The 71,909-nt window shown below is 44.5% G+C and overlaps 3 protein-coding genes across 3 annotated transcripts; 1 reads left to right on the top strand and 2 right to left on the bottom strand.

Annotated features, from left to right (window-relative positions):
* Positions 1-22,989: 22,989 nt before the first annotated feature.
* On the bottom strand, positions 22,990-39,348 carry LOC311127955 (two pore channel protein 2-like). The gene is made up of 24 exons (XM_084159858.1): positions 38,913-39,348; positions 32,718-32,773; positions 32,363-32,439; positions 31,875-32,052; positions 31,610-31,726; positions 31,374-31,480; positions 30,714-30,786; positions 30,329-30,428; positions 30,162-30,227; positions 30,011-30,075; positions 29,795-29,904; positions 29,598-29,679; positions 29,352-29,438; positions 29,065-29,184; positions 28,774-28,962; positions 28,288-28,337; positions 27,851-27,950; positions 27,541-27,612; positions 27,308-27,381; positions 25,526-25,631; positions 25,001-25,083; positions 24,504-24,585; positions 24,308-24,399; positions 22,990-23,556 (listed from the first exon to the last, which is right to left on the bottom strand). The coding sequence occupies exons 1-24, from the start codon at positions 39,049-39,051 to the stop codon at positions 23,481-23,483; spliced, it is 2,301 nt and encodes a 766-aa protein (XP_084015984.1). The 5' UTR covers positions 39,052-39,348; the 3' UTR covers positions 22,990-23,480.
* Positions 39,349-39,641: 293 nt separating this feature from the next.
* LOC311127610 (glutamine-dependent NAD(+) synthetase-like) lies at positions 39,642-58,641 on the bottom strand. The gene is made up of 21 exons (XM_084159435.1): positions 58,442-58,641; positions 58,098-58,158; positions 57,745-57,861; positions 57,610-57,663; positions 57,420-57,509; positions 55,072-55,123; positions 53,045-53,133; positions 51,090-51,207; positions 50,255-50,386; positions 49,958-50,029; positions 49,519-49,643; positions 47,405-47,453; positions 47,136-47,238; positions 46,796-46,964; positions 46,519-46,654; positions 46,118-46,224; positions 45,806-45,937; positions 45,626-45,695; positions 40,747-40,875; positions 40,242-40,418; positions 39,642-40,083 (listed from the first exon to the last, which is right to left on the bottom strand). Exons 1-21 carry the CDS (start codon positions 58,524-58,526, stop codon positions 40,045-40,047), a joined length of 2,106 nt encoding a protein of 701 aa, XP_084015561.1. The 5' UTR covers positions 58,527-58,641; the 3' UTR covers positions 39,642-40,044.
* Positions 58,642-59,919: 1,278 nt separating this feature from the next.
* On the top strand, positions 59,920-66,221 carry LOC311128636 (7-dehydrocholesterol reductase-like). Its single transcript, XM_084160823.1, has 8 exons — positions 59,920-60,023; positions 61,501-61,612; positions 63,097-63,319; positions 63,431-63,521; positions 63,870-64,083; positions 64,216-64,420; positions 64,576-64,707; positions 64,916-66,221. Exons 2-8 carry the CDS (start codon positions 61,503-61,505, stop codon positions 65,378-65,380), a joined length of 1,440 nt encoding a protein of 479 aa, XP_084016949.1. The 5' UTR covers positions 59,920-60,023; positions 61,501-61,502; the 3' UTR covers positions 65,381-66,221.
* The last annotated feature ends 5,688 nt before the right edge of the window (positions 66,222-71,909 follow it).

The raw sequence follows: 71,909 nt of genomic DNA, 5'->3' as shown, positions 1-71,909 counted from the left end.
CTACATTTGAAAGTGATCAAAATACTTAGTTTAGAATATCTACATAAATTCAGCAAATGCATTCTTCTCATATTACTCTGTAGGCTACTGCCCTATTCAAAGGTAATTTGCTGTCATTTGATTGCTGTTTTGTTTAATATTGTGTTTGATTGTTGTGTTGCTGTGATCAGGACACCCTTGTGAATGAGTAAATAAAAGCTTTTTTCCGGCATCTCACCATACATCTGCCTGCAGTTATGGAATTCAACCTGCAGGTTTGTTTGTTGTGATAGAGTGGGGGGAAACAGCTGCGGGCAAGGTTCTGACAGATGGGTGTGTCTTGGTGCTGGCAACACACCCAAGAAACACCCACATCAAATCACACCGCCAAGCCAACTCACGCTTGGCTTCTATCATGGCCACCAGCATTTCTTGAGGAGCAAGCAAAATAACGAGGCCAAATCAGCGGGTGCAGTTACCCCTTAAAAGATTGTTGTCATTAAAGTATGCAATTCACAGCAGAAATATATGATAATTTCACGAGGTTAAGATCATGAATGTTAATATCACTCAGTTTGCTTTCAGTTTACTTTTTCGAGATATGAAGTCAACTACAACAATGTGAGGTACTGTATCTGTACACCACAGGAGGTTGGTGGCACCTTCATTGGGGAAAAGGGGTAATGGCTGGAGCAGAATAAGTGGAATGGTATCAAATACATCAAACAGATGGTTTCCATGTGTTTGATACCATTCCATTTGCGCCGTTCCGGCCATTATTATGAGCCGTTCTCCCCTCAGTAGCCTCCTGTGCTGTACACCAATGGCAGATGGAGTTGGTTTAGGGAATGTACACTACGGGTCAAAAGTTTTAGAACACCTACTCATTCAAGGGTTTTTCTTTATTTCTACTATTTTCTACATTTTAGAATAATAGTGAAGACATCAAAACTATGAAATAACACATATGGAATCATGTAGTAACCAAAAAAGTGTTAAACAAATCAAAATATATTTTATATTTGAGATTCTTCAAATAGACACCCTTTGCTTTGATGACAGCTTTGCACACTCTTGGCATTCTCTCAACCAGCTTCATGAGGTAGTCACCTGGAATGCATTTCAATTAACAAGTGTGCCTTCTTAAAAGTTAATTTGTGGAATTTCTTTCCTTCTTAATGCGTTTGAGCCAATCAGTTGTGTTGTGACAAGGTAGGTGGGGTATACAGAAGATAGCCCTATTTGGTAAAAGACCAAGTCCATATTATGGCAAGAACAGCTCAAATAAGCAAAGAGAAACGACAGTCCATCATTACTTTAAGACATGAAGTTCAGTCAATACATAATATTTCAAGAACTTTGAAAGTTTCTTCAAGTGCAGTTGCAAAAACCATCAAGCGCTATGATGAAACTGGCTCTCATGAGGACCGCCACAGGAATGGAAGACCCAGAGTTACCTCTGCTGCAGAGGATAAGTTCATTAGAGTTACCAGCCTCAGAAATTGCAGCCCAAATAAATGCTTCACAGAGTTCAAGTAACAGACACATCTCAACATCAACTGTTCAGAGGAGACTGTGTGAATCAGGCCTTCATGGTCGAATTGCTGCAAAGAAGCCACTACTAAAGGACACCAATAAGAAGATACTTGCTTGGGCCAAGAAACATGAGCAATGGACATTAGACCGGTGGACATTTGTCCAAATTGGAGATTTTTGGTTCCAACCGTCGTGTCTTTGTGAGACGCGGTGTGGGAGAACGGATGATCTCCGCATGTGTATTTCCCACTGTAAAGCATGGAGGAGGAGGTGTTATGGTGTCTGTGATTTATTTAGAATTCAAGGCACACTTAACCAGCATGGCTACCACAGCATTCTGCAGTGATACGCCATCCCATCTGGTTTGGGCTTAGTGGGACTATCATTTGTTTTTCAACAGGACAATGACCCAACACACCTCCAGGCTGTGTAAAGGCTATTTTACCAAGAAGGAGAGTGATGGAGTGTTACATCAGATGACCTGGCCTCCACGATCACCTGACATCAACCAAATTGAGATGGTTTGGGATGAGTCGGACAACAGAGTGAAGGAAAAGCAGCCAAGTGCTCAGCATATGTGGGAACTCCTTCAAGACTGTTGGAAAAGCATTCCAGGTGAAGCTGGTTGAGAGAATGCCAAGAGTGTGCAAAGCTGTCATCATGGCAAAGGGTGGCTATTTGAAGAATTTCAAATATAAAATATATTTTGATTTGTTTAACACTTTTCTGGTTACTACATGATTCCATATGTGTTATTTCATAGTTTTTATGTCTTCACTATTATTCTACAATGTAGAAAATAGTAAAAAATAAAGAAAAACCCTTGAATGAGTAGGTGTTCTAAAACTTTTGACCAGTAGTGTACATGTTTTTCTTCTTCTCTTTTTTAACAGATGGGTAGCCTACACAGAGTGGCTAATCTGAGTGGGTGTAGCCCTCAGAGTGCATGCATTCAGTGATGCAAATGGGGGCCGCAAACAGATGTGGCTCTAAATAGTATCACACAGAGATCCCCGCGGCTGAGGCCCACTATGGCCCCTTGCTGCACTGGGTGGGGGAACCACAGAAATTAAAATAAATTAATGTCTCTGGGTTAAGCACCAGTTGGTTCATGACTCTAAAGACAAGCATCGGAGGATAGGAGGGGGAAATCCGCATTTTGCAGTGATGTGTGAAGATCTCCAGGGGTGGCATGGGTGAGGGTGATAGAGAAAGGGGTGAGGGGGTTGGAGAAGGGATGAGAGGGTTGGAGAAGGCTTGGGGGTGGAGAAGGGTTGAGGGTTATGGAGAAGGGGTGAGGAGGGAAAGCCTATTCTATGGAGAGGGTTTATACAGAGAGAAGGGGATATTTTTGGATGGAGAAGAGCCATGGTTAGTACAGGTCATGAATAAAGACTTGTCTCAGATACATCTGGGCACTGAATGGATCTGTGGTTTTAATGGCTCAGTGGGTTAGGGTATGGTGCTGGAAACATCTGGGTTGTGGGTTCGATTGCCACATACTGAATATGCTGTTTGTATCAGTCTAATATATCAGAAGTCTAATCCACTTCAGTCATTAAAAACATTGTGGCAGAGAGGAGGCTGAGGTGAGATAACTGCTGTTTATCCTGCTACTGAATCAATGTTTCACCTTCCCAGTTCATAAAGCCGTTTCAGGTCACTAAGAATCTCAATAAAATCTCCAGCCAGGTGATGAGCCGACACTTCCAGTGTCAGATGACAGCGAGTAACAACAGCTCTTTTAGTAGGAGTGGATTGTGGACGGATAACACTCTTCACAGTGACTTGCTCCTAGCCGCTACACAGTCTCTTTGAAGTCATGATAGCCCGGCTATGTGGCCACAGGGTGACGGGTGCCGTCTGAGCTGAAGGAACCCTGGTGTCAGACAGACAGATAGACAGACAGACAGACAGGCGAGAGAAGAGGCTGGCCTTGTCCTCATGGAGGTTTTAGTGGTTTTAGTGCATGGCCATCTCTCCTAGATCCTAAAATTTTGCAACTGCCTCCATTCAAACGAGTTACAAGTCCAAATAATACAAACTTCAAAACGTTCTAATAAGAACAGCAATGCTTGTATGCAGTTGTATGCAGTTGCATGCCAATTATGAGAATACAATTTTTTTTTAATGATAAGTAAACAGAAGAAGCAGAACAATGTGAGTGGCAGAGTAACAATAAGGACGTTCCTAGAGACGTCTGGCTGCTTGATCTTATTCCCCAATAAAAGAGGTCCCTATACCATTGAGACATTTGTCTTGTAAAGCTGTGAGCATTTTAACGCGTTTCACAGCCTTCCCTTACTGTGAGTGGAGGGGAAGTAAAGGCAGCATTAACGGGCCTGCTATGCTACAGGGATCCTGCCATCACTGGTGGTCCGATTAGGGGCCATTCATTTTATTGACATTTTTTAAGGCCTTGGCATCCCAGTTGACCCAGAGCTTAACCCTCCACTGGAGAGCATCATTCCATGGCAGGGGCTGGAGATGCGGCTCGTCGGGAAGGAAGTAGTTTGAAATGCATGACAACGCAGCACCATTATCACCAGCACAGTGCTGGGGAGCATCCATCCTGACATGCCCCAGCCCCTGGCATCTCAGGAATCCTAATGGTGTCTTTACGATCCGCTCGGTGAGATGACAAAGACATCAAGGAGACATTCAGAGAATTGGAGGGCGGTCCACCAGCTGTCCAGAGGTAGAGGGGCTAGTCTGTGTCTCACCCCTGTCTCACCACCGCTGATGGTCAAGTCGATTGACCGCTCAGTGTCAGAGGGGGATCAATTGAAACGCTTTCCCAACTGAGATTCAATATTTTCTTAGAGGTTAGGTGCCAGGATGATGCCTACAACACATTGCCAGTGAACTGACGAACACAGTATAAGCACACCAGCACATTCTACTATTGCATGCTTTTGCATCTTGGCTGCTGTTTCATGTTTTAATTGATATTTATAGTTTATTTATATTAGAAGAGAATAACAACTGGCATACAGTATCTAACATATTCATCATTATTTGAAAATGTTTTTTTTTGTCTATACATAAAGAAAATGCTCCATAATGCAAAACAAACAAACAAGAACAGCATGTGGCTCTTGAAACTGAGTGTTTTATCTCTCCTGGTTCCTGACACCATATCTCCTTTAACACCCTCGGTATGGGTTGTGTTGACCCTTGTTTTGTTATCCAATACCCCAGAGTTCCAGGCAACACCAGCATTCCTCTACACACCCACTCCCCTGCTACGCTAAAGGCTTCCGCATGCTTCCCAGCCAAAACAGTTCGGAAGAGTGTACGTATATGATGACATTTTGTGACGTTTTTGTTCATTTTTGACTTCGATAAAGGTTTTTTCGTTTGTTCGGGCACACAAAATGTTTTCTTGAGGCAAGCCGAAGTCAGTAGCCGAAGTCTACGCCCCTTCGTCAGTGATTGGTCAACAGTAGGGATTCTTCAGTAAAGTCTTTGTTGTCATTCAACGAGAGACGACTCGTTTTCATGCACATTTTATCATTTAGAAATACTGCACCAAACATCTTCGTTAGATGTAAAATTGCACGACTAAGATCTTGGCAAAAAACGTCAAAATCAATTACAGATTTCTTGAATTATCTTAGATTAATTCTGACTATTTTGAGGAAGTGGCTATGGCGTCTCAAAATGGACAAACAGTATTATTGCTGCTTTTTTTCTCGTTTTTTCAACCGAATGTCTTTTAAGGGAGTAAGCGAGCACACCCGTTCGGCTAGCCGCCAGCCGAACTGAAGCATGCTGACGCCTTAACCCCTTACAACCCCCACCTCTCCTCCCCCCTCTCCCTCCACCATCCCTACCCAGATCCATATCCAGGTTGATCCCATCTGCACAACTCAATCCTCCAAACCCACAAAAAATGGAGTGTAGTGGCTTCAGTCAGTCAGTCTCACAAACCCCTCTCTCCCAGGGCTATGGGCTACCCAGCCTTATCTACAACCGTTTGTAGCAGCCTTTAGCGGTGAAGGGCCTCACAATGTTTTTCCTGCAGGGGAGGAAACTCTCTTTCAAAGGTCTCAGACAATTCTCAACGTCTCCTTTAGGGCTGTCACAGTTCATCAGTTAACTCAAGTTACATTTTTGTAATTTTAGTGCTCAAACTATAATTTTTTAAAATTAATCGTATTGTCTGAAAGTGTTGAAAATACACTGAAAACATCCAAAATACATAATCTACACCACTAAAAACAACAATGAGATGTCAGAACAAGTTTACATTGAGGTTAAAGAAAGTGTGCTTTATCAATCTACCTGATTTTGCTAGCCGTTACTTTGGACAAAATTAAAACGCCAATATTCTTGTAACGCTTTTGTATAAAAAAAACTTACATTACAGCTCAATTTGGGTCAATTCAGAATTTGCGGTTAATCGTGATTAATCACAGCAATTCCTGCAATTAACTAGATTACATTTGTTTATCGTTTGACAGCCCTAGTTAACTTTATTTGCTTATAAATGGCATCAAATCAAATCAAATTGTATTTGTCACGTGCCGAATACAACAGGTGTTGTCTTAACCAACAATGAAGTTTTAAGAAAAATAAGACCTAACCATTTTTTAAAACTAAATAAACTAAAGTTAAAATAAAAGAGCAACAATAAAACAACAATAACGAGGCTATACACAAGGGGTACCGGTACCGAGTCAATGTGTGGGGGTACAGGTTAGTCGAGGTAATTGAGGTAATACGTACATGTAGGTAGGGGTAAAGTGACTATGCATAGATTATAGATAATAAACAGCGAGTAGCAGCAGCGTAAAAAAAAAAGTGTCAGCTTGCAAGACGTTTTGCTACAATAAATGTATTAATCATGCATATGTTTAATATGAGAATAAAGACGAGAAGAAAGCTGACAATGTCTTTTAGCTGGAATATGGCTGGAGTGGTCAACTTACATGCCTTTGGTATTCCAATGGGAAGGCCTATGCCCCTGCAGACTGGTAAATCCATCCTCTCTCCCTCCCCTACCTGCTTTCATCCTGGGTTGGAGCAGAAGCGAAACTCTGTAAACACGGTGGGTGACTTTGTGCTGATAGCCAACATCCCTGTGTCCACGCACCTCTGGCAAGACAAACACTGGCTGGAATTCATAGGGGGTCACACAGGTCGTTCATGGGGCCCAGAGGCATTCACACTGTGTGTGTGTGTGTGTGTGTGCGTGCATGCCTTTCTGTATATCCTAACATACTAACAGCTAGTGGAGGAAGTCACCCCTCCTCTTCTACAGCTGAACAGTGGGAACATTGCTTACCAAGCTGACTTACCAAGCTGAGAGACGGAAGGGCAGGAACAATGAGCGCAAGTGTACTGATGGACCACCCCATATTGTAGAGATATCATCTCCCTGCCTTCCAATAGGTGAGGCCCTTGACTTTGAGGGCTAATAAAAGTGCCATTAAACATCTATCAACAACAAGGATCTGCTGAGGGAGAGGTGGTATGTAGTCACACCCTCCACATCACAATCCACAACCCCACTGTGTTGTTCGTTTGCGGCAGAGCTATCACACAAAGAGGGGCTGTGCCCTCATTGGCAAGTAACAAAACAACAGTCACAAAAAAGAGTCATAAACAAGGGGTCTAACACAATGGTCCCATTTCAGCACAAATGAGAAAGAAATGCGGCCAAGAGCTGATTTAAGGCAGAGGACCCTTCTTGTAGAAAAGGGTCATTCTTTCACAGTCACCCCCTCATAAATGTGTCACTTCTCTTTGTGTCACGTATAATTCTCCTCATGCGTTGATTCACATCTTTTTCCAGCTCTTGCTTCATAGGGCCTGAACAATCAAACATCCATTTTCCTCATCATAAACCAGCCTTACAAAACATCCCAGCTGCACTGTGTGAGTGTTCAGAGATTGAACAGAATGTCAGGGTTAGTATATGATTCCTGTTGACGAAGCTTGTGCTGTTAATTGGGCTCAGGAGTGGCCACACACGCAGAACCACAGGCCCACTGGATGCTCAACGGGATGCCAATATATTACAGCACCATTACAGCACCATTCTATTTCTCAGACACGCACCAGGGAAGTAAATTAAATCATCTTTATTTTGGCTAGGTGTCAGAACACTATTCAATCCCATTAGCATGAAAATCTTTTGCACCATTGTTATTTGACTATTTCTAGGTTGTCTGAAACTGCACTACATTGTTAGCTGGTTTCCTGCTAGACTACAACAAACCAGAGACCTTGAGACCAGTTGACCTTCTAAAAATATCCCAAAATAAAGTTACAATAAAATAAATTCTTCCATTGTGATGCAATGGTCTTGTACTCAGCAAACAAAGCCCAGAATACATTACTGGTGCTTTTCACCAATATAAATAGTCTTCAATGACACATAGCTCTGTGATCACAGCAAACCTTCCCTTGAGATGGCCATTAAGTGAGAGCATGGGAAAAATACTAACATGTGTAAATCAACTCTCCATATATGTATTGTACTGCATATAAGATATTGTTCTGTTTCAGGGAGCATTTTTCTGCTAGGGAAAGCACCATGACACAATTAACTTCCTCTGATTTTTTAAACTCAATAAATAGTTTTAGGGCTGTAATTAAATATTGTCCACACAATGACGAAACAAAGAGTGAGTCACCCAAGTCGCTCTCACACACACAGTCAGTCACACAAGTGACTGAAAAAGCATCCCATTCGACAATTAAGACACATGTTTATTACCTTGTCATTGTCACTGTGAGAATACATAGGCTAATGCACAGAATATCCACACACAAATCGTCAGTGAATGAAATTGAAAGCGTTCAGTAAAGCCATAGTAGTTATGAGAACACATTATCCTCCTCCTCCTCATCATCATCATCATCATCATCATCATCATCATCATGTCTAAACTGACTATTATTATTAATATGATGAAGAGCCGGTGTGGCTGCTCTGGCCTTAGCGGGCCTGTTAAGCATCTTGTCCCCAATAACAAGGCAGACAGTATGCCATATGATCCTCCTAAAGAGAATCAGGACCACCAGCACTACCATGAGAGCACCGGAGAACATGGTAGAAATAACAGCAATGGAAACACTAAACTTGGTTAACCCAGAACTAAAATCTCACCTAATTTCTGTCTGTCTCTGTCTGTCCACAAGATATTATGCAACCACTACTAGTCTAGGATACTGATTAATTCCTCTCAACTTCTCCCATATTTACCTTTATTTACATTTCTCTCCCTCTCCCTCAAACATGTGAATCTATTAATCCTAGAGCAGAAATAGAGCCAGTCCTGCTAAGGAATGTGATTGTATGCTGCTCACAAACCCAGCCTATAGAGACAACTCAGAGGCGGTGGAATGGGGTGCAGTGGTGGTGTTGGTGGGGAGGGGGGGACCACAGTCCACAGCACTATTCATCCCTGTCCTCAGCCACTTCAGCCCGCTAACAATGATAGCTCTGTCAAGAGGAACTCCGGAGCAATCTCCTGCTCCCTTCAGAAAGGAGCCCTGATTTGTGGAGTGTGCCTCACACCCTTCTCCCTGTGCCTCCTTTTCTATCCCTCCTTCCCTCCTTTCTTCTCAGCTGCTGATGTCATCCAAAATCATCCAGAGGAGCAGCTGCACAGCGAAACTGCGTTCTCTCACTCGCTTGCACTCTTTCTCTAAATCTCTTTATTTTCTTTCTCTTTCCAGAGGCATGCAAGGCTGTCACAGGGAAGGAGAAGAGGGCTGCAGAGACAATTGGCTCCTTTCTCTCCTCTATCACTTCAAATCTCCTTTTCTGTCCACCACTGTATCCTGTTTGAAGAGGTGTCCGGGTTCAGAACAGCCTGAGGGACAGGCTGTCGTGTGTTGGTAAAACAAACACACAACTGGAAAATCAACTGTAGCTATCTCCCCATTGGGCCACCAAAGCCTGACTCCAACAGATGTTGTAGTCTAAGTATACTTTCTAAGTATGCTGTGTAAATATCACCAAAAAATTCCACCTTGCCTGACTGGCTTTTCCGTCTGAGGGGAGACGAGTCATAACCGTCTGCTGTGAAAGGTGTTGAGTGCACTAATCTGCCAGTAGTGTGAAGAACAGCCTTATCTTAAATAAAGTATAGGACTAATAGATAGAGTTTACCCATGGGGGTGTGATTTAAAGTCCTTGGTTTTGACTTTCCTGATAACATTAAGGGAAAACAGCCTGTTGACATTGAGATAATTTTCTCAGATTAGTTCCTGGTACACGTATTCAGATGTTTTTCAGTTTCAGAGCATTCATGTCAAGCCCATACACACAGATGCTTCCAAAAATTACATTGTCTGTCAAATCACATGCTAGCCCCTTTCTCAGTACCAGGCCTGGAGGTCTGACTCATGCTGGTTTCCATTCTTTCATCTTAATCAGGAATTGATTCAACCCTGGGGCTCCAGGTGAAGGTACTGTCTGGTCAATCGGTGACATTAATCAATCAATTAACTCCCAGGGAGGAAAGACAACCATCAATACTCCGGACCTTCATGCTTAAATGTGACTACCTCTGCTCTACCACAGAGCAACAGAAGGGAGAGCTAAGTGGAGTATATCCTTAGTCATGAGAGATCCATCCAGAATGGCTTCCAGAACATAGTTACCGTTACATAAATTGTAAGCTTAACCCTGCCTTGTCAGTGTGACCGCATGCAGAGCGCAAAGCTCCAGGAAAACAAAGATATAGATTGGGACTGCTTTTTATAATTTCTCTGCTATCTCCATAACGATCTGAGAAAAAAACACCTATCCCAGCATTCCACTGACCCGTTTGACCCATGAGCAGTGTGAGGTAAACCACAAGGCGGGGGCCGGCTAACCATTCTATTCTCAAACCCCCCACACTTCACCCCCCACCTCACTTCACTCAGTCATGGAGAGCAAAGCGGAGTTGCCTGGGGGTCTGAGACCCTGACACAGGGCTGGGATAAGGTAGGGTGAGAACCAGGGGCATCTGCTCTGTCTGCATGACGGGCAGTAAATAAACGGAGTCAACAGTAAATAAACACCAGCAACCGCCCACTCACCAAACACACAAAACACATAGCCCATGACCAGCAGTCCTACTGCTCAGGACTGCTGTAGACCTGGCCAGGGGCTCTGGAGCTCTGGAGCTCTGGGAGAGATTGGAATGTCATGGTAAAAGGTTCTTCATGTGCGACTGATTCAGAGGTGAAACAGACAAAGTGCAGAGCAACAGGGCATCCGGGAAGCAGGACAGCCAGCCTCATTATGATGTGGAGGTCAACTAGCTGTGTTTGTTTAGCTCGATAAAGATACACAGGAGTTACTAAGTAAGTATCAACAAGAAGAATTTCAGAAAGAAAATCAAGCCTGTCTGGGAGTTGAGTCTACTGAAGAACGTTCAGAAAGAAATATGACAGTGTAGCCCACTGGTCCACCCACTTCTCTCTCAAAGCTCCAGAGCTAGTTCTCTAGCCTACAGAGACATGTTCTCTATCACTGGCTGATCTTTCATACCAACAAAGATGTCCACTGACCTTAGGTAACCCTTCTTTCACCTCAGACTTTATCAACATGATCAATGACCACACATACTGTACACAATAAATACAACATTATGAAGTGTCACAGTCTAAAAGTGATCATTGCAGTAAATGCAATGGCTTTCCTTGAAGGCACGCCATACTGTCCTTCTAGCTTCAGACAGCAGAAAGCGCTGAACCACGCAAACTGAGAAGCAGTAAAGGTGGTGTGTGTAGTTACTAAACACACAGTGGTGTCTCCAGGAAAGGAGAAGGGAGAGAAAAGAGGAAGTGGAAGTGGCAGACAATAACCCCAAGTGGAGAGGGCAGACTTCTGCTCTGGCACAACTTGAAAGGATGAAGGGGGTTGGATGGGGACGAAGAGGAGAGGAGAGGAGAGGAGAGGAGAGGAGAGGAGAGGAGAGGAGAGGAGAGGAGAGGAGAGGAGAGGAGAGGAGAGGAGAGGAGAGGAGGGGAGGGGAGGGGAGAGGAGAGGAGAGGAGAGGAGAGGAGAGGAGAGGAGAGGAGAGGAGAGGAGAGGAGAGGAGAGGAGAGGAGAGGAGAGGAGAGGAGAGGAGAGGAGAGGAGAGGAGAGGAGAGGAGAGGAGAGGAGAGGAGAGGAGAGGAGAGGACGGAGGTGGGGGATGGGTCATCCTCCATTGCTATGGCAGGAGCAGCCGTCTGGGTTCCCATCCAAGATTCAGCCTCCAACTTAGAGCCAAGCAGCCAGGGCACAGGACACAGGACTCACCCATGAACCATTCTGCAGCCTGGGTGGGCTTGCCTCCCTCTCTTCCATTCAGACCTGAGCTGATGGGTGCCTTCCAGATACACAGATACATAGGCCAGCGCAGATTACAACATCATTAAGCTACATCATATTGATGGAATCCTGAGGTGTCTGTCCACACTGACACCCACCTATTACTCACCAGGTCCTGTTTAGAGCATACGGTATCACAGTTTCTGCTTGCCATGGGTACGGAGAGTTTGGCAATTTTAAAGGAAAAGGGTTATGGTTCCTAAGGATAATTCATATCTATGCCAATGGAAACACATTAAATAATTCACAACCATTTGTGTGGTCATAATCATCATTATCATCAATGGAATAAATAAACAAACATAAATAAATAATTGATCAACAATTTCAAAGACTGTTGTGTGACTGTTGTGCAAACGTAATGAAAGTGGTCCTGACATACATGTATTTCCTTCTAATCAGACATCCAGTTCTTTCCATACCTTTAAGGAATGCCCCCCGCCCCCCTCAGCGCCCCTTCCTTCTCCCCTGAACAGTGTCAGAGAGGGGAGCCAGACAGGACCAGGAATGCCAGGTTTCACCAATCAACATCCGACACCACTATGCAAATCCAACATTTGCCTGCTGAGGTCACAGTACATTTCCACTACCAGACTTCCCAGCATACCATGCAACAGTTGGGCCATTGATGATCAGTCTGGTGATAGTAGGGTGAGAGAGGGAATAATCTTTATCTTAACTATGATCCGATCTCTCTGTAAAGGGAAACGTGATATCTAGCACAAGTTATGAAATGCACTGCACAGACCAGTTTAACCATTTTTAAGCTTTTAAAAAGTATGTCTGAACAAGTCATTTCCTCAGTGAGAAGTGAAGTTACATTCCTTTAACTTGTTACTAGTGTATTTAGATGCCTGTTTTGGCCAAGTTAAATGGAAATGTTAATGGAATCAAGAATAGGAGGGGGGGTAGGGTTATTGACAGAAAGGGGGCAACTAATAGTCGGCGCCATTCGAGCCCCACTAGTAAAGGGAAGGTTTAGTCAAAGAGAGGGTGTGTGTTTGTGTGTGTGTGTGGTTGGGTCAGGGTCTGCCTGTGCCCTGAATGCAGAGCTGTTCAGGGCAGATTTCACGGCTGGCTGATCACAGGCGTCCATGGGCCGACCCTCGCGACAGCTGCAAGGCCCCGCCGGCTGCCCCTGCTTCCCCCTCCATCCCTCCCTCCAGCACCCTCCCCACCTTGGCACAAAGGAGGCCCTGCACCAGAGTGCCTGACAGGCTACTGCCGCCGCTAACGATGGCAACTGTGTGAGGCATGCGCGAGGAGGGGGGCCGCTAAAATACTGCACACCGTGCTAATCGAGCAGATGAGCGAAGTGAGGAGCCCCCTTCTCTTCAGCACCCTCTCTCTTCCCTCCTCTCTCCTCTCCCCTCCCTCCCTCCTCCCTCATCCAGACTACGAGGAGCTTTCTTTTCCATGAGATTATTCTCATTTGTTTCATTTTCACCCTCCTTTATTTCCAGCTCTCCCTTCATCTGACAAGTCTGCATCCATCCGAAATCCACACCAGAACATCTTGCACCGAGACGTCCGTGTTCCTTGCTTCCTCACTTCACTTCTCACATGCCTGGCCTGGTGGTGGTCTGGTCTGCCTGGGAGAGCAATGAATACTACAGTTTACAAGGGTTAGGGTTGGAGGTCAGGACAATGTATGGACTTTGCAGCCAAGTCATATCAGAGGGCTGTAAGCAGAGTAAGGAGCTCAGCTAGGACATTCTAGTGAGGATGTCTGTTCCTTAGCTCCCAATCGCCACACCAACCATTCACCCAACTTCACCCCTGATTCCCATAGACTCCCTCCTTTTCAGGATCATCAATGAAATCAAGTTGGATGGATGCATTCAATTTACAGCTCAGGGATATAGACCCAGGATAGAGAACTGTTAGCATTGTCCCTTGGGAGCTCATGTTTATCATGTCAGCCTCATTGTATGGCACCCCCTCCGTTGACCCTGCATGTTGACCCCGCGACCCTCAGGGGTCAGCAGGCTCGACCACTAGACACCACACTGCTGCCCACAGCACTGTAATGAGCTTAGGTGGATCCGTCAGCCTCTGAGAAAATGTATTGGAGTGCAACAGTCTTAAACAGTGGTGACATGGGCTTAAAGCAGACAATAATCCTTCGCTTTAACAGGATGGGCCACTAATATGCCAAAAACACACATGTCCATCCGGCCAAATCCAACAACAAATCCCGGCACATTTCCTCAAGGCACTTGGGGAGGCTACAGTCATACCAAAATGACACTGCACACTGAACAATACATGTAGTTCATTAAGGACTACAACGCCACGTTTTGAAACACACCTGAATTCACTACCTGTAACTCTCCCCACCTACTGTATAATCAGTGCAAAAACATGATTAAGAAATCAAATTCCCTAAAAATCACTGAAACAGCTTCGGACATTTTCAATGTAAGGTTGTAGATTTATTAAAGCCAATATAAACAGTTCCATTCTAGCAGTATCCATTACATGCCCTCTGCGAAGAGACTTGATCTATGAAAATATGTAGGCTCCCATTTAATGGAGAATGATTTGAGAGATTGGGAGGGAGAGCGAGTGAGGGAGAGGGGTGGCAGGTAGCTGCGTTCAACCAACCAAGACTAGACTCATTGTCCTGTCTCTGTGGGAAACTCTGAACACTTCCTTCAAGAGCGATTACCAGGAAACTTAAGATGCCACATCAGTGACCCTTCTCACGTTCACCGCAACTAAGTACAACTCTGCCCACAGGAGATGGCTCCCCCTCATCTTTACACACACACACACACACACACACACAATAATGTGGACTATGAACAATAGGCCCTTATATGGAGAGTAGGTTGATATAGGTTTTATATCTAAAGGGGGGTCAATCAGCATTAATAAAAAATATGAGACACTTTGTCATGGTGGATTACTGAGAAATCAGAACAACATTGGGATGGGAGCAGGGGTGATAAGAGCTGGGCCATAATGGGCATCATATGATAACCTCATCATTATCATAGCAATGCAGAGCAGTCCTTCTATTTAATCAGGGTCCATCAAACAGCATAACTAAACAGCCAGCTATGTCCAATAACAGGGAACTGGACTTGTTTCATGTTCATGTTTGCACACCATGCCTGATAAAACTGGAAACACTGTAGGCCAAGGTCTTAAAAACTCCCATAAACGACAAGCCCTTTGTTTTCTCTTCATAGAACAAGTGGGGGTAAGATAGTCTCATAGAATTCACCACCTGTTGCATCTAGGACTTGTTGCATCTAGGAAGCAACTACTGCCCTCTAGCGGTGAGATCCCTCTGATTAAGTATGGAAGTTCCCCAGAGCAGTTCTGCTCTGACAGAGACTAATGGCTGCCTTGCCTCCTACAGACAGAGCCCAGAGGACAGCTGCAGGCTTCTGTCTACATGCCAATGTTGACCTAAACCTTTCTGGGGGAAAATCCCCCTCATTCGGTCCCCAGAAAAAACACCTTTGCTTCTTACTCTACAATCATCGGCCTCGTCGTCCCTATTCCCTCTCTAAAGACCTTTCTTCTTCTCACCTGTATGCAAATGAGCCTGCTCTCTATTGAGCGGGAGAGAAAGGCCAGTATGGGCAGACTGATTGCTTCCGCTGCTGAAGAATGCATTCCACACTTTGGCCACAAGTTAATTTATTACTGGAGAGTTACAGTGCCAGACACAGAGAGGGGTGTTTGCAGAAATCTCTTTTAATGTCATTAGGCTGGCAGAGCAACCAACAGTGCATTGAACAGCATCTCGTTTTTCTGAAGTGTGCTCTGCCATAAAGTGGGGAAGAAACTTGATGAAAGTATTCTTGTGGGTTTTTGACTGAGTATTTAATCACTGAAAAGGGCACTTCAATACAATATATGTAGCGAATGCTTAGTAATTTCAACTAAAATGCTTCTTATGGTGTTACGCAATTTGGAGTATTGATCAAAGCAATGCACTTCTGTCTCTCCCTCACACACCCAGAGTGGGAGCGAGAGAGAGACAGAGAGAGAGAGACAGAGAGAGAGAGACAGAGAGAGAGAGAGAGAGAGAGAGAGAGAGAGAGAGAGAGAGAGAGAGAGAACCAGCTGCTGCTTGCTAAAGATGGGCTGGGCGTGAGACAAGTTGAAAGTGGAATTTCCTGAACTTTTCCCCTCTCTTTCTCCCTTATTGTTTACAGCCCTTCTTATCCTGCATGGGGAGTAAAACCGGACAAACAGAAGCGAGAGGGAGGGGGCAGCGAGGCGATAAAGTGGCACCTGGCTGGCAGGTGTTGGAGGAGGCTGCCAGGGTGCACCGTGCCCCAGATCAACGGCCCCGCTCACCTGAGTGGGCACCAGCCCCTGCTCCGCCTCTCCACCAGGCAGAGAAAGGAGCTGGGTAGGGCCTGACTGACAGGTGCATCTGCTCCCACTCAGAGGAGGGCAGGGCAGGCAGGCTGCCATTGAACAGAAGAAAGGGGCCAGGTCCGTTTGGTGGGCGGCTGAGTAATTACAGTCAGGGAGACCTCAGATAGGACCTGGAAGATGTGGTGACGGAGTCGTGAGGTGGTGAAGGGGAGGTGATATGTGGTGTAGGTCATACCTCTCCCGTGTGTCCAGATATTGGTGGCCTGGTCTCAGAGTAAAGGGTAAAGGCTATATGGTGGTGTGGGCGTAGGGACATCTCCTTCTATTCTCTTCCTGTGGCTTCACAGAGGGTGAGAACGGCCCAATACCTCACCATAAAGACCTGTGGAGTTGCAAGGTTCTTTTTTCCAGCCCAATCCAGCCCTTTAATTATAGAAATCCACGTTTTCCCTGAGCGAAATTTAAGATCGCACCCAGGTGCGGCAGCTTCAAAAGGCGCTGTAAAAGCAGGCCTCCCGCATTTGGTGAAAGGGGTGAGAGAGTGGGCTGAGGCCAACAGGTATCATTAGAGCTTATAGAGGCAAGTTAGCTAAGCCTTCAGGTGAACAGGGAAGGGTGGAGAAGTAGGTGGCGACTAAACATGCCCCTCGACAGTTGCTCCTGGATCAGCTTCCTCGCTCCTCTTCTATTAACTATGGTGGTGGGACTTAGGACGTGAAAGATGATCCACAATCAGCAGCTGGATGGTAAATGGAATCTTTTTGTTCAATATTCTTCAACTTTCTAGATGCCACACTACTTCTAAGGGTGACAGCTTGAGATTCAATAGAGGGACAATTGGATTTTCAATAGCAGATATGTTGGTATTAGGCCTATTCGCTCAAATAAGAAAAACCTTGAGACACAGTCAAACCATCTGAATGATCAGGTGAAGCATATTGATCAGGAACTAAAAGGGCAGTAAATCCCTTATTACAGAATGAGAGAGAGAAAAGAGGGATCATGGAAAGAAACTCCCCTCAGTAATCAGTGAGAACTCTTTCAGAGCAGTGAGAATGACAAGATGTTATCAGAAACATTCTGGAAGGACTGACGACCGCCATAATGAGGTCACTAGCAGGGAAATACAGGTTCAGTGTGAATACAGAAGCAGTGTGAATTATTATATTTTCTGCTACTCCAGAAACAAAAAGGGGTTACCAGAGGTCAGTCCCACGTGCTGTAACTAGCGCTGGTAGTCCTGCCAACTGCTTCACACAGGGAATAACACAAACACGGAAAGATCAACCAAAACCCACAGTGAGCAACAAACAACACCTTCTTCGAGCAGTAGGAGGCAAGGCCAACCAGTCTATGTACGCCACTGCATGTGAATGCCTCACTTTGTTTCCAATATCCTCTTTAGTAAAGAGAGAGAGAGAGAGATAGATAGATAACTGTAGTCCCGTGTAGCTCAGTTGGTAGAGCATGGCGTTTGCAACGCCAGGGTTGTGGGTTTGAATTCCCACGGGGGGCCAGTATGAAAAAAAATGTATGCACTCACTAACTGTAAGTCACTCTGGATAAGAGCGTATGCCAAATGACTAAAATGTAAATGTAATAACCCTGTTGGGTCACCTCCCCTGTCAGCAGCTGCATTCTTCACATGCTTGGAGAACTGACATCTCTCATCACTGGTATTCCAGCACACAGAGCAAAAGGTCGCCAGGCTATGACGTCATTTAGCTTGGCAGGTAACACAGAGAGCTAGCTTCCCATGAACATCTTCTGCAGGGAATGTGTGTGGGGGGATGGAGGCACTGACAGCTGGAGATCAGACAGACCCTGTGATCAGATAGAGAGACACTTGACTCATTCAACCAATTACTGTAACCCTGATTCCTCATGCTGTTTGGTGTGCATGTCTAGAGACAAGCATTTCCCAAACTCGGTCCTGGGGACCGCAAGGGGTGCACATTTTGGTTTTTGCCCTAGCACTACACACCTGATTCCAATAATCAACTAATCATCAAGCTTTACATTTGAATCAGCTCTGTGGTGCTTGGGCAAAACCTTTGGGTCCCCAGGAGTTTGGGAAACACTGGCCTAGACGTTGATGAAACTGAGCGTCTAGTGAGAAGTGAGGCTGACCAAACACTGAGGTAGCAGAAACAAACCCAGTGACTGAACGAACAACCGGGTAAACAAACTATGGTCTGGTAAAGAAACACACTGCAGTGATATAGTAGGATCCTAAGAGATGTAATGACTATTAATACCACCAATCAATCAATCAATCAATTTTATTTTATATAGCCCTTCTTACATCAGCTAATATCTCGAAGTGCTGTACAGAAACCCAGCCTAAAACCCCAAACAGCTAGTAATGCAGGTGTAGAAGCACGGTGGCTAGGAAAAACTCCCTACAATACAACTGACTGAGGTCAATGAAACTACAACAACCATTGTCCCGTATCCATGTTTGAGCAGGAGGATGGCATGTCTAGAGTCTACATCACCTCATACATACGTCTGCCCAGCCTGCATTCCTCTAGCACAGTGGTTCCCAAACTGTGGCCCCACAGCTAGCCTGTGAAGGGCATGATTTTGTTGGATTTTGAAGAAACTCAATCCGGCTTTCAACTTACCCCTGAACGTTGTAATAGTAGAATGCACAGGATGCAATTTCGAAATTGGGTAGTGCGTCATCAGCTTTCCTCGTTATGCCAGTCATTGCCGAACATAGAGAGCTAGTTATAAATAGCTCTCTATGTTCGGCAATGACTGGCATATTTATAACTTTTCAGAAATGTACAGATCAATTAGTCCATGTCAGCTAACATTTTTTACTTAGGTTTTTTAGGCCATTGATTTTGTTGTCATGTTTGAGTCACTCAAATATCACATGAACACATAAGACATAGGAAAATGTGGAGAATTCTAGGAAATTAACTTTAAAACTGCAAAATGTTCTCTGCACCGCACACCGTGACAAAATTTGTAGAATTGCAGGAAATAAGCTTTAACCTGCAACATTTTCTCTCCACCAACAAGAGGAGTGTGAACAGTTTGTGTCATGAACAGTGCTTGTGCCCATATAAAGTGAGCGGGGGGGGGGGGGCTCGGGATGTTCCCTGATGCTGGAAAGGGGGCTTGAGTAAAAAAGTCTAGGAACCACTGCTCCAGCACACATCCCCTAGTCCTATCCCTCCTGCTAGTCGTGGTATTCCAGGCAGCCAGGCTCTGTTGACCTCATCTGTCCTCATCAAGCTGGGTAAACAGGAATGTGTGGTGTTCATTAGTCTGCCGGACTCATTAACCACCTGCTTCTAATTATCGCCAATCATGCCTCGTCTGGGATGCCTCTGGCTCTGCCTTCACTGCAGTGGTGGGCTCTAGATAGAACATGGCTGACATGTTTTAGTTTTAAAGTTCATTTCCTGCAATTCTGCACATCTTGCCATGGGGCGTAAAGAAAATGTTTACGTTTTATAACTAATTTCATGCAATTCTACAAATTTTGCCATGGGGCGGAGAAAAAAAGTACCAGTTTTACAGATAATTTCATCCAATTCTACACATTTTGCCATAGGGTGGAGCCAAATGTTTGCAGGTTTTAATATGATAACTGATGATTAATGGGCCCCACGCTGGTTGGTAATTCGACCATGCTACAAGTTTAAATAGTTGGACACTAGACTAACTTACCAATAAAAAAAAACATGTCATGGGCTAATTGAGAAATTGCACCTTGTGTATTTTATTATTCTAACTCTCAACAGTAAGTTGAGACCCCGACTGAGTCCCCCCCCCCCCCCCCCCCCCCCCCCCAATTAAAAAAATAAATAATAATAATTCTAATTGGTCCGCAGGCCTACAAAAGTGGGGGCCGCCAGTTGCCCATCCCTGTTCTAGAATCTATAAATAACTAATCTGAAAAGACTCAAATAGAAGCATCCAGATAGCCCTTCACAGGCTAGCTAGCCTACATCATATCTCAATAGTCTGTCATATTGTCATGCAATGGGCTTTTAACCAGACATGTCCCTACATTCTTATGTGGTTGTGGACAGGGTTTGTGGTAAGGCCTTGCACGAGCCCAAACTCCCCAAGAGGAAAAGCAAACAAATAGTGGGAGGAGAGGAGGAGGTCAGAGCTTTGATGTCAGGCCCTCTGGAGGTTGGCTTGTTTGCCCTCGTCTGTTTCCAGTAAACATAATGCTTGAGTGTGTGGGGGTGTGGAGTGTCAACACCAGTGTGTGTGTGTGTACACTATTAGCATAGGACCACAGAACAAACCCCAGGGGCAATGTCTAGAATGGTGCCATGCCTTGATCACCGTAATTATCTTTCTGATTGCATTTTATTATGACGTTGTAAAACATACAATTTCTACTATTCTCAAAAACACATGTTTCTCCCACTGCCCTCCAGGTAGAATAACAGTTCTCCATTCCATTCGATACCATGCCATTCCGCAGTGTGAGCAGGATTCCTCAGTCAAGACTTGCATGCCCCGGGGAGAGCTAAGAGCCCTTATCTGAAATGACCATCACCAGGATGCATCAGCAGGAATCTTCATTCATGCTTATCACTAACTAGCCTGACCTGATGAGTGTGGAGGAGGGAGATATCAGTTGGTGGTTATGACTGGAACACCCGAGGCTCTCAGAAAACACACAATGCTGACACCTTCCAACTGATTGCAACAGTCAGGTAATTATGTAACTTCAAGATGAAATTGTAGCTGTAGCTATCCAAGAGAGAATTGACCCAATGCAAAAAAACAACAAGGGCAGGCCATGTGTAAATGTCACGCTCTGGCTCCGGGACTTTGTATGTTGAGCCAGGGTGTGTTCGTTTCGTTGTGTTCTGTTTGGTTGGGTTGTTCTATGTGGTTGTATTTCTTTGTTTGGATGAGTGACTCCCAATCAGAGGTAACGAGTGTCAGCTGTTTGGCTCGTTGTCTCTGATTGGGAGCCATATTTATAATGTCTGTTTTCACCTTGTGTTTGTGGGTTTTTGTTCCTTGTCAGTCATTGTCTGAGGACGTTACGTATCGTTTATTGTTTTGTATTCGTGTTTGCACTTTACTATTAAAGTATGTTCGCTCAACACGCTGCGCCTTGGTCCTCTCTAACCAACGATCGTGACAGAAAAACCCACCTTAACCAGATCAAGCAGCGTGACGAGGAGAGAGGATGGACGTGGGAGGAGATGATTGCGAGTCTGGCAAGAGGGAGAGAGGCCTGGGCCACGGGGAGGAGAGACCCCCAGGAAATTTTTAGGGGGGGGCTCACGACGTCGGGGCAGCAGGTGTACGGGTTAGAGCGGTGCAAAGCGTTGGCAGAGAAGGCCGCCAGGTTAGGGGGGCCACTGGGCACAGAGGAGAGGGAAAGTGTGGAGGCACGGCGAGAGGTACTGGGGTGTGTTACCAGTCCGGTCCGGCCCGTTCCTGATCCCTGCGTGGGGCCAGTGGTGTGTGTCCCCAGTACGGTCCGGCCTGTTCCTGCCATTCCCACCAAGGCAGTGGTGCGCGTCGTCAGCCCAGCCCGGCCTGTTCCTGCCATTCCCACCAAGTCTGTGGTGTGCGTCGACAGCCCGGCCCGGCCTGTTCCTGCCATTCCCACCAAGTCAGTGGTGCGCGTCGTCAGCCCAGCCCGGCCTGTTCCTGCCATTCCCACCAAGTCAGTGGTGCACGTCGTCAGCCCAGCCCGGCCGGTTCCTGCCATTCCCACCAAGTCAGTGGTGTGCGTCGACAGCCCAGCCCGGCCTGTCCCTGCTCCACGCACCAAGCCTACGAGGTGCGTCGCCAGTCCAGCCCGGCCTGTCCCTGCTACACGCACAAAGCCTACGGTGTGCGTCGCCAGCCCAGCCCGGCCTGTTCCTGCTCCACGCACAAAGCCTACGGTGTGCGTCGCCAGCCCAGCCCGGCCTGTCCCTGCTCCACGCACAAAGCCTACGGTGTGCGTCGCCAGCCCGACCCGGCCTGTTCCTGCCACTCGCACCAAACCAGGGGTGCGAGTCGCCAGCCTGGTCCAACCCGTTCCTGCTACTCGCACCAAGCCAGGGGTGCGAGGCGTCAGCCTGGTCCAGCCCGTTCCTGCTACTCGCACCAAACCAGGGATGCGAGTCGTCAGCCTGGTCAAGCTCGTTCCTGCTACTCGCACCAAACCAGGGAATGGAGTCGTCAGTCCGGTGAGGCCCGTTCCTGTTCCACGCACCAAGCCAGGGGCGCGTGTCGTCAGTCCGGCTCCGACCAGCGGGGCTAGACAGGACCAGGGGTACTTTGGGGGGTTGGAGAGGAGGTGGGGATCAGGGCCGGAGCCAGAACCACCGCCGAGGAGGTATGCCCACCCAGCCCTCCCTTGTTTAGCCCTTATTGAGGCGCGGTCGCAGTCCGCGCCTTTAGGGGGGGGTACTGTCACGCTCTGGCTCCGGGACTTTGTATGTTGAGCCAGGGTGTGTTCGTTTCGTTGTGTTCTGTTTGGTTGGGTTGTTCCATGTGGTTGTATTTCTTTGTTTGGATGAGTGACTCCCAATCAGAGGTAACGAGTGTCAGCTGTTTGGCTCGTTGTCTCTGATTGGGAGCCATATTTATAATGTCTGTTTTCACCTTGTGTTTGTGGGTTTTTGTTCCTTGTCAGTCATTGTCTGAGGACGTTACGTATCGTTTATTGTTTTGTATTCGTGTTTGCACCTTGTTTGCGCCTTGGTCCTCTCTAACCAACGATCGTGACAGTAAAATGTGTTTTACACATCTGAGAGAATCATTTCCAGCCATTCTAACCACATATTTCATAATGGATATAACAGTCACTGAGATAAAACCCATATTTCTTTATTTGCATAAAAATCCTATTTACATTGCAAGGCAGGTAAGCAAAAGAAACAGCTTTCATGACAAATATACGAATAAAAACTAGTCCTTTTCCCTTTTTACTCCCTATTAAATAAATTCATTAAGAACAGTGGTGTATTTTGTTTTGTTTGATGGCAACTAGTGACTGCCATCAAACGAAAGACTTAACATGAACAAAACGCTTAGCAACTCAATCTTTCAATCTCAGTTTTAAAGTAACAGATGCAGGGAGTGAGGCAGTTGTTCAGTGGTTTGAGTGCAAAAACATCCAAAATGTGATAACATAGGACTAATCAGAATTGAGAGAGCTCTAACAATATTGTCACTTTTCTACTTTTGAGTCCCTGCCATTCACACAGACAAACGTGATAGCCAGTAAAGGCCCTGTTTATTTTGGATTGGTACAAGCCTGGTTGGACGTAGGGTCCAATGGCGTGTGAGGGGTGTAGGGTCTTCAGCTGAGATGCAGGTGAGGGTGCTGATGGAGTTGGGTGACCAGCTCCTCCTCTGTAGGCTCCTGAATGTGTTCTCTGGAAGGTACAGTGGAGTTTTAAAGACAGGACAAGAAACTGTCAAGAGACACACAATGAGTTGAAGAGAAGTACGCTCATGCAGGTGGCTGCTATAGTCCACAATGTGCATTTAGGGATGGGCATTTAGGGTTGGTCCCTGCCAAACATATCAACCACACCTTCAGCAAATATTTCAGCGACATGCGTTTAGTTGATTGAGTGGTTAAAAAGGTGGCAGGATGTTTTTGCTACCAATTACATTAGTGATGGGGGAAAAAATTGATAGTTATATATCACAATATTATTTTTATTCTATATTATATTGATACTTTGACTCCAAGCACCTAAGTATTGTGATAATATCGTATTGTGAGGTCCTTGGCAATTCCCAGCCCTAAATGATATAATGCATTATATGCAAGCTATGTTATGAAGAAATACATGCCCTTTTAGGGTTTGTTATCAGAAAGCTCACCAGAAACAATTGTCCAGACAAAAGCATTCCCGAAGATTTTTGGGAAAAGTTATACAGTATTGAAATGTGAGTGTCCAAAGAGCATGGTTTTAGGCAGTGCCTTTTGATGATAAATGACGTACAGCCAAAATATTTGACTGCGTTCACAGAGAACTGACAAAACCGCTAACAGTGACGGCATCCCAGTTTGTGACTGACCTCTAGGCCTAAAACCAACACCAAGTAGTATGAATATGCAACCGCCCAGACAATCAACAGAAGCAAAAAGCCAGAGCCAGTTAAAAAGCAACCTACCTGAACATGAGCTGGACGGTGGTCTCGTAGCCCGTTCGCTCAACGTCCGCCACTGAACACGTGACACTCCGGTCCCACTTATAGATGAAGTTCTTTTACAGAAAACAGGGTTATCATTGAGTTTACATTTTTTCAGAAACATCTTGCACTTAAAATACAGTAAGTACAAATCAGGCCACCATAAGTTGATACATACCTCCAAGATGAGAGCCACAAACAAGTTGACCCACATGACAGAGGAGGTAAGCCACCAGGAGACAAAGTAGACCTTGGACCACCTGGGAGGAGAGAAGAAACTTGATCAACTGTTTACATGGACACATCACCATACCCATAATCACTGTTTTACAAAATGAGCCCCATGCACAATTAACTTGTCTTCATGCTCTTTAAGCAGGACAAATAATGAATGTGAACTATGGCCCCACTCCTACATGTATTTTCACTGTTACTAGCCTTGTTCCTGAGTTGGGTACAAAAACTTGTTTAACCAACCAAACAGTTGCAATTTTTTAGGGAACAACTGAAATTAGATAAATATTATGAAGTGGGAGCTCATTAAAGTAAGGCATGGCCCAAAATGAAAAGGACTGATGTGCTTCAGCGTCAACTGCTGCCCTCTAGTGGATAGGGAAACGAAGTGACAGTTGGATCATAAGACTCCTGTATCGTTTTGTATTATTGTTGGCTTACTCTGTGGTGTATCTGGTGTAGGCATCCATGAAGACTTGCCAGTTATTCACCACCATGATGTTGTAAAGGAGGACAAGGGAAGACTGAGCAAAACAGAAGGAGAGAAGAGAAAATAAATCACAGATTCGTGTCCACACTCTCTCAACATTTAGACACAATTGAAAGACTAATTTGATTGATCAGGACTCAAATGTCAACATACCCACCATGGTATTTTATGGGTGTCTTTTAAAAGTTACTTCAGTGCATTATCCCTTTGAGAGGTTACCCCCACAACACTAGCCTTCCCAGTCAGAGCCAGTACAGATGAGTCACAGATAGAATTCCAAGCATGTGTTTTACAGTTTCATTCCCTCTAAAGCCTATTCTCATTAAACCAGTCTCTTACAACAGTAGACAGGGCTATGCAGAGAATGCTATCGTTAAAGTCAGAATGTTCGCCTTGAGCTAAGCCTCCCCTGTGTTCTCTGCCTATGATTCTGCTTCACAGGCTGGCAGAGTGAGAGACAAGAGAAGGGTACCCACAGCAAAGTCGTCAAAGTTGTTTGGCCAGTAGCCCAGCTGCTCGTAGGAACCACACTCCATGGTGAAGTTAAAGGTGATGTTCTCCATACTGGAATTGGAGATCACACTGTAGAGGAATACATACAAAACAACTTCAATTACCCTACACAATAAACACATTAAAACAGCCATATTAGCTGGACGCTTATAAGAAATCCCGCTATGCCCTCCGACGAACCATCAAACTGGCAAAGAGTCAATACAGGACTAAGATTGAATCGTACTACACCGGCTCTGACGCTCGTCGGATGTGGCAGGGCTTGAAAACTTTTACAGACTACAAAGGGAAGCACAGCCGCGAGCTGCCCAGTGACACAAGACTTCCAGACGAGCTAAACCGCTTCTATGCTCGCTTCGAGGCAAGCAACACTGAAGCATGCATGAGAGCACCAGCTGTTCCGGATGACTATGTGATCACGCTCTCCGTAGCCAATGTGAGTAAGACTTTTAAGCAGGTCAACATTCACAAGGCCGCAGGGCCAGACTGATTACCAGGACGTGTACTCCGAGCATGTGCTGACCAACTGGCAAGTGTCTTCACTGACATTTTCAACATGTCCCTGACTGAGTCTGTAATACCAACATGTTTCAAGCAGACCACCATAGTCCCCGTGCCCAAGGACACTAAGATAACCTGCCTAAATGACTACCGACCCATAGCACTGACGTCTGTAGCCATGAAGTGCTTTGAAAGGCTGGTCATGGCTCACATCAACACCATTATCCCAGAAACCCTAGACCCACTCCAATTTGCATACCGCCCCAAAAGATCCACAGATGATTCAATCTCTATTGCACTCCACACTGCCCTTTCCCACCTGGACAAGAGGAACACCTACGTGAGAATGCTATTCATTGACTATAGCTCAGCATTCAACACCATAGTGCCCTCAAAGCTCATCACTAAGCTAAGGATCCTGGGACTAAACACCTCCCTCTGCAACTGGATCCTGGACTTCCTGACGGGCCGCCCCCAGGTGGTAAGGGTAGGTAACAACACATCTGCCACACTGATCCTCAACATGGGGGCCCCTCAGGGGTGCGTGCTCAGTCCCCTCCTGTAGTCCCTGTTCACCCATGACTGCATGGCCAGGCACGATTCCAACACCATCATTAAGTTTGCCGACGACACAACAGTGGTAGGCCTGATCACCGACAACGATGAGACAGCCTATAGGGAGGAAGTCAGAGACCTGGCCGTGTGGTGCCAGGATAACAACCTCTCCCTCAACGTGACCAAGACAAAGGAGCTTCCTGCCATCCAGGACCTCTATACCAGGCGGTGTCAGAAGGCCCTCAAAATTGTCAAAGACTCCAGCCACCCTAGTCATAGACTGTTCTCTCTGCTACCGCACGGCAAGCGGTACCCCATCTTTTTACGCTGCTGCTACTCTGTTAATTACTACCTCAACTAGCCGGTGCCCCTGCACATTGACTCTGCACCGGTACCCCCCTGTATATATAGCCTCCCTACTGTTATTTTATATTACTTCTGCTCTTTTTTTCTCAACACTTTTTTGTTGTTGTTTTATTTTACTTTTTTTATTAAAAAATAAATGCATTGTTGGTTAAGGGCTGTAAGTAAGCATTTCACTGTAATTTCTACACCTGTTGTATTCGGCGCATGTGGCCAATACAATTTTATTTTATTTTATTTTATTAGCTACTGTAGGAGGCCATTGCTACTTTGAGGTTTGTGAATAGGGTACAAGCTTTCAAAAATATAATTGTGTCAAACTGTACCTAATCTGCCCTGGAGCTGTGATGGCTCCCTGGAACAGCCAGATGCCAAGGACAGCAAACACATAGAACACCACCTAAAGAACAAAGAGGCATAAAACACAGATAGCTGTTAGCTGTGATAGGGCACTCATGATGTCCAGCAAACAGATGCCTAGTGTATAGAGATGCATTTAAAATGACTAGTTGGGTGAGAGAACAAAAGAGAAAAAAATAAGTGTAATTGAGTCACTCACCACTAGTATTCCTGCAAAAGCTCGGAGGTTTTTCACCAGGTCAACCAAAGTACTCGCTACAAGTGCCATCAGCTAAAAGAGGCATAAAAACACAAGGATGACTATTTCTATATGATAATACCAACATGCATAACCAGAGATGATAGAGACATTGGCTGTACCAGGTATTGACATACCGGTACACCAAAATAGAGCAAAAGTCAAGCAATAAACCATTTCCACCACTAGGTGGAGGCAAATACAACATATACAATGGTCTCGTCACATACTGTACATTGACAACGATGGCACTCCTACTACCACTCCTCACCTTGATATCAGGGATGATACGGAGGAAGCGGACGACGATGAGCATGTTGACCAGACGCACCATCTCCCACAGAGACATCAGACCACGCGACGCTGGGTTCCTGGGACAACCACACAACACAAAGGTTTATTCAATCTTACAGTGTTACTTAGTTAGTAACTTATCTATTACCATTCATCGGTTCATAGTGTTCTATTCAGTAACACTCTTCCTCTGCTATGTTTATCATGTGTATCACTATGTACCATATCTTCATTTCCATGTTTCGATTCCTGTTTTAGACCATCCCCATGTACCTGTGTGTGTGTGTGTAAACAAAGTTACTTTTTTATCACTATTGTTACTGTATATATAAATGAGCCCCATCCTTTAGGACAATTTCCTTATACAGAATGTATTTGTTGAGCGAGAAATATGACCGAAGTGAAGAGACCAACCATTTAGGAAATGGAAGCCTGTAGGTGGCAAAAATGGTGATCTGAAGGACCTGTTAAAAAAAAAAAAGAAGATAAATACTTTGAGTTATATTACCAAGACAGAAATACGCTTAAAGGGGCAGTACGTAGCTTTTTGGGCGACCCGGCCACATTCACATAGAAATGTGAGTTATAGATCTGTCATTCTCATTGAAAGCAAGTCGATCCATTCTATGTGCACTTTTTCTATGCTCCCCGTTCTTAAGTTACGTTTTAGTGTCTTTTTTCTTTCAGTTTTGTACTCCAGCTTCAAACAGCTGAAAATACAATACTTTAGGTTATTGAAAATATATTTCACAGCGGTTTAGATTGTACAATGATTCTCTACACACTATACATTGTTTGATTTGTCACATAAACTGAAATTAGGCGAAGCATTGAAATGGTGGAGTGATTTCTACATATTGCACCTTTAATATGTTTCCTTTCATTTACAGAATATCTTACCAGAAGGCAAACTGTGAGAAGTCCATCAAAGATGTTGTTTCTGTATGACAGGTAGCCTCTCCATCCAAATGCTAATATCTTTAGACTCATCTCCATCAGGTAGTATAGAATAAAGAAACAGTTAATAACTTCCAAGTAGTAGTCATCCCGCTCTGCAATGGACTTCTCGGAGTTAAGCACCAGTATGGTCTGCAACACACAGAGAGAAACAGAGAGACCAAACAAGTTGAGTCTAATATGCTGGACGCACAAACAACAGGCACGACATATGTAAGAATGTCTTGGACTTACACAGATGCACATGACATTGGCCAGGGCTACGGCGTTGCCCACTATCATAACATAGTAGTGGCTGAAAACCACCTGAAGCCTCTGGAGGAGTGGGGAGTTGTACTCTGGCTTTGGAGGATGCTGCAGGAGAAAGACAATGAAGACTCATCAAATCATACAAGATCAATCTAGCTATCATTTAGACAAGTCAAATAAGACAGTTTAGAACCAACGTTGAAGTTAACCCAAAACAGTAACATTGATCCACAGTGGAGACGCAAAGAGCAGTTCATTAGATGTGGCCCCACCTCTTTGATGCGGTCCTTGTCCAGCTCATCAAACAGCCTCCGGAAGGCCTCCCACTGGATGAAGCCATCTGACAACTGCTGCACTCTCTACAGGTTGACCCGTGGGAGAAAATGAGAGAGTGGGAAAAAAGAGAGAGAGAGAGAGAGTGAGAGAGAGAGAGACGGGGAAACACGCACATTCAAAGGAAGTCACATTCAAAAGTTTATCCACATGTTCTAAAGATTTCCACTGTAGTCTTTTCTCACCTTGATGATGGCTTGTCTGTAGTATGACTTCATTTGTACCCTCGCCATGACCTGCAAAGATGCATCCACCCGCACACGCTCTCTGCGAGGGACAAGATGTAAGGCCATTCAGTGTGTGTGTGTGTCTTTGTGTGTATGTCTTTGTGTGTGTGTCTTTGTGTGTGTAGGGCTAAGTATAAGAGAATGAGCAGTCTTACACATGCTCCTCTGAGTGTGTAGCATCCTGACCCCGCCCCTGGCAGGACATGACCTCGAAGGCAGCTCTGATGCCCAGTCTCCTCCTTAGGATGGACGCCTGGACAGACATCTGCCACAAGAGAACAGTTTCTTTATTATATTCTATGGGGTTTACACTGTACCTTTAAATGCTCTGATATTTAATCATATCAATCCAGTGGCAGTCTTAAACTCACCAGCAGGTATCCCCTGAACTGGTTGTAAATGATGGCAGTTAGTAAGTTCATCAAGAAGTAGGTTCCTGGAAGCAGTGAATAAGACCAATTAACAACAGACTGTGTTACCATATTTTCCTTGTCTCTTAACAGTTTGGTGGCTAGTTCTTACCAAAACCACTAAACATAATGAAGAAGATGGAGTATCCTCGGTTTAAGGAATAGGCAGGAATCATCACTGTTAAAAACACAAAGACAGGTTTAGGTGGAGGAGACAACTGTATAGTATGCAGCAGAAAATATATGTTTCATTCACTATGAACAACACAGTGAACTTACCATCAGGGTTATTGGCTGTAGTGAGGAGCACCAAGAGAGAGGAGAGAGACGTGGGCAAGTCTCTGAAGTAGGCCTCCCACTCCCCATTGTGCTTTGGGTTCTAGGGACAAAATATAAGTAATATGGAGATATTTAACTCCCTTATAATAACAATGTTAAATGGACACACATTGTGCTTTATCCTGGTCATGTTGGGGTGAGTTTCTGTTCAGGTCTCTATTCAGGTAGGTGTAATACTACACATCTACCACTGGTTGGTGTTAAAGCTCTGTTAAAGCCTGTACCACCGGGTGGATAAAACAGTAGTGAGGTAAGGTAAAAGGGCATGTTCAGGCTTGAGAACTGGGCATCAACGGTACAGCCAGCGGGGTGTAACAGGGCGTACCTCTCCTTTAGCAAAGAGCAGCATGCCAATCATGGTGAAGAGGCAGAGATGGAGAGCCAGGAGCAGGATAACACTGGGAGGCAAGAGAGAGAGGAGAGGTGCATTAGACACACCTCTGCAATGACAGTCAGGCCTATATACGTATAGAAGTATATTAGGGTGCCGTCTGTACTGAAACAAGAGTGAATCATGTATCAGTATATAACCCTAAATATACCCTATAGTGCAGTTTTAGGGAATTACGTATGTGAAACACAGAAGTGAGAGTATTTTGAGGTTGACAATAATTGTAAAGCTGTGAAGTGAAGATATTTACATCATTTAGCAGACGCTCTTATCCAGAGCGACTTAGTTAGTGCATACATTATTCTTTTTTATTTTCATACTGGCCCCCCGTGGGAATCGAACCCACAACCCTGGCGTTGCAAACGCCATGCTCTACCAACTGAGCTACCTCCCTGCCAGCCATTCCCTCCCCTACCCTGGGCCAATTGTGCGCCGCCCCATTGGTCTCCCGGTTGCGGCCGGCTACAGCAGAGCCTGGTTTCGAACCAGGATCTCTAGTGGCGCAGTGGTCTAAGGCTCTAGTGGCCTTAGACCACTGCGCCACTCGGGAGGTTATATGAGATTTAACAAAGTGTTGGTGGTAAACACAATTACCTGGCTATCTCTGGGAGGGTCCTCTTGATGCACTTTAATGTTTTCTTCATCAGGGAGGAGTTTTGAAGGAGGAAGAATGGCCGAATGAGTCTCCTAACTCGTAAGTTCTGCCATTGACAACAAAGGGAAAGAGCAACATTCCATTTGAATCTTTGTATTGTAAACCATGTCTTTATGAACTGTTAAGAGACATATTACACAGGATGTATAAACTAACATTTTGAATATGATCTCACCTGTTCACAATACATGCTCAACATCAATGTCCAATCAATTACAGATGCTGAGATGACCATGATGTAGACAACCAACCACTTGCATTTCCGGAACTCCTCCCAACCAATCAAATAGCTCTAAGAACAATAGATTAAGTTAGAGCCATATATATGTTATTGCAAATAAAGATAGAAAATGGATTTTCATGTACTTTGAGATTTCTTGTTGCCCATCTACTGTATCTCTTCACCGTTGACATTGGCAGAAACATGGTCTGATGGTTACCTTGGTAGCGAGGTCAATGGCAAAGATGATGAGGCAGACTATCTCTATGCCCTCTGTCAGGCCACAAGGGGGCTCCCAGGGGGGAGGTCTGAAGCGAGGGTCTGATGTGTAGGAGAGGGATGAGGGCCTCTCGATGAAAGCCAGCATCAAGACGACCGCAATAGTCAGGCCCAGCCCCCTGAGCAACACAGACAGTCATTTAACAATGACACAAAACCCCTGAGTGGGTTTCAAACTGAGAACAGGAAGGGTGATGGTTGGCTTCACCTTCATAAAGTGCTCTTCTCACTACACTTAACCACAGAGGAAGTTAAGACAGGACAGAGTTAAGTCATGGCAATGCTGATGACAAAACTGAGTGTGGTCACACATTGCAGTGAGATGCAGTGCAGATGGATATAATGACTGACTTTAGAGGATAGGACAAATATAAGAATATAAACATGCAGAACAATATTATTTGACTCATTATGACAGTAGCAGCTTACCATTGCCATATCCTGGAGAAGTACCACCTGTACAGACGTAATGAGTTTGCATCCACCCTATGATTGATGGATCGGTACTGTAGAAGAAGAAACACATTTCATTGTTTTACATTTTAATCATTTAGCAGACGCTCTTATCCAGAGCAACTTACAGTTAGTGAGTGCATACCATTTTTTGTTTCTTTTTATCTTTTTTTATACTGGCCCCCCGTGGGAATCAAACCCACAACCCTGGCGGTGCAAGCGCCATGCTCTACCAACTGAGCTACACGGGGCCCAGTTTAGGGACAGTTCATACAAAGAATATATTTCAATCAGTTACAGTGACAGTTCATATAAAGAATATATGTTTCACCTGTATGGCGTCCTCAATAAACACAACAGCTTGCTGGAGGTAGAGATCCTCATCACCTGTGTAGGAGGAGAGGAAAATACTGTAAAAACTGTAAAAACAAACAGTGCCTATCAATAGCTTTTCTCAAGCAAATAAAGTCATAATTTGTATTGATTGAAAACAAAAGATTGAAAACAAACCTATCTACCTATCTGTAGTTTTTCTCAAGCAGATTAATAAACCACAACCAAAAACCAAAACCTTGCATCTCATGCTCACCTTTTATCAGTGGCCACTGATTCTATAACAAAAACAGTACAGTCAGTTCCACAGAGGTCAAAGTCTGAGCCCATATCCTAATCCTACTGTAGGCCTGTGTGCATGTGTATGCAGTAAAGTTCAACACTAGCACGTCTGAATTCATCTTAGTCTTTCAAATATTCCAATCGAATTATAACCAAGTCTGGATGAATAGTGTGCTCCAAGCATCGCTCGCCAGGTCAGATTAAATTAGATACGGATTGCAGGCATTTTTCCACAGAGCTGATCAGACATCTAAATGTCAACTGAACCCTCTTTCACTTAATGGACTGGACTGTCACTTCAACTAAATTATTATTTTCAGTTTGGGCCTACAACAATGAATCCAATTCATACAGCTATTCTGGTCTGTGTCAATAAGCCATATCATGTCCTGGATTTGTCTTTGACCCCATTTAACCTACGCTATAAAAGTATGTGGACACCCCTTCAAATTTGTGGATTCGGCTATTTCAGCCACACTCGTTGCTGACAGGTGTATAAAATAGAGCACACAGCCATGCAATCTTCATAGACAAACATTGGCAGTAGAATGGCCCGTACTAAAGAGCTCAGTGACTTTTAACATGGCACCGTCATAGGATGTCACCTTTCCAACAAGTCAGTTGTTCAAATTTCTGCCCTGCTAGAGCTTCCCCGGTCAACTGTAAGTGCTGTTATTATGAAGTGGAAATGTCTAGGAGCAACAACGGCTCAGCCGCGAAGTGGTAGGCCACACAAGCTCACAGAATGGGACCTCTGAGTGCTGAAGCGTGTAGTGCGTAAAAATGGTCTGTCCTCGGTTGCAACACTCACTACCGACTTCCAAACTGCCTATGGAAGCAACGTCAGCACAAGAACTGTTGGTCGGGAGCTTCATGAAATGGGTTTCCATGGCCGAGCAGCTGCACACAAGCCTAAGATCACTATGCGCAATGCCAAGCGTCGGCTGGAGTGGTGTAAAGCTCGCCGCCATTGGACTCTGGAGCATTGGAAACGCGTTCTCTGGAGTGATGAATAACGCTTCACCATCTGGCAGTCCGACGGACGAATCTGGGTTTGGCGGATGCCAGGAGAACGTTACCTGCCCGAATGCATAGTACCAACTGTAAAGTTTAGTGGAGGAGGAATAATGGTCTGGGGCTGTTTTTCATGGTTCAGGCTAGGCCCCTTAGTTCCAGTGAAGGGAAATCTTAACACTACAGCATACAATGACATTCTAGACAATTTTGTGCTTCCAACTTTGTGGCAACAGTTTGGGGAAGGCCCTTTCCTGTTTCAGCATGACAATGCCCCTGTGCACAAAGCGAGGTCCATACAGAAATGGTTTGTCGAGATCGGTGTGGAAGAACTTGACTGGCCTGCACAGAGCCCTGACCTAAACCCCATCGAACACCTTTGGGAAGAATTGGAATGCAGACTGCGAGCCGGGCCTAATCGCCCAACATCAGTGCCCGACCTCACTAATGCTCTTGTGGCTGAATGGAAGCAAGTACCTGCAGCAATGTTCCAACATCTAGTGAAAAGCCTTCCCAGAACAGTGGAGGCTGTTATAGCAGCAAAGGGGGTACCAACTCCAAATTAATGCCTATGATTTTGGAAAGATGTTCGACGAGCAGATGTCCACATACTTTTGGCCATGTAGTGTATTTCATTACATGACTGTCTTTCAAAAGCTTTGTGTGGGGTGTAAAGAAGAGCTACTGTACATCATCAGTAAAATGGGATGTCTGAAAAGGGCAGAGTAATCTAGGGCAGGGCAATCCTTGTTCAACAGGACATAACACAATGTGGAGCTTGGCATTTCAACCTGTTTCAGGGCAATTCATAGGATTTGGGACTTTATTGTTTAAAATCATAGGATTTTATTGTTTCCCTCCATATAGCATGACAAGAATGATAGGCTTCATTCAAATTCTCAACATACAGTTGAACCGTTTACCCAGAATCCCACTGCCTCTGCAATGTCGCTCCACTGGTCTAACTTTTAAAGGTACATTTTCCAGTCATAATACATGGTCACATTCATGTTTGATAGTGTTTCCCTTTTCAGATGACTATTATTTTCTCCCCATGTTTTGAAAGAACATGTCCCGCCCATAGAGCAATTGTTAGTAGCCCAGACTGGATGACTCATATTAGACTTTGTTTCCCTCCACACTACCACTGCTGACTACAACCACATTATGTGTCATCAATCATCATGGCTGTCTCTGACAGGGCAACTTTTTTATCAAAAGCAGTCCACAATGTGCTGCCAAAGAAAACTTCCTGTCAATGATTTCTACTGTCACCAAGCATGTTATAGATTTTTTATAAACACATCGTGGACCACTCAAATAGAGTTTTGAGGCATTAAAAACAATTGGTAACACGTTACTTGAAGCATAGCATCATAACACCTTATAACATGGTCATAACCATGTCATAACATGTTATAACAGTTGGCATAACTTGTCAAAACCTGTCATAACACTGTCATAACACTGTCATGACACATATATGTATACGTGTTGTGAGATATATTGCAATGTTTCATGGCTGGTTATGACACCTACATAAGAGTGTCAAAACCCACAAAACCTACCAAACAAGGCAAACCATTCCATTCCAGCATAGCCTACTTATAAATAGTATGTTTTATAACATTACCTGAAATTGGCAATTTTATTACCATGGTAATTGCACACACATTGATGTAAAACCTGTGCCTACCTCAGTGTTCTGTTGTTGATGACTGGAATGAATGCAGGAGCAGGACAGCATTTGTGACTTATGACTGATATATGGTGTAGGTACGTGATAGGCCTCCAGACAGTAGTATGTTCTTTAACAAGTTTATTTTTATTTTTAATGTACTTTGTCTGGAACCCATGTGTCAAATGTAATTTATAATATTTTACTTCAAAAGGCATACTTGACATCAATTCAAGAGGTCATGAAATTATATATATACTGTATATACAGTGTATACAGTGGGGTCCGAAATTATTGCCACCCTTGTCAAGGCCTTGATAAAATGATAAAATGAGCAAAAATGACTGTATATAATAAATAATTTAAATACTGAGCTATATTGTATGCTCAACAAATGGGGAAATGATACTATTTTATACTAATACAATTGCTCAGAGAAAAATATTTTGTTTAACAAGTAATACTTTTTTTCTCAAAAATGATTGACACCCCTGTTTTCAATACCTCACCTTCCGGGGATAATGGCACTGAGTTAGCTGTACTGTTGTTGCCTATAACGTTACAATGCATGGGTGAATATTTAGCTAGTGGTTTTGCACACCACCATCTGTAGTGATTAACAAACACTAACTAGCTATCTAGGTAGCTAGCTAGCTACATGAATAGTTGATAGCTAACATAGCTAACGTAAGCTATACAGTGAGGGAAAAAAGTATTTGATCCCATGCTGATTTTGTACGTTTACCCACTGACAAAGAAATGATCCGTCTATAATGTTAATGGTAGGTTTATTTGAACAGTGAGAGACAGAATAACAACAAAAAAATCCAGAAAAACGCATGTCAAAAATGTTATAAATTGATTTGCATTTTAATGAGGGAAATAAGTATTTGACCCCCTCTCAATCAGAAAGATTTCTGGCTCCCAGGTGTCTTTTATACAGGTAACGAGCTGAGATTAGGAGAACACTCTTAAAGGGAGTGCTCCTAATCGCAGCTTGTTACCTGTATAAAAGACACCTGTCCACAGAAGCAATCAATCAATCAGATTCCAAACTCTCCACCATGGCCAAGACCAAAGAGCTCTCCAAGGATGTCAGGGACAAGATTGTAGACCTACACAAGGCTGGAATGGGCTACAAGACCATCGCCAAGCAGCTTGGTGAGAAGGTGACAACAGTTGGTGCGATTATTCGCAAATGGAAGAAACACAAAATAACTGTCAATCTCCCTCGGCCTGGGGCTCCATGCAAGATCTCACCTCGTGGAGTTGCAATGATCATGAGAACGGTGAGGAATCAGCCCAGAACTACAGGGGAGGATCTTGTCAATGATCTCAAGGCAGCTGGGACCATAGTCACCAAGAAAACAATTGGTAACACACTACGCCGTGAAGGACTGAAATCCTGCAGCGCCCACAAGGTCCCCCTGCTCAAGAAAGCACATATACAGGCCCGTCTGAAGTTTGCCAATGAACATCTGAATGATTCAGAGGAGAACTGGGTGAAAGTGTTGTGGTCAGATGAGACCAAAATGGAGTTCTTTGGCATCAACTCAACTCGCCATGTTTGGAGGAGGAGGAATGCTGCCTATGACCCCAAGAACACCATCCCCACCGTCAAACATGGAGGTGGAAACATTATGCTTTGGTGGTGTTTTTCTGCTAAGGGGACAGGACAACTTCACTGCATCAAAGGGACGATGGACGGGGCCATGTACTGTCAAATTTTGGGTGAGAACCTCCTTCCTTAAGCCAGGGCATGGAAAATGGGTCGTGGATGGGTATTCCAGCATGACAATGACCCAAAACACACGGCCAAGGCAACAAAGGAGTGGCTCAAGAAGAAGCACATTAAGGTCCTGGAGTGGCCTAGCCAGTCTCCAGACCTTAATCTCATAGAAAATATGTGGAGGGAGCTGAAGGTTCGAGTTGCCAAACGTCAGCCTCAAAACCTTAATGACTTGGAGAAGATCTGCAAAGAGGAGTGGGAAAAAATCCCTGCAAACCTGGTGGCCAACTACAAGAAACGTCTGGCCTCTGTGATTGCCAACAAGGGTTTTGCCACCAAGTACTAAGTCATGTTTTGCAGAGGGGTCAAATACTTATTTCCCTCATTAAAATGCAAATCAATTTATAACATTTTTGACATGCGTTTTTCTTGATTTTTTTGTTGTTATTCTGTCTCTCGCTGTTCAAATAAACCTATATTTAAAATTATAGACTGATCATGTCTTTGTCAGTGGACAAACGTACAAAATCAGCAGGGGATCAAATACTTTTTTCCCTCACTGTATGTTATGAAAACGTTGATAAAGGGGGATTTTGATGTGTTTGAGAATGTGTGAATGTGTTTGCTATTGGTATGTAGTTTTAGCTTTCAGTGTTTCTTTCTTTAGCGGTATTACCGCATTGTTGCATTCTCTATTCTGATTTCTGTTCTTTACTTATATTTTTCAGAGAAAGTAGCTAGCTCATGCATCTGCATCCATTGTTGAGGTGAAGACCTTGAGGGAGGCTGCCATAAACAAACTTGGAGTCTAACTTCTTGTGAGTGACCTCAAAGCCATGTTTCAGCCGACTCACGTAAAATTACAGTTGAATGACAATTGCCAATAATGTAATGATTGATCATCATTATTCTTTGTTGTCTTGACCTGAGATACTCATCACAGTAGCAGTCACAAATCTCTCTCTGTCTCTCTCACAGATTGAGAAGGAATTCAGAAGGATTACAACCATCCCGCTTCAGTCCACCTTCATGGAGAAACTGGACCATTACAAGACTGTTGTCCTTGTTCAAGATGAGAGGAGATGCTGCAAAGGAGGAGATGCAGAGCATCCTGGAAGTGCTACGGGGTATGCGCTCATGATACAGTCACATTACAGTCAATAATTACATTTGGTGACAATTGGGTTAATTTGGTTGGTTGACTGTAGCATATACAACCACTTTAATTGCTGCTCATGTCAGTGCAACACCGTCCAGGCAAGAAGAGACTGGGTGATCAGTGTCCTGATCGTATACTTCGGCGAAAGGGTAGAGGACCTTATCATATGTCATATGTCACAACAGGTCTAAATATATGTCATGACAGTGTTATGAAAATATGACAGATTATGACAAGTTATGTGAGCTGTTATGACATGAAATGGTTATGACTTTGTTATAATATGTTATGAAGCTATGCTTCAAATATTGTGAACTACTGAATCGCTTACCCCCTTCGACACAGCAGGACTCTGCTGCAACCGAGTAGGACAGACGTCTCGTCTTTGGGGATCCCTTTTCAAGGTGATCATTGTGGTCAGGGTGGGAGCCGTAGTTAATGCTTCCAGTCAGCAGTGGTTCCGATTCCATCCAGTAGATTTGACCTAACTAAGCGAGTGTAAACTTGTTTATGACGGCGCCTGTAACTCAGGTAAAACAAACTGAACCTCCGCCAAGTCTAAATGGCCAGTTTTAGTAAAGAGAATTAAAACTATACTGTAACTGTCAGAAAGACAGAAAACATGTTATGCTGTCAAAAACGTGTAAATTCATTAAATGTAGTTACAGACAGTTTCTCCCCTTAGCTACGACAGTACGGGAAATCTGTTTTTAGGAAACGAACTAGCTATTCTACTCCTCCCTGTGTCCTCAAGTATCACTTTTCACCAGCTTGTGACTCACCGCGCCAGTGAGCTATATGGCGCGCAACTCAAAAGAGTCAGCCTGTCCAAAAAAATTCCTCTAGAAGCTCTTATGTAAAACAATGGTTGTCTACTTTGGCACAGTCTACTGGTAGTTTACTTTCTATTTTGTTAGTCAGCAGCTTTTTACGCGCCAATCAAAGTGGTGCGTAAAAGACGTTTCACACTTCGTTTTAACATCAGTTTGCCACTACCTTTGTAAAAACAATGACCACTTAGGCTCATGTTTTACACATCATTGATGACAACAGAACAAACCAAGATAAAAACGTGTTTAATAGTAAAGCTGAACATCAATATTTCAATGAACAAGTGTATTGTATTTTAACCTGAGAGAATAGACTGTTGTGAATATGTTTAACAAGACATTGTTACTCCTTTTGGCCTCCAGTTTAAGTTGGCCTAGAGCATGTAGAATGACAACATCATGCACATAATGCTGAACCACTGACACAAAATACTCATTTTGAATAGCCTTCATTGTCAGAGCCTACAATATCAATCAATAGTCTAGGTCTATTTTCAGAAATTGGAATACTGCACAGTAAGAAGTCACTGTGTGTACAGTAAGATTGTTTGGAGTTGCACTGTTGCACCACAGTGTTTATTGTCACAGTTTAGATGGTTTCTTTGGGATGTTGCTCTGGCATTGGGAGGAACCTTAGTCGTGGCAGTCATTCCCAACCTCCATCTTGGACACCTGTGTATGAAATAACAATAACTTACCATGTTCAGAGGACTCAGTGAACATTCACAATTCTTGTGAGATTATATCAAATCCGATAAAGCCGATGAGGAGGGAACAACCAAATGTGAGAGATCCACAGTAAAATGTAATGTTGACTGTTAGATCCCCACCTGATTATCAATGGCTCTGAACTGCCAGGACCAGCGTGTGTTGTAGAGGAATGGCCTGAGGTCAAAGCGGTTGTCATCAGGGCCATAGCTCTCAGCATGGTAGGATGGTGTAACAGTTGTCATTTTGTGTCTGTTCACAGAATACATCTGGAAGAAGTGTTTCACTTTGGCTGCCACCTGAAATGTCAATGGTCAGAAGAAGTGTTATTCTCAAATATACAAATAGATGGCATACACTGAGTGTACAAAACATTATGAACACCTCCTCTTTCCATGACATAGACTAACCAGGAGAATCCAGGTGAAAGCTATGATCCCTTATTGATGTCACTTGTTAAATCCACTTAAATCAGTGTAGATGAAGGGGAGGACACAGGTTAAAGTGTAAACATGACTTTGTGTGAAACATAACACTCTATCATTGAGGTTTTTTCTTGTTTTACATGGTAGGCATCTAATAGTATGAAAATAGTAAATGGTGTGCGATACAGGGGTGTAGAGTGACCTGTAGAGGGGAGAGGGCCTCCCTCCACGTGTGGATGAGTTTGCAGAACATGCTGTACGGGCCGCACTTGGAGATCTTCCTGAGCCGGCCAATCACAGACAGCTCCGAGTATGTCATCCCCATATCAGACTGATGAGAGGGGGACACAGAGAGAGCAAGAGAGAGGACGACAGCAAGGGATAAGGAAGAGGTCAGATTACACCATAACAGAACAAGCCATGTGCACAGATGACATCCCTGAAGAGACATTAATCTTCCAAGCTTGTGAGGTGGTATATATAGACAGCAATCATGGACAAGGGGAAGTAGAGCCACATAGTCAACACAGCCACAGAGGAAAAACATGGCGGACAATAACAACACTAGTCAAGCTGAATAGAGCTGAGGGTTTATGGTATGACTTTCACCTGTAAGTCTTAAATGTCAACTTTTCTTAATACGTATAAAGAAAGGTCAATCATAGTAGTGTGTGTACAGTATGTGAGAAAAAAAGAGAAAACGAAAGAAATAAAGATAAATGAGTTGTCACTTCATATGTGGTAGGCCCACACCCACAACAATCAACATAATCAGAGGCCCAAGGTGTCAGTGTTGCTGTAGGTGGGTGTGGTGGTGGAATCAGGCGCAGGACGCAGAAAATAAGTCCAAAAGACTTTAGTGAATGCACAAAATCAAACACGATGAAATGCCCTGAGGCGAGAACTCCGCACGCAGGCGAAAATAAACGGGCGCACTAAACATGTGCGACAAAACACTCCTATACATAGGAGGACAGCTCAACCGAGCAAACAGTATACGAAATAGCACAACGCACGACAGTGAAAACAATCACACACAACACCTGACAAACACAACGAGAACTTATAGGACACTAATGACACTAAACGACAACAGGTGTACAATACCAGACCAGACCAAACGAACATAGAAACATACAACGGTGGCAGCTAGTATTCCGGAGACGACGAACGCCGAAGCCTGCCCGAGCAAGGAAGAGAGGCAGCCTCGACCGAAACCGTGACAGTACCCCCCCCTTGACGCGCGGCTCCAGACGTGCGCCGACTCCGGCCTTGGGGACGACCAGGAGGACGCGGAGCAGGGTGCGTCGGGTGACTACGATGGAATTCCGACAGGAGAGACGGGTCCAAAATGTCTCTCCTCGGCACCCAGCATCGTTCCTCCGGGCCGTACCCCTCCCACTCCACTAGATATTGGAGACCCCCCATCCGACGTCTCGAATCCAAGATGGATCGCACGGAGTACGCCGGTGCCCCCTCGATGTCCAATGGGGGCGGAGGAGTCTCCCTGATCTAATTTTATTGGAGTGGGCCAGCTACCACCGGCCTGAGAAGAGACACATGGAACGAGGGGTTAATACTTTTATACTCAACAGGTAGTTGTAATCTGTAACACACCTCGTTCAATCTTCTCAGGACTTTAAATGGCCATACAAACCGCCGACCCAGTTTCCGACAGGGCAGGCGGAGGGGCAGCTTTCTGGTAGAGAGCCAGACTCGATCACCAGGTGCGTACACCGGTCCCTCACTGCGGTGGAGATCGGCGCTCGCCTTTTGACGACGGAGGGCTCGCTGCAGGTGGACGTGTGCAGCGTTCCATGTCTCCTCCGAGCGCCGCACCCACTCATCCACCGCAGGAGCCTCGATCTGGCTCTGCTGCCAAGGTGCCAGAACCGGCTGGTAACCTAACACACATTGGAAAGGGGTTAGGTTAGTGGAGGAATGGCGTAGGGAATTCTGGGCCATTTCGGCCCAGGGAACGTACCTTGCCCACTCCTCTGGCCGGTCCTGGCAGTATGTTCTAAGAAACCTACCCACATCCTGGTTCACACGTTCCACCTGCCCATTACTCTCCGGATGGTAACTCGAGGTGAGGCTCACCGAGACCCCCAACCGCTCCATAAAGGCTCTCCAGACTCTGGAGGTAAATTGGGGACCTCGATCAGACACAATATCCTCGGGTACCCCGTAGTGCCGGAACACATGGGTGAATAGCGCTTCGGCGGTCTGTAGGGCAGTAGGAAGGCCCGGCATAGGGAGCAAACGACAGGCCTTAGAGAACCGGTCCACAACGACCAGTATAGTGGTATTCCCCTGTGAAGGAGGAAGGTCAGTGATGAAATCCACCGAGAGGTGAGACCATGGTCGTTGTGGAACGGGCAGGGGTAGTAACTTACCCCTAGGCAGATGTCTAGGCGCCTTACACTGGGCGCACACCGAGCAGGAGGAAACATAAACCCTCACATCCCTCGCCAACGTGGGCCACCAGTACTTAGCACTAAGGCAGTGCACAGTCCGGCCGATACCAGGGTGTCCAGAGGAGGGTGACGTGTGAGCCCAATAGATCAATCGATCCCGAACCTCGAGCGGAACGTACTTCCGACCCTCCGGGCATTGAGGTGGACTAGGGTCGGTGCGCAACGCCCGCTCGAGTTCAGCATCGACCTCCCACACTACCGGTGCCACCAGACAAGACTCCGGCAGTATGGGAGTGGGCTCCACGGACCTCTCCTCCGTGTCATACCGCCGAGACAGTGCGTCTGCCTTACCGTTCTGTGACCCAGGGATGTACGTGATCTTAAATACGAACCGGGTCAAAAACATATTCCACCGCGCCTGGCGAGGGTTCAGTCTCCTCGCTGCCCGGATGTACTCCAGGTTACGGTGATCCGTCAAAATGAGGAAAGGGTGTTGAGCCCCCTCAAGCCAGTGCCTCCACACCTTTAGGGCCTGTACCACGGCTAACAGCTCCCTGTCCCCTACGTCATAATTTCGCTCCGCCGGACTGAGCTTCTTGGAATAAAAAGCACAGGGGCGGAGTTTAGGTGGTGTGCCGGACCGTTGCGAAAGCACGGCTCCTATACCGGCCTCTGACGCGTCCACCTCTACCTGAAATGGTAAAGAGGGATCCGGATGCGCCAGCACCGGAGCCGAGGTAAACAGGTCCTTCAGCCTCCCAAACGCCCTGTCCGCCTCGGCTGACCACTGCAGACGCACCGGACCCCCCTTCAAAAGAGACGTTATGGGAGCTGCCACCTGTCCAAAACCCCGGATAAACCTCCGGTAGTAATTCGCAAACCCCAAAAACTGCTGCACCTCCTTCACAGTGGTTGGCGTTTGCCAATTACGCACGGCCGACACCCGGTCTACCTCCATCCACACCCCTGACGCAGACAACTGATAACCCAAAAAGGAGACCGACTCCTGGAAAAACAGACACTTCTCTGCCTTGACATACAGGTCGTGCTCCAACAGCCTCCGCAACACTCGGCGCACCAGAGCCACATGCTCGACTCGGGTAGACGAGTACACGAGAATGTCATCTGTGTACACGACCACCCCCTGCCCCTGCATGTCCCTGAATATCTCATCCACGAATGATTGGAAAACTGAAGGAGCGTTCATCAACCCGTATGGCATGACTAGATACTCGTAATGGCCCGAGGTGGTACTAAAGGCTGTCTTCCATTCATCGCCCTCCCTAATGCGCACCAAGTTGTATGCGCTCCTGAGATCTAATTTAGTGAAGAACCTCGCCCCGTGCAATGACTCCGTCATGGTCGCAATCAGCGGGAGTGGATAACTGTACTTCACCGTGATCTGATTGAGACTACGGTAATCAATGCACGGGCGTAACCCACCATCCTTTTTCTTCACAAAAAAGAAACTCGAGGACGCGGGGGAAGTGGAGGGCCGTATGTATCCTATGTATCTCAGAGATTCGTCTATGTAAGTCTCCATAGCTCTCTTCTCCTCCTGAGACAGAGGATACACATGGCTCCGTGGGAGCGCAGCTCCTGCCTGGAGTTCTATCGCACAATCTCCCTGCCTATGGGGAGGCAACTGCGTCGCCCTTGACTTACTGAACACAATAGCCAAATCCCCATACTCAGGGGGAACGTGCAATGCGGGCACCTGGTTTGGACTCTCCACCGAGGTAGCCCCTACGGAAACGCCTAAACATCGACCCACACACTGGTCAGACCACTCCATCAGAGCCCTCTCCTGCCACGAAATCGACGGGTTATGGTTACTCAACCAGGGCATGCCCAGCACCACCGGATACGCAGGCGAGTCGATCAGAAATAGCTGGATCATCTCCTGATGACCCCCCTGCGCACACATCCTAAGTGGCGCCGTGACCTCCCTGATCAAGCCCGATCCCAACGGACGGCTATCTAGGGCATGAACGGGGAAGGGGACGTCAACAGGACGAAGGGGAATCCCTAAATCTAAACAAAATTTCCTATCAACAAAATTCCCAGCCGCGCCTGAATCTACCAGCGCCTTATGCTGGGAATGAGGTGCTACCTGTGGAAAACGTACAGGTATACATAAGTGCGCAACAGAGAGCTCTGGGTGAGTGGGGCGCCTACTCACCTGGAAGGACTCCCCAGTGCGGGGCCTGTCGTCTTCTCCCCTAGGAGGCCATCCCCAGCACCTAGCCGCGGTGTGTCCTCCCCGACCACAGTTAGTGCAGGAGATGGACCCCCTCGTACTCCGACCCCTCCTCTCTCTAGCGCCAGCGCCCCCGAGCTCCATGGGGCACGGCTCGGAGGCGCTGGAGGGTGAAATGGACGGACCCCCCTCGGGACGTCCGCGGGTAGCTAGCAGGGTATCCAGCCTGATGGACATGTCGACTAACTGGTCGAACGAAAGGCTGGTGTCCCGACAGGCCAGCTCCCTACGGACGTCCTCACGTAGACTACTGCGGTAGTGATCGATGAGGGCCCGCTCATTCCACCCTGCATCCGCCGCTAGAGTACGGAATTCCAACGCGAACTCCTGGGCACTCCTCTTCCCCTGCACCGTGACACAATGACACATCTGGCTCCACTAGAGGTGACATGTTGACTTGTTACCTCATCAGTCTGCGACACCTGGCCGTCCGTCAGGGGCTCCAGCTCTGCAGTGGGAGGTGCAGCCATGATACTACAGAGCACATAAAGACAGTTGCCAACATGGTGAGTCTCTTGACATTATAGTGACTGTTTTGTATCATCCCAGAGAAGAAGATGGGATTGCAGAGCAGCGGGCTTCACCTTCTGAGGGCGGTGAGCTGGAACTGTTCGACACAGTACTGCAGGAAGCTCTTCAGGTCTGTCTTACTGATGCCCCCAATGGGGTTGATGTCAGCACTGGAGCAGTCATACTTAGTGAAGTAGCCAGTGAGGCTGCAGAAAAGAGGGGTATTGAGGTGAGGGTCAATAACAGAGAGGGGTCAAATACAGAGAGAGGTCATACTCTTCGTACTCTTCTGTTGGACTGAAGCAGACAGCACAGTTTTTTAAAAAGTGAGACAGAAAATATTAAATATCTAAATGAAACATTGACATTCTCTAGTACTCACTAACCTCTCATCCACATTGGCTGAGCCAAGGACTAGGAGGCCACCAGGTTTACCCTCAGCCCACTGACAGAGCTGAGCAAAGAGGTAGGCCAGAATCATCCTGATACGGGCCTGGGTGGGACAGGATAGTGGATAAAGGATCATAAAATTCACACACCACACAATTGCTTACTCAGATCAGACCGTTTAACTGAAACATGGTGTGAGGATTGTAGTGAGCATGTGTGAATATGCAAGTAAATGGCGCAATAAAAGAGAAATGCAAGCAGGATGAAAGCCCTGCTCATCTCAGAAACACATTTTTTTGTTCACTTTGCAAAAACGGGTCTCTGCTTTGCTGTAGTGTTTCAGGTAACACCTGAACAATGTACTGGAGTACTCCTTGACCCTTTACACTTAACCCACCTGCACATTCTGTAGGGCAAGGTTTTCTCTGGTGCTTCCACCATTAACACGGAACTGGGGACACTTTCCCGTAACCATGGAGAAGATTCCCAGCATGCCTTTCACTGCCATGTCGATATTGAGGTTCATGTGTGAGCTGAATAAACGAGAAATACAAAGAAGAAAAATAACTTTCGAAGGAAAGCATAAGGTGAGATTTGTAACAGATGCAAGTCTCATTGTGTTCTAATTTGTTATTCTGTAACTACCCAACTATGATGGGGCCAGTGACGCTCACCTGCCAACCTGAGCGGCCAGCTCTTTGGCCCTGTTACGGGTTCCCTCCGAGGAGTTCTCACTGGCCATGTAGCAGGTGGTGAAGATGCGTCCACACAGCTCCCGTGGGTCCAGAGGGGTGTAGGACACATCACTCACTACCCGTTGAACATCCTCCAGCACCTGAGAGTCTGATGTAGGGAGAGGGAGGGAGAGAGAAGGAAAGATTGCGTGGTCAGAACCTGTAGTGACAAACTTTGTATGCAACGTCAAACTTTAGAATAGGAGCCATGTGCTTTTGTGTCACTTGTGGGACACAACAAAACACTATGGGCCTGTACAGAGTCCAGTCCAGTACTCACTGCCATCTCTGACTGCCTGGCAGACCAGCACACACATGGAGTAGACAATGCAGGCTGTAGAGGAACTGTCCACACCGCCACTGAGTGGCAGGAGGAAACCAGCCTGGAGCAGGGAATAACAGGAGTGTTTATGGATAGAGATAGACAGACAATATAAATATTCAGTACATTTTGTATATTCTTTGTATATTCAGTACAAATATTCAGTAATAAGCAAGTAAGCATAAGCACATTTACACATAATTTACACCTAATATAGGACTACTCACCTGACCACTTCTCCTCAGGTAGTCCCAAAGCCAACATGCTGGACCCAGGCTGAAGACAACAAAGACAAGAACACAGAGACAAACATGTACATGTATTTGACATGGGTCAAATTGCGGGTTAGAATGAAGGCCCTGTGCTGTTTGTCACATGAATGGAAGGGTATGTACAGTGGGGAGAATAAGTATTTGATACACTGCCGAATTTGCAGGTTTTCCTACTTACAAAGCATGTAGAGGTCTGTAATTTTTATCATAGGTACACTTCAACTGTGAGAGACCAGAAAATCACATTGTATGATTTTTAAGTAATTCATTTGCATTTTATTGCATGACATAAGTATTTGATCACCTACCAACCAGTAAGAATTCCGGCTCTCACAGACCTGTTAGTTTTTCTTTAAGAAGCCCTCCTGTTCTCCACTCATTACCTGTATTAACTGCACCTGTTTGAACTCGTTACCTGTATAAAAGACACCTGTCCACACACTCAATCAAACAGACTCCAACCTCTCCACAATGGCCAAGACCAGAGAGCTGTGTAAGGACATCAGGGATAAAATTGTAGACCTGCACAAGGCTGGGATGGGCTACAGGACAATAGGCAAGCAGCTTGGTGAGAAGGCAACAACTGTTGGCGCAATTATTAGAAAATGGAAGAAGTTCAAGATGACGGTCAATCACCCTCGGTCTGGGGCTCCATGCAAGATCTCACCTTGTGGGGCATCAGTGATCATGAGGAAGGTGAGGGATCAGCCCAGAACTACACGGCAGGACCTGATCAATGACCTGAAGAGAGCTGGGACCACAGTCTCAAAGAAAACCATTAGTAACACACTACGCCGTCATGGATTAAAATCCTGCAGCGCACGCAAGGTCCCCCTGTTCAAGCCAGCGCATGTCCAGGCCCGTCTGAAGTTTGCCAATGACCATCTGGATGATCCAGAGGAGGAATGGGAGAAGGTCATGTGGTCTGATGAGACAAAAATATAGCTTTTTGGTCTAAACTCCACTCGCCGTGTTTGGAGGAAGAAGAAGGATGAGTACAACCCCAAGAACACCATCCCAACCGTGAAGCATGGAGGTGGAAACATCATTCTTTGGGGATGCTTTTCTGCAAAGGGGACAGGACGACTGCACCGTATTGAGGGGAGGATGGATGGGGCCATGTATCGCGAGATCTTGGCCAACAACCTCCTTCCCTCAGTAAGAGCATTGAAGATGGGTCGTGGCTGGGTCTTCCAGCATGACAACGACCTGAAACACACAGCCAGGGCAACTAAGGAGTGGCTCCGTAAGAAGCATCTCAAGGTCCTGGAGTGGCCTAGCCAGTCTCCAGACCTGAACCCAATAGAACATATTTGGAGGGAGCTGAAAGTCTGTATTGCCCAGCGACAGCCACGAAACCTGAAGGATCTGGAGAAGGTCTGTATGGAGGAGTTGGCCAAAATCCCTGCTGCAGTGTGTGCAAACCTGGTCAAGACCTAAGGGAAATGTATGATCTCTGTAATTGCAAACAAAGGTTTCTGTACCAAATATTAAGTTCTGCTTTTCTGATGTATCAAATACTTATGTCATGCAATAAAATGCAAATTAATTACTTAAAAATCATACAATGTGATTTTCTGGATTTTTGTTTTAGATTCCGTCTCTCACAGTTGAAGTGTACCTATGATAAAAATTACAGACCTCTACATGCTTTGTAAGTAGGAAAACCTGCAAAATCGGCAGTGTATCAAATACTTGTTCTCCCCACTGTATGTGTACACTGTAAACTGTAAAGAGGTGGGCAGTCCCATGATCTGGAAAGTAACTTTTAAAAAAACGTGTCTTTCTAGTTTTAACTTCTCTCAGACAGGGATTGGCTCCACCAAAGACATGCAGCTCAGTTTCAGACACAAAGGGAGCAGTCAGGGCAAATGAATGTCACACACAAAGCTCCTGAATCCACTGGGTGGCAATATAGTAGGCTGCTATCTCTGTATGTTTCCAATGATTCCATGGTGAACAAACAAAATACAGGGAGACACAGTCAAAAATAGCTACTATTTATTTTTGGAAGCATTTTAGCCACACAACACTCTTGTGATCACAGTCTTTATCAGGGGGTGCCATACCTAATCTCCTCCTCAGGGGTGTGGAACTGCCACTCAATGGGCTGGTGAGTGGGGAGGTAGACATCTTCACAATCAGACAGGGAAAAGTCCACTTTGACTCTATGGCACGGTTTGTGCTCATACTCCTGAACACAGTGGAGCAGAAGACATATCAGCAAACCACGTGACATTTAAAATGTAATGGGCATGCTATTTTGAGTCTGAGTCAATAACTGAAGGGAGAAGGTAAAGTGACTCTTGAGTGTGTACCCAGTATAGGGAGGAAAGACAACACCAGACAGAGACAGAGCCTTGGCTTAGGGAGTTGAATGTTGAACAGGATTACCTCTGGCTTCCCTTGAGTGGCTAGTTTCACTTGGGAAGTAATGTGTTTCTGAATCACACCTACCATTTCTGAGAAGTAAAAAGTGCCCTGTTTTGAAGAGAGATGTCAGCTCACCACGTGTGGGTGGCAACGCTCTCCTCTGTAGCTGCGGACATCCTCCAGATCAAGAGTGGCAGTCACAACCTCCTGAAACAGACACACACACATACAGAGGTTCCACATTGTCCAATGGTTCACTTTGGGAATGGCTAACATTAACAATAACATTATACAACATGCTGACTTGGCCAGTCCATATAATCAAACACAGCTCACCCTGGTATGTGACGTGAGAGTGCAGTGAGGGTGAAAGAATAGGCTGTAAGATATTGTTCTCACATTTACTTTCTGTTATGTTGAGCCTGTCCTTACCACGTCATCCAGGGAGAACTGTGTTCCCTGGGCCACTATGTCCCCGTTGATGGCCACCATGGCACAACCATCATAGTAGAGTCTGTCTCCATCACAACCCTTCTGATTGGCAAACATGTAGATCCCCCCACTCTGTGCAAAATAATAACACAATTGTCCTTAATCCACTTGTAATATCAGAAACCGCCCAACTTCATTACTATGCAATAACAATTTACTAAAATAACATGTAACAACAATGTTGTTATTGTAGTAATTACAGTGTTATTACACACGTCTAGGATCAATGTAATGATAGGTGCTACCCAAACTCAAAATAATCAAAATATACAGTACCAGTCAACAGTTTGGACACCTACTCATTCAAGGGTTTTTCATAATTGTTACTATTTTCTACATTGTAGAATAATAGTGAAGACATAAAAACGATGAAATAACACAAATGTAATCATGTGGTAACCAAAAACGTGTTAAACAAATCAAACTATATAGGCAAAATATATAGGCAAAACACTGTATGAAATGGAGCAGTATTATAATGACAAAACAGTGCCTCCAAGTGGTTACTGGGCTGGCAACATGCAGTCCCTCTATTCTCACTACACATCCTGTATAACAGGGGTACTCAACTCTTACACTACGAGGTCCGGAGCCTGCTGGTTTTCTGTTCTAGCTGATAATGAATTGCACACACCTGGTGACCCTAATCAGTCCCTGATTAGAGGGGAACAATTTTAAAATGCAGTGGGACTGGCTTCAAGGTCCAGAGTTGAGTTTGAGGGCTGTATAACATGTGCATGCGTCCGTGCATGTGTCCATCCGTGTGTTTGATCACCTTTGTGGTGGCTGATTTAACTAGGTTGACTCTGTGGTCTGCCTTGCGTAGCTCGTGGTAGCTGGCTGAGGAGTTGGTGAAGATCTCCACACCATCTAGACCCATGTCCACATGGGGGCTGCCAAGCACATGACATTCCCACATACAGTTGAAGTCGGAAGTTTACATAGGTTGGAGTCATTAAAACTCGTTTTCCAACCACTCCACAAATTTCTTGTTAACAAACTATAGTTTTGGAGAGTCGGTTAGGACATCTACTTTGTGCACAAGTAATTTTTCCAACAATTGTTTACAGACAGATTATTTCACTTATAATTCACTTAATCACAATTCCAGTGGGTCAGATGTTTACATACACTAAGTTGACTGTGCCTTTAAACAGCTTGAAAAATTCCAGAAAATGATGTCATGGCTTTAGAAGCTTCTGATAGGCTAATTGACATCATTTGAGTCAATTGGAGGTGTACCTGTGGATGTATTTCAAGGCCTACCTTCAAACTCAGTGCCTCTTTGCTTGACATAATGGGAAAATCAAAAGAAATCAGCCAAGAAAAAAAAATGGTAGACCTCCACAAGTTTGGTTCATCCTTGGGAGCGATTTCCACGTTCATCTGTCCAAACAATAGTATGCAAGTATAAACACCATGGGACCACGCAGCCGTCATACCACTCAGGAAGGAGACGCGTTCTGTCTCCTAGAGATTGGTGCGAAAAGTGCAAATCAATCCCAGAACAACAGCAAAGTACCTTCTGAAGATGCTGGAGGAAACAGGTACAAAAGTATCTATATCCACAGTAAAACGAGTCCTATATCGACATAACCTGAAAGGCCGCTCAGCAAGGAAGAAGCCACTGCTCCAAAACTGCCATAAAAAAAGCCAGACTATGGTTTGCAACTGCACATGGGGACAAAGATCGTACTTTTTTGAGAAATGTCCTCTGGTCTGATGAAACAAAAATAGAACTGTTCGGCCATAATGACCATCGTTATGTTTGGAGGAAAAAGGGGATGGCTTGCAAGCTGAAGAACACCATCCCAACCGTGAAGCACGGGGGTGGCAGCATCATGCTGTGGGGGTGCTTTGCTGCAGGAGGGACTGGTGCACTTCACAAAATAGATGGCATCATGAGGAAGGAAAATTATGTGGATATATTAAAGCAACATCTCAAGACATCAGTCAGGAAGTTAAAGCTTGGTCGCAAATGGGTCTTCCAAATGGACAATGACCCCAAGCATACTTCCAAAGTTGTGGCAAAATGGCTTAAGGACAACAAAGTCAAGGTATTTGAGTGGCCATCACAAAGCCCTGACCTTAATCCTATAGAAGATTTGTGGGCAGAACTGAAAAAGCGTGTGCGAGCAAGGAGGCCTACAAACCTGACTCAGTTACACCAGCTCTGTCAGGAGGAATGGGCCAAAATTCACCCAACTTATTGTGGGAAGCTTGTGGAAGGCAACCCAAAACGTTTGACCCAAGTTAAACAATTTAAAGGCAATGCTACCAAATACTAATTGAGTGTATGTAAACTTCTGACTCACTGGGAATGTGATGAAAGAAATAAAAGCTGAAATAAATCATTCTCTCTACAATTATTCTGACATTTCACATTCTTAAAATAAAGTGGTGATCCTAACTGACCTAAGACAGGGAATTTTTACTAGGATTAAATGTCAGGAATTGTGAAAAACTGAGTTTACATGTATTTGGCTAAGGTGTATGTAAACTTCCGACATCAACTGTACATCATTACAGACTGCAGCTTACTAGAAAAACACACACACACTGTATATAATTATTCACATTTGCAATCTCACTCAATCTCTCAAAAACATTTGAGCTCTCTTTCAATCCATTACACAAATAACTAACGACACACAGTATTTCACAACTCATTACAGAAATTGATTTAGGTTTGAAAAGAGTCCTTCATTTGAGACTCTTAACTGAATGTACCTCCTAGGGTTCCACAGCTCAGCACAGATCTCACTCCCGATGCAGGTGTCTTTGGTTGAGAGGACGCAGTCACCAAAGGGGACAGTGTCCTTCAAGAGACAGAACAATGGAAAGGAATTTCATTAACGATCACATTAAATGGATGATACTATTGATTGCTGCACATATACAGTACCAGTCAAAAGTTTGGATACACCTACTTATTCAAGGGTTTTTCTTTATTTTACTATTTTTTACATTGTAGAATAATAGTGAAGACATAAAAACTATGAAATAACACATATTGAATCATGTAGTAACCAAAAAATTCATAAACAAATCTAAATATATTTTAGATTTTTAATTCTTCAAAGTAGCCATCCTTTGCCTTCATGACTCCCGAGTGGTACAGCGGTCTAAAGCACTGCATCTCAGCGCTAGAGGCGTCACTACTACAGACCCTGGTTCGATTCCAGGCTGTATCACAATCTAGCCGTGATTGGGAATCCCATAGGGCGGCGCACAATTAGCCAGCATCGTCCGGGTTTGGTCGGGGTAGGCCATCATTGAAAGTAACAATTTGTTCTTAACTGACTTGCCTAGTTACATTTTAAAAATGACAGCTTTGCATTCTCTCAACCAGCTTCATGAGGAATGCTTTACCAACAGTTTTGAAGTTCCCACAAATGCTGAGAACTTGTTGGCTGCTTTTCCAACTCATCACAAACCTTCTCAGTTGGGTTGAGGTCGGGTGATTGTGGAGGCCAGGTCATCTGATGCAGCACTCCATCCCTCTGCTTGGTCAAATAGCCCTTAAAACAGCCTGGAGGTGTGTTTTGAGTCATTGTCCTGTTGAAAAACGAATTATATTCCCACTAAGCACAAACCAGATGGGATGGCGTATCGCTGCAGAATGCTGTGATAGCCATGCTGGTTAAGTGTGCCTTTAATTCTAAATAAATCACTGACAGTGTCACCAGCAAAGCACCCCTACACCATCACACCTCCTCCTCCATGCTTCACAGTGGGAACCACACATGGGGAGATCATCCGTTCACCTACTCTGCGTCTCACAAAGACACGGCGGTTGGAACCAAAAATCTCAAATTTGGACTAAGACCAAAATAAAGATTTCCACCGGTCTAATGTCCATTGCTCGTGTTTCTTGGCCCAAGCAAGTCTCTTCTTATTGTTGGTGTCCTTTAGTAGTGGTTTCTTTGCAGCAATTCGACCATGAAGGCCGGATTCACGCAGTCTCCTCTGAACAGTTGATGTTGAGATGTGTCTGTTACTTGAACTCTGTGAAGCATTTATTTGGGCTGCAATCTGAGGTGCAGTTAACTCTAATTAACCTATCCTCTGCAGCAGAGGTAACTCTGGGTCTTCCTTTCCTTTGGCGGTCTTCATAAGAGCCAGTTTCATCATAGTGCTTGATGGTTTTTGCGACTGCACTTGAAGAAACTTTCAAAGTTCTTGACATTTTCTGGATTGACTGACCTTCATGTCTTAAAGTAATGATGGACTGTCATTTGTCTTTGCTTATTTGAGCTGTTCTTGCCATAATATGGACTTGGTCTTTTACCAAATAGGGCTATCTTCTGTATACCACCCATACCTTGTCATAACACAACTGATTGGTTCAAACGTATTAAGAAGGAAAGAAATGCCACAAATTAACATTTAACAAGGCACACCTGTTAATTGAAATGCATTCCAGGTGACTACCTCGTGAAGCTGGTTGAGAGAATGCCAAGAGTGTGCACATTTTGATTTGTTTAACACTATTTTGGTTACTACATGATTATATATGTGTTATTTTATAGTTTTGATGTCTTCACTATTATTCTACAATGTAGAAAATAGTCAACATAAAGAAAAACCCTGTAATGAGTAGGTGTGTCCAAACCTTTGACTGGTACTGTATAATAATGATACAGTTTCCCTTTAAATGAAGAAACGTGCAAATAATCCTCTTATCACTGATCCTTGTTAGTGCATACCAACACCCCGCCATTAGAGAGAGAGGTAAGGAGAGAGATGGATCCTACCTGTCCTGTCACGTCCTGGATCATCCTGGGCAGGAAGTACTCCTCCACATGTCTGTGGCAGACAAGCACAATACTGCCATGTTCAAAGCAAAGTTTATTGGTCGCGTACAGAGATTTGCAGGTGTTATGACAGGTGTAGCAAAATGCGTATATGTTATTACAGTATGTGTGATGTGAAATAAATGGCTTATTGTCCTTTTCCACTTACCAAATGTGCTTTGCCCTTAGATCTAAACATTTAAAAACATGCTCCGGAACTATGGCGACTACTGAGTATTTTTAAACCTCCCGCTTTGGGCTGGATAGTGTCCATGTGTAGCTCATACATGCATAATCTATGAGCATAATTACTGTCTTACTTCAATTAGCCACGAAATCCCTAGTTTGAAAGCAACTGTTTTCTGGAAGCTGTGCTGCGCCATTTTCCCTACATTTTCCCCAACGTGGGCCAGCCCCGTAGCAATTCGAGTTCTAGCCAATGAGCTTCAGCCCTTCGCCATTTGAGTGTAAACTAGCAAGATGCACACACAGCAGAGCTAGAGAGAGAGCAATGACATGGTGCACATATCTGAACATTCAGTACCTTCGGAAGTATTCAGACCCCTTGACTTCTTCCAGATTTTGTTACGGTACAGCCTTATTCTAAAATTGATCAAATTTGTTTTTTCACCTCATCAATCTACACACAATACCCCATAATTACAAAGCAAAACCAGGTTTTTAGAAATGTTTGCAAATGTATTAAAAATAAACAACGGAAATATTACATTCACATAAGTATTCAGACCCTTTACTCAGTACTTTGTTGAAGCACCTTTGGCAGCGATTACAGCCTTGAGTCTTCTTGGATGTGACGCTACAAGCTTGGCACACCTGTATTTGGGGAGTTTCTCCCATTCTTCTCTGCAGATCCTCTCAAGCTCTGTCAGGTTGGATGGGGAGCATCGCTGCACTATTTTCAGGTCTCTCTAGAGATGTTCGATCGGGTTCAAGTCAAGGCTCTGGCTGGGCCACTCAAGGACATTCAGAGACTTGTCCCGAAGCCTCTCCTACGTTGTCTTGGCTGTGTGCTTAGGGTCGTTGTTCTGTTGTAAGGTGAACCTTCGCCTCAGTCTGAGATCCTGAGCGCTCTGGAGCAGGTTTTCATCAAGTATCTCTCTGTACTTTGCTCCATTCATCTTTCCCTCGATTCTGACTAGTCTCACAGTCCCTGCCGCTGAAAAACATCCCCACAGCATGATGCTGCCACCACCATGCTTCATCGTAGGGATGGTGCAAGGTTTCCTCCAGACGTGAAGCTTGGCATTCAGGCCAAAGAGTTCAATCTTGGTTTCATCAGACCAGAGAATCTTGTTTCTCATGGTCTCAGAGTCTTTAGGTGCCTTTTGGCAAACTCCAAGCGGGCAGTCATGTGCCTTTTACTGAGGAGTGGCTTCCGTCTGGCCACTCTACCATAAAGGCCTGATTGGTGGAGTGCTGCAGAGATGGTTGTCCTTCTGGAAGGATCTCCCATCTCCACAGAGGAACTCTGGAGCTCTATCAGAGTGACCATTGGGTTCTTGGTCACCTCCCTGACCAAGGCCCTTCTCCCCCGATTGCTCAGTTTGGCTGGGCGGCCAGCTCTAGGAAGAGTCTTGGTGGTTCCAAACTTCTTCCATTTAAGAATGATGGAGGCCACTGTGTTCTTGGGGACTTTCAATGCTGCAGAAATGTTTGGTACCCTTCCCCAGTTCTGTGCCTCGACACAATACTGTCTCGGAGCTCTACGGACAATTCCTTCAACCTCATGGCTTGGTTTTTGGTCTGACATGCACTGTCAACTGTGGGACCTTATATAGACAGCTGTGGGCCTTTCCAAATCATGTCCAATCAATTGAATTTACCTCAGGTGGAGTCCAATCAAGTTGTAGAAACATCTCAATAATGATCAATGGAAACAGGATGCGCCTGAGCTGAATTTCGAGTCTCATAGCAAAGGGTCTGAATACTTTTGTAAATAAGGTATTTCTGTTTTTTATTTGTAATACATTTGCAAACATGTCTAAAAACCTGTTTTCGCTTCGTCATTATGGGGTATTTTGTGTAGATTGATGAGGAAAAACATTGATTTAATCAATTTTAGAATAAGCCTGTAACGTAACAAAATGTGGAAAAAGTGAAGGGGTCTGAATACTTTCCGAAGGCACTGTATGTGACATAGTATGCAATTTGAGACTACTTTTGGCCTACTTTCAGAACTACTGGCTAAAAAGTATACACAAGTACCGGAGAATCTCTTTAATTTCACTGTTTATCAAAGTATTATCATTATGTTCAGAAGGAAGGCAGATTCTATGTTGATCACTAACCTGAGTTTATTCCATGGTGAAAACCAGCGGAACTCCCGGTTGTTCCCATAGTTGGCCAGCAGCATCTTGGGTCGGATCAACAAGATTTTCCTTTAAAAAGAGTGTAAAAATGGTGAACAATTACACCTAATTGCTTTTGACGATGCACATAACATACATACATTCAGAATTGCTTATTTCCAAGACTTACCCGTTGAGGAAAATGACTCTACAGTTGTACCGAACATTATGATGCATGATGGGCCTGAGGGGGATTTAGAGAACATTACCAGGAGGCAAAGAGAGGCACAACAGAGCTGAAGTGCTTGTGAGAAGTGTGACTGACATGCCAACATCGCAGATGATGTCCTGGGTGACAGGTGACTCCAGCAGCTTCCTGAGTACCTGGAAGCAGTGCAGCAGGGTGTCTGACTCGTAGAAGTGGTCCGCACAGCCATACCCACTGATGACCAGGGACAGAAAGAGAGGAGGTTGAGGGAAAGTTCATGGAAAATCAGAGCAGGCATGGCCATGTAGGAGGCGTATTATATGCAAATGCACAGAGCTTTATAGGAGTCAAATAAAAAGCCCACAAACAAAGACATACATTTGTCTATTAAACTAAATGGGCTACTTACTGTATACTGTAATGTACTCAACAATCACAACTTTGATGAAGGAGATGTAAATAATAAATACCATATTTCCAGTTCAGGTCCCAATCTGTATTTTGCCCCGTGAGACTTGGCTATCGCGATACCTAGTCATGAGAATATATCATTATTAAAGTGAACGTCATGTCCAGAGTCCTCATTTGCAAGATTTGCATACTATTCCTGAAGAGCAAGTAGCCTAGTATAGTAGACTACAGGCTTATGAGTGGAATGTCTATAGGTCATTACAACACCATATGACCTTTAAGACAGCTCTGTATATGAACCCACTACAGTTTAAGTTAAATGGACAATGCATCTTCAATTCATGGATTTTTACTTCGGAGAGGCTTGCAGAGTGTGCTACCCAATTATTTTATTCGGACTTACTTCTCAGTATTCTCTCCAAGTTTCCGTCAAAATCTAGTGCCCATTGATTCAAGGAGCACGTAGCTAATATAACCTTTCGTCCCATTTCATATAATGGTGCAACAAATTAGCCTTGCTGATATTCAAACGTTGGACCTTCAATTCTCAAATGAGTTACTGTAACACTCGACTCAATACTATCTGAGTTGCAACGTTGTGTCACTTCGATCCGGGCACTACTACTACAGATAGAACAATGAGACAGATATTTCACCGGATGTATAAATGTGAAGCATCCGCTTGGCGTTTCCACTCGCTCAAACAATGTACCAAATATGGTAGTGAGAGGAAGCCGAGTGGCCGGCAGTGGGAGAAGATGGATTTTGGCCGACATTCTGCTAATTTTTTCATAAATTAAACATTTGATCTCACTGGTTTTGTAGACTTTACCCTTTGCCAAAGTTTCAAAACGTTACTAGAACGCGCCAATAGGATCTCGCTAGCTCGTGCTTGGCTCTGCCCACCTCCTTCCTTGTTCTGCCCACTATGAACCATTTGAAACGACAGGCTGTGGTCTATCTTGGTTTAGTTTAAAAAAAATCTTTGCTACTACTGCCCCTCCTCCTTTATATCTTATTAAAGAGACAGGAAGCTTATTTACACAACCAGCTGCTGCGCCTCTGCTGTACAAAATTAGGACACCTGTAAAGAGTAGATCTACCGGTAGTCTTCATATTCTTTTAGAAATTGTCCATATTTCAGACAACAAAAATTGTGATGCTTCCATAAATAAAAAATATTGTGGAAAACCAAGGTGAAAAGTAGATCTCAAACTTCACAGGTTGTGTAAAGTTGTGACTTCATGAAAAAATTGACAATATAAAAGTAGCCTACTACTCAATCTATAAATATTTATATATTTTATAAACTACATCATCCTGTAGTATTCTGTCATCATATGACAGATGTATGCATGAAGACAGTAGAGCTACTTGTTCCACTTTAAGAAATGGAACACTAGTCACTTAAATAATGTTTACATATCTTGCACTACTCATCTCATATGTATATACTGTATTCTATTCTATAATATTCTAATGTATCTTAGTCCATGCCGCTCTGTCATTACTTGTCCATATATGTATATATTCTTAAATTCCATTCCTTTTGTGTGTATTGGGTATATGTTGTGAAATTGTTAGATATTACTTGTTAGATATTACTGCACTGTCGGAGCTAGAAGCACAAGCATTTCGCTACACCCGCAATAACATCTGCTAAACACATGTATGTGACAAATAACATTTGATTTGATTTGATTTGATGTCCACTTATTGGTTCAAAATATGTTGAGGAGTTATTTGGGTTTACTGTCAGGTAATGGCCCATCCATTCATGAGCTCATCAGGCGCTAGTGGCTTCAGGTCCGTGTTACCCAATCAGAGGTCGATATGGCAGTGTGGCGCATACCCTACTGAGACGTTATTGGCTGTACGTTCACACGCATTTATTATTTGGGCGGAGCTGTTGTTAATATATAACATTTTATTCGTTAAATCATACACATCTGGGCCAAGAGTTTTCCCATAGGTCCTAGAAGTTGGTGAGTAGCCTACGAAATTATATTTTAGACAGACCTATTGAAATGCAATGTCTGCTTATAATGCTTATGTTATTTTTCCGTCTATGATCCTCGACATTATGCATGGTCTATTGTCCATGTGAGTTATGGCTTTTTCTGGAGGTGCGTTATGGCTGCGTTAGGCCGGCCTGAATTTTGTTATCAATTGTTTTGTGATAGCCTCTATCTAACGTATATTTATTCATTCGATCCGTTATTGACAATACAATTTCAGGGACTTGCGGGTATTTATTCAATAATCGGGTGTAAAAACAGCTGACGCTTGTTGTAGGCCCATCAGTAATTATAAGTAAAAGGGTGGAGAATGAAGTCTATGCTTTTTATGAAAACCACCTTCTGCACGTACTTCAATCAGTCTTGTATACAACATTATTTGAGTGTCCTATTTGAATATATGTGACAACTGTCACTCTGCCAAAAGTGCCCTTGTCAACCATGTACAACAGGTGTTCCCCCCAGCATTATGTTGGATTTTGTTCAAAACGTGTCAGCTAACATAACATGACCTATGACCTATGCCCAGAGACCTGCTTTTACTATCCCTGGGGGTTTGCTTTACCCCTCCTGACCCCGTTTCTGGACTGTTTTCTGTGGATTGTTACAGTACAGATGTATGGCCTACCTCTGATGTATAGTATAAGAATATAATATAATATATGCCATTTAGCAGACACTTTTAACCAAAGTGACTTAGTCATGCAGGCATATATTTTTATATTAATGGAGGGGATGAGCAACATTATTAATGGGTAGTTTAATAATGGGGGTGAAAAAGTTTGTTTGGTTCTATGGTGTCCTTGAGCCCATGTAGTAGTCAAATACCGTAGGCAGTTATGGTCTTATTAGTGTAGTTACACATTTTTCCAATGTGTTTGATATAATTGAACACTTGCATTAGATTTTCTAACATGCACAACTGTATTGTGCTAAAACCTCTCATTGTAGAATTATCATACTCAAGTCTATTCACAAACCTTTAGAATTGTACATGTGTTGAACAGACAAACTGTAGGCCTTACCATAATGGGACCAAAGGTTTTGCGACATTTTGATCTGTATTTGATCTGTAGGCCGTCATTGTAAATAAGAATTTGTTCTTAACTGACTTGCCTAGTTAAATAAAGGTAAAATATATATATATATATATAGCATGCTGTGTGCATCAGATAGTAGCCATCTGGCTTGTCATTATCACCCTTGGTTACACACCCCAAGCAGCCTTGTGTAATCGACTTTCGATCCTTAAGGTTTACTAATATTAAACCAGCCCTTTAACCATGTATAATGTACAGCACCATCACACAGTGTGTTATCTCAGGTCCTCAAGGACACCAGATATCCTTTGATTTCCCACATTACCTTATTGGCTATGAGGTACAGTAGGTCTGTTATGTCTTGGTCACTACCATGACTCTCTACTCTCTCTCTGTTTCTCTAGAGATGTCTTCTGCAGTGGCCATGGAGGCCACCCGGAGGCGCCACAAGCTCAGCTCTAATGGGGGGGCGTCTGAGACGACAGAGGAACCTGCAGGGCAGTGGGGAAGAGCATGGTAAGATGAAGCTGACATACTGTAGGCCTATGGTCATTACTCCTCTACACATGTAACTGGGTTCACATGTAACTGGGTTCACTGTCTGTTGGTTCAGGACTGATTATGATACGATATACTTAAAGCTGCAATCCTTAATGGTGAAACTGCCACATCAGTTTGCGATATTACAACAACAATGTGGTTACTGATAGAGCAGCAGCATATGTACTGCAATTAGTTTTACACTCTCCACCTCTACTTCGTCAACAAAAACAGAAACGGCCGTGGGGCAGACAGTGGCGCTGTTTCCCCAACTGCGGATTCCACCTTTAATGTCCATTTTATATGGAAATTCATTTTGTGAAGTCTGCATACAAATATATAATACAAAAACCACTGGATAGTTCATAGTTAATGCACACATATTCACAGTCCCTGTGGCCTACTGTCTGACCATTGGGCCTACATCTGTCCTATGTCCCACTGTTCAGCAGCCTGATGGCTGACGGAATGAAACATGCCCTGCTTCTATTTTTGCTGAACAGTGGGACCTTATATCTCTTTGGGGAGGGTAGCAGCTCAAAATATTGGGCAAGATTGTGTGTGGGGACCTGCTTAATCTTCAGTCAACAAAGGTAGTATGGAAAGGAAGTAAAGTATTTGACTAAGGAAAATAAACAACCAGTTTGAATCAGTTCACAAGGTTCCACCACCCACACATTATCTTTCCATTATATGTCTATTCCAGTTGTCATTGGGTTATGGGTCGCTGCCACTAAAATAAGTTTCAAAGTTACATACATGTTTTTGCCATTGTAGCCCGTATACAAAGCTCAGGTTAGCGAATGGATTCACTACAGAATTATTTAAAAAAGGAAAAACTAGGGGTTGATTTGTGTTGTACATGGACAGCACAGGAGGCTGGTGGCACCTTCATTGGGGAGGATGGGCTCGTTGTAATGGCTGGAGCAGAATAAATGGAACGGTATCAAATACACCGAACACATGGTTTCCATGTGTTTGATGCCATTCTATTCGCTCCGTTCCAGACATTATTATGAGCCGTCCTCCCCTCAGCAGCCTCCACTGATGGACAGTCACTACATGGACAGACAGTCATTACATGGACAGACAGTCACCACATGGACAGACAGTCATTACATAGACAGACAGTCACTGAAATGTTGGCCTGTATCATTCTTGTCATATAATCAGTGTAATTCAAATTAGCCTGTAAGATAAACCGGTCATGCTTATCTTTAAAGTGAACTCTAACAAAGTTGGCAGAACACCACAAGGCAAAGTCCTCGGCCCATAGAGTTGATGTTAGATTAGATCTACAGCCTAATAATAACAACTCTAATAAATTAGAGTAGAGTATCAAGCGTTTAAAAAAAAGAAAATGATTCATTATTATAAATGCTCCCAATGATTATGCATTTGCACCATTACAACTCTGTATGTTATTTCCCCCATCCCCTCCACACCTACCACTCTGTTAGGGAGGTGGACTGGTTCTCTCTGAGCGCTGTGATCCTGCTGCTGTGCACAGCCCCCTTCCTGGTGTTCTTCTTTGTCATGGTGTGTGACCAGTACCAATGCTCGGTCAGCCAGCCCCTGGTGGAGCTCTACAGTGGAGAGGCCACCCTGCGCTCCATCTGGGACAAGGCCCCCTCCTTCACCTGGACCGCTGCTCAGATCTACACCGTCTGGGTCTCCTTCCAGGTAAAGCCATAGGTAGGGCCACGTGTGTGTAAATTACATTTTATTATGGTTTATTGCATCAGAATATTTCAACGATGGGAGTTCTGTGGAATGACACTGTTTCTCCATCAGGTGGTGCTCTACATGTGTGTTCCTGATATCACTCATAAGTTCCTGCCTGGCTATGCAGGTGGGGTTCAGGACGGAGCTCGCACCCCAGCAGGTAAGGCAACTGAGAAGACAAAATCGTTGTTTTAGGAGATTTTTTGCATAAAGGATTGGTTTCTATTCATATTTACAGATATTTTATGTGCACACTACTGTTAAGTGTAGTCGTCTGCAAACACTTGGCTCTGTTCCACCCAGGTGAACGACTGCCCCCTCTCATTGAAGCCACAGTAGCTCAAATTGCGTATTTTGTCTCCATGAGACGCCATCTTAAACGACTTCATTTGGCTTCAATGTGCTATTGAGTCTTCACATAGGAATGAATGGTGTCACGTGATCGATGGCTTTGTCCATTCATATATGCAGTCATTGGTTTCACCCCCCATTGTTTGTTCTCTCCTAGGCCTCATAAACAAGTATGAGATCAATGGTTTACAGTCGTGGCTGATCACCCATGCCCTGTGGTATGCCAACGCTCAATACTTCCACTGGTTTTCCCCCACAATAATCTTCGACAACTGGATCCCACTGCTGTGGTGCACCAACATACTGGGCTATGCTGTGTCCACCTTTGCCTTTGTCAAGGCCTACCTCTTCCCCACCAATGCAGAGGACTGGTGAGGACTACATGCGTCCAATAATATGTTAGGATATTCCAACTTGTCCCTTGCATCCAATAATATGTTATATTTCATTCAAACTTGTCACTTTGGGCCTATTTAATCTGAATTGCCTTTGTCATTTTCAAGCAAATTCACAGGCAACGTCTTCTATAACTACATGATGGGCATTGAGTTCAATCCCCGCATCGGGAAATGGTTCGACTTCAAGCTCTTCTTCAACGGGAGACCTGGTATTGTTGCCTGGACTCTCATCAATCTCTCCTATGCAGCCAAACAGCAGGAGCTCTATGGCTATGTGACCAACTCTATGATCCTGGTTAATGTGCTGCAGGTGAGACACTCCTCTCCCTTTACCACTAGATGGCAGGGTTTGTTAGCGCGTGAGCTAGCTAAACTAGACCTTACAGAGTGGTAGCTTTGACTGAACCAGTTTAGGCAAGCATAGCCTCCAATGAATGGCTACTAATGTAATAACTACTCCTCCAGGCAATCTATGTTCTTGACTTCTTCTGGAATGAGGCATGGTACCTGAAGACGATTGACATCTGCCATGACCATTTTGGCTGGTACCTGGGCTGGGGAGACTGTGTGTGGCTGCCCTTCCTCTACACCCTGCAGGTAAGTCGCATCATCATAAAAAAATGTAGTCAGACACCCAACACAGAAGCCACTGTGAAAACATTAACAAGTAATGGAAATTATACTTGAGTAATGTGCTTCTATTATACTGGCTGAGTTAAATATAGTTGTTATGGACTCTTTCTTGTTTTCTATTCAACAGTCATGACATCATACTGTATGGTTGGCATCATGTCTCTTTCTACAGGGCTTGTACCTGGTGTATAACCCAGTCCAGCTCTCCACAGCCCATGCTGCTGCTGTCCTCCTCTTGGGTCTGGTGGGTTACTACATCTTCCGCTCCACCAACTACCAGAAGGACCTGTTCCGCCGGACCGAGGGGAAGTGCTCCATCTGGGGCAAGAAGCCCACCTTCATTGAGTGTGCCTACCGCTCGGGTGACGGCAGCCTGCACCACAGCAAGCTCATGACCTCCGGCTTCTGGGGAGTGACACGCCACCTCAACTACACGGGCGACCTGATGGGCTCGCTGGCCTACTGTGCAGCCTGCGGCTTCGGCCACATTCATCCCTACTTCTACATCGTTTACATGACCATCCTGCTGGTGCACCGCTGTGTGAGAGACGAGCATCGCTGCAGCAGCAAGTACGGCAAAGACTGGAAGCGCTACACTGATGCAGTTCCCTATCGCCTGCTGCCTGGGATCTTCTAGAGTCAACACAGAGGTTGAAGGAATCCCTGCATCCTGAAAGAAATTTAACAGAAGAAGGAGATGTGTGTTAAATGGACTGTTCACATTCCATGGAAATGTGTTGATGATATTTTGAGCTAAATCTGTGCGTGTGTGTGTGTGTGCGTGTGTATGTGTGTGCCGTGGTGTCTTTGGATGTCAATGTGTTTTTCCATGTTGATCTGTCTGAAAATACATAGTACTCAGAGTGAGATCTTCACTTGTAGTCAGAAGACTGCCAGCTGTGTGCTCTAAGAAGCAACCCTCAGCTACTCTCAGAACTGCTCACTGGTGCCTAGGAGGATTTCTCCATAGCTGTTGGTGCTATGGTGCATAGATACTATGAGAAACTCTGCAAAATGGATTTCTAATTAAAATCTGTATTGAAGTGCACTGTAGTCTAGCAATGTGAACACCACATAACCATACAGTAGCACTTAGTTGCCATTGGTAAAGTAACTACAGCTACAAGTGAGCAATAATCTAGATATCTTTTAAAATGCACTGTCGATGACAAATGTTTCTTCTATTTAGGGATCAGCCCAGCATTACATGAAATGCTAGCAGCAGACAAGTATATTATGTTGAACAAGCAGTTACAACTATACAATGATTGTCCCTGCTAAAATTATTTTTTCTTTATGCCTGTCGATATGTTTGATGGACTCCTTACCTGTTATGTTAAAGTTTTGTGCTAATAGTGCTTTTACTGTATCCAACAGTCTTTTTGCCATTTGATTTCAGTTGTTTGCCTTTTTTACCTTATCTGCCTTTCCTCAAGTGATAACTTCGAAAAGTAAATAAACCTAACATGTTGAATACATTTCTGATTTCTTTACTTTGATTCCATCCATTTTTTGTACGTGTTTGGGCGTGTGTGTGTGTGAGTGGAGGAAATTACAATGAAGGAGATGTCATTGCATCCTCACAGATTTGTTCCTGTGGTTTGAAGAGTGCTGACATGGCCTTAGAGGTCACCACTTCCTCCTGCTGTGACTGAAGAGGTTGATCAGGCCTCCTGTCCCTCATGCTGGTGGAAAGACCCCTGGAGTGGGTATGACAGTGATCACTCAGTGGTGGTGGTTGTACTAACGTCAAGAGTGCACCCTTCACTTCCATTTACTATTTTCTTCCTCTATTCTCTGTTCTTATGTCTCCCTATCCCTCCCCCTTTAATTTAGTCACCTCAAATCTGACATTCAGCAGCAGGGGGCAGTAGAACACAGGTTGTGAAAAAATCTAGCAGAAATAAAACAATCAAAGAGTGTTTATCCTCCAAGAGAAAATCTGAGTAATGTCAATGAAAACTAGAAAAGTACATTTCCTGAAGAAAATGTGGTGTGCTTGCTAGCTTATTTTCAAGTATTTATGGTTTTGAAAAGTTGTTTTAATGTTTGTAGCTGAAATAGTTAAAGACCGACCGGTAGCATTTAAAATGTCTACTACTGTGTTCTTATTTTTTTCCATTGAATCCATGATGTGTTATGCTACTTTATGCTAATTACCACGGTTTATAGTTTATACAGTTTTTAAGAATGTGAAGTTAGGATAGCTTGAACATGAGAAAATTGGTTTGGTGTCTCTAGCTTGAACGGTTCAAGAGTAACTGTTGGTGAGTTATTTTATTCACATTTATGTACATTTATATAGTTATAGTTGATACAGATCTTAAAGAATTTGAAGTTAGAATAGCCTGAACATATATATATATATATATATATATATATATATATATATATATATATATATATATATATTACCATTCAAGTCTATGGCCCTTTTTTCCCAATTGAAATGCATTGGGAGCTCATTTAAATATTGTTATAATTAAGAAAGTATAAATGCTATCAAAAATATTTTCTCAAAAAATCTAAGTTGGGGCCGTCTGTACGTTTTGAAGTTGGTTTCGTGTTCATAGAGTAAATCGCTTAAGCTTTAGAGCGGGCTAAAGAAATCAAATAATAATATGAGAATGTGAGAAATCTAGTTGTGCTTTGACTTCAGCAAACACATCTAATGATGAATATCTCATCAACATGAATGTTAAAGACAACTCAAAAGATCCAAATTATTCATCCAGACACACATATCTTTACTCATTATTCACACAGACTTAGACAAATAAACATAGAGCTCTCTTCTACTCCCTCTTCAGTCATTCACAGACACACATACTCAATCACCTCTCCCATCCCTTTTCACACCGACACAAATAAACAAACACTGGACCCTAATGTCCTATCCACAGAAACACAACTACACAACTACTCCCAATCCTGAAACTACACAACATACATAGACATTCACATACCAATGACCAATGATGATAACCAAGGGGGAGAAGGGGGTATTTCTCATTCGAATAAACGGTCCATTATGCCATGTAAGCACCTGCCCAGAGACTGCACCACACCACTGATAAGATGCTTCACAATGACAATAATGGACGTAAGTCACTTAAAGTAATGGAATATGCATCGATTTCAGAGTTAATGTAATGTACAGCAAATTCATTACATTGCCTTACATAGAACAAAATTGCTTTTTTTATTTTTTATTAATGCCACTTAGAGGATGAGTGAACTGATGAAGAAGAGATAATGCCACGACAGCAGATTGTATATTACATTATTAGTAATGTCCTAGTATACATTATTGATTCTTGTTACAAAACGGAGTAGAAAAAACTATGAGGGATAGTTTTGTGAGAATTAGACCAAATATCACCCCACACATGCCTTACAAATGACCATACTGTCAAACAGCCTTAACATTTGTACTTCTTTTGACTTCCTCTTTATCTGTTTTTCATTCGGACTTTAAAGGGAATATGGTTTTATTTACAAAGCACTGGGGATCAGCCAGACAAAGAGAAAGAGTGAGAGAGAGTGGAACGAAATAAGATATACAGAAACTACAATGAAATATTTGGACTTAGTGCCAACTGTGAATAAAATCTGGATGATTTCCCAAGAGGCCAAATTAGTTTTTATAGGGGAGTTTGGAGGCAGAGGGTGGATGTGGGCTTGATGTGTGTGTCAGCAGAGAAAAGCAGTGACCTACTCCTGGCATACAGTAGGCCTCTGTAGGGGCCCCTGAACATAGGATCTCAGATTGTGGTCATTGGGGTTGGTTGACTGACTGATCTGGTGGAAAGAGCTAATGGAGCAGACATGTTGAGTAGTGTGCTGCTATATTTCTCTTGGGAATGAACTATGGTGTATTTCGTGCTAATGTACTTTCTCTATGTCTCACAGTGTGTGGGAGAATCTCAATTGCATACGTCTCGCGTCCTCTCTCCTCGTCTCCTTTTCAAAACCAATTGGATGAGAAAGCCAGAGGTCCCGCCCTTCTGACCTTCTCCTCCAATGGGTTTTGAGAAGGAGGCGAGAAGAGAGGACACGAGAAGTATGCAATTGCGATTCTCCCTAGGTCTCTCTCATTCTCCCTCCCTCAGCCTGTGACCATCTCTTTGTCACAGCCAAGAGCTGAGGACTCTTCAACCCTTCTGACCCCTGCCCTGCCCTCTCCTGCCCTTCCCTGCCAGCATGAGGAGTGATGAGATGACCAGAGAAAACCAGACTAAACACACCTAGCCTTAGAGTGACACTGACCTCAGTCTCTTTCCGTTCAACAGAACCACACACACACACACCAACACCTAGCATCTAACCCTAGCACCTAGCATCCCCTTAACCACTGACAGTGTTAATAATCCCAGGAGAAGGCTGCTGGGTGAGCCAGGAAGATGGAGGTGTGGAGATGAACTCATTGTGATAAGGTGCTCAGTGTAGTTGAGAAGTATTTGATACTGACAGGATATGACAGTGCTGTAGAACTATACATGCTGTACAATAATTAGAACCTTCCCATGTGGTCTGCGAGTTACAGGCAGGACATTACTGTGGAAATACATGATCAGCAGGACACATTTCCTGAATCTCTACTAATATGAAGAAATCCAACAGGAGTGGCAAATGTATTTCTCCCTGGACATTTCCATCCTGACAGTACGCAGACACTCTTATATACAAGCATGTTCATGTACGTATGCACGCACGCACACACCCTGACCCTGAGCTTACCCAAATCCCTCTCTGGGGAGGCCTGCAGTCTGAAATAGTTCATTAAATTCTGATGGAGGGTGCAAGGGATGGGCTTCTGCCATGGGAGGCTTACTTCACATTCTTGTGGTCAGCATGGGGTGCATTCACACGCAATGCTGCAATACCTCTCTTTATCTAAATTTTTTGTATTGAGTCTCTCCCTTGGTCCAGCAGCATTAACCCCGTAACTAATAACTCTCCTCCCAGCAGAGAACAGGTGGGGGAGTTTCCTGTGGGAGAGAGTCGACACATTTGGTTACCTAAGAGACTAGTGGACATGTTTGGTCTGGAATGGGTGTGAAAGGGTGGGGAGGGTGTGGGGGCAGTGGCCAGCTGTCCAGGGGGGCTGGGTGGTAATACAGCCCACGGACCCACTGTCAAACTTGGCAGAGACCAGGCAGCAAGGTCACCCCGTCATCCAGTTCTCCGGGGCAGAGAGACCTGCCCAGTGAACCACATGCAGGGCTCAGCCCATTCCAGTGGTTGACTGGTCTGGTCTGTACCGGATCTCATTATCGAACGAGCCACAGAGTAAAGTGCTTCTCAGAGCGCACAACTTTAATGGCCTGTCTTTAATAAATCATTGGGGGTGATCATTCTTCCATTAGACTCAATCACACATAAAATTAATACAGACGATTATACTGCACACTATACACAGATTATGACGGCTTAGGTTTAGAAATCCTTTTGATTTGCCATATTATCGATAGTGACCTTTGTGTGACCATTTCAGGTTTGATATAGAGCCAGAGAACTCATGCCAGAATCAGTGCTGGATATAAAGAGCAAACATATGTACAGTTACAGTGGACATATCTACACAAAGAGCCTGAAACTGGTCCATAGAGACTCCATAACCATGTAACCTCCCAACCTCTCCACCCATCTAGCCGGTCGCTCACTCTTCTATCCTCTATCATCCAACTATTTCTACCCCCTCTCTTTCTTCAGCTCTCCACCTTCTGTTTGTTTTTTGTCTTTCGGTCCCTCTTCCTCTCCCACTCTTTCTCTTTCAGGCTCCCTTACTCTAAACCTCATTCTTTTCCTTTCTCTGTCAGTCCCCTCCCTGTTGTCTTCTTCTTCATCTATTTATTATGAGATGTGGTGGAGCCTGGGCCGGTGTAAGAGTTTCTGCCTCGTCAGCATGTATTGACTTATGTTCACATGATGTTCATCATTGTGCTCACATGCTAAAAGCCCAGTACTGGGCCATAACGCAGCCAACCCTGATGCCCACCCCACATCCGCCCAACACACACACACAAAACACACACACACACACACACACTGCCTTTTTCCCAGACTCAGCCCTCCACACCCTCTCCCAGCCACCACACACCTTCTTTACCATTGTCATCAGCAGCCGCAGTTCCTGCTTCCTCTGGAGCATCGGCAGTAGCAGTGCTGCTCTGTAAACTTTTTTTTTTAGTGTATTTTTGATCTCCAGGAAAAGGTCAATAGATTTTTCCCTCTGTTCCCCTTCCCAGTGCTGATGTGACCCACTTCTGACTAAGCTGTAAAGTGAGTGTGTTAATGTGGGCCAGGTCGACTGGGGAAAGCTGCTTTGACACTTGTGGTTGAGAAAAAAGAACAAATGTGCTGAGTGAAAGAAATGGTAAACTATCTAAAACTGTTTGTATAATTTTTTGGGGGGATAAAAAATCAAGGCAGGAAGATGGGGGAAAAGACTGAGGGTGTAGTGAATGAGTGTCCTGCTATATGTGCACTAAAGGATATACTGGTTTTCTGATTACTCACGCTGCCAGACATGTGTTAGAGGATACTTTGAAGGACACATACAACAGGGACTCTATCAAAGATTTACTCATCGTCAGACAAAAAAAAAAACTTCCTTCTGGCTAGTGATGCCATGACTGCCCATCAATCCATCAGGGATATAATCTGTGCGTGGAGTTTAGCCCCGGTGGGCAAGGCGGTTGGCAGTCTGGGCAGGTCAAAGCCCATTCTTAAATATCATCAGTCAATGTGACAGTGATATATTCACTTTATACGTGAGCTGTTTTTAGCCATACTGAATGTCATTGGCTTTGTGACTGATACCAAAGCAACTGGAGCTTTGAATACACTACAGTCAAACACCCCCTACTCCCCTCTCTAAGCACACACATACAGGGAGAAAAACATTCAGATAATTTACAATCACACACACAAACACAAAGCACTCAAATACTGAACACACAACATCCAAGTCACCCACCCCAATAGCAGACTCTTAGTGGTCATGATATGTGCCTGGAAAGACCCCTCCCCCCGTTTCCTCCGACTAGGCTCCGTGCCAGAGGGCCCACTCCGAGGCCTGTGCCCGGCTGCTCTCTCCTTTCCCAGACAGAGACACAGACAGGGCTAGAGCCCAGGCTTTCCTGTGAAAGGTCCCTAAACAT

The sequence above is a fragment of the Coregonus lavaretus genome (genome assembly GCF_964263955.1).
Source record: "Coregonus lavaretus genome assembly, chromosome: 4".
Lineage (NCBI taxonomy): Eukaryota > Metazoa > Chordata > Actinopteri > Salmoniformes > Salmonidae > Coregonus > Coregonus lavaretus.
This window is presented reverse-complemented; position numbering and strand designations above follow the sequence as displayed.

Bases quoted from the DNA above. Each gene is read 5' to 3' on its own strand.
- LOC311127955 (XM_084159858.1), bottom strand. From the start codon at position 39,051: ATGGAATCGGAACCACTGCTGACTGGAAGCATTAACTACGGCTCCCAC. The intron at 31,727-31,874 runs GTAACCATCAGA...TATTGTTCTTAG, and splicing joins CCATTGACCTCGCTACCAAG to AGCTATTTGATTGGTTGGGA. The intron at 30,228-30,328 runs GTAAGTTCACTG...TGTTTTTAACAG, and splicing joins TACAGCCAATAACCCTGATG to TGATGATTCCTGCCTATTCC.
- LOC311127610 (XM_084159435.1), bottom strand. From the start codon at position 58,526: ATGGGACGAAAGGTTATATTAGCTACGTGCTCCTTGAATCAATGGGCA. The intron at 47,454-49,518 runs GTATGGCACCCC...TGTTGTCTTCAG, and splicing joins ACCCCTGAGGAGGAGATTAG to CCTGGGTCCAGCATGTTGGC. The intron at 47,239-47,404 runs GTGAGTAGTCCT...TCCCTGCTCCAG, and splicing joins ACCTGAGGAGAAGTGGTCAG to GCTGGTTTCCTCCTGCCACT.
- LOC311128636 (XM_084160823.1), top strand. From the start codon at position 61,503: ATGTCTTCTGCAGTGGCCATGGAGGCCACCCGGAGGCGCCACAAGCTC. The intron at 64,084-64,215 runs GTGAGGACTACA...GTCATTTTCAAG, and splicing joins CCCACCAATGCAGAGGACTG to CAAATTCACAGGCAACGTCT. The intron at 64,708-64,915 runs GTAAGTCGCATC...CTCTTTCTACAG, and splicing joins CCTTCCTCTACACCCTGCAG to GGCTTGTACCTGGTGTATAA.